General features: G+C 37.6%; 1 protein-coding gene across 1 annotated transcript; it reads right to left on the reverse strand.

Moving 5' to 3' along the window:
- Positions 1–29229: 29229 nt before the first annotated feature.
- On the reverse strand, positions 29230–52132 carry LURAP1L (leucine rich adaptor protein 1 like; the record flags this gene model as incomplete). The annotated part of the gene is made up of 2 exons (XM_079548217.1): positions 29230–29677; positions 51914–52132. 2 exons carry the CDS (start codon positions 52130–52132, stop codon positions 29312–29314), a joined length of 585 nt encoding a protein of 194 aa, XP_079404343.1. The 3' UTR covers positions 29230–29311.
- Between the last annotated feature and the right edge of the window lie 19957 nt (positions 52133–72089).

Below are 72089 nucleotides of genomic sequence, written 5' to 3' on the forward strand. Positions count from 1 at the left end.
CTACGGAAACTTTTTCAACTACTTTTCAACTACTGGGGAAAAAAATGCTGAATTATAAAAAAATGCTCATTAAATTCAGGATTCTCTCAATATCATGTGATGGAGAAATTAACTATGTCACATTCGCATCATTAACAGACCACAAAAACTCTTTTCTATGTGGGAATTTTCTGATTTTCCTCTCATGCAAGCAATGAAATCTGAAACTTGATCTGCTCAGGAGACAGAGATTTGCCAAAGAACTGGGAAAGAAAAGGGGGAAAAAGTGAAAATGGAAAAGTTAGGAACTTTTCATGCTCTGATTCATTTCACATATATCTATTGCTTTGAACGCTGCTTCAAGAAACCTGGCATCAAAATAGTTCTATTTTGCCCCCATCTGCAAATCTCTTTGACAAATCGGTCAGACAGACACTATAAAATCCAGGATGAATAAGCTTCTTCAGCAGGGGCATCTCTGGTATTTCAGTGTTTATATAGAGAGGGTTCAGTTCATGTGATCTACTGGAAAGGAGGACCGAGGCTGAGTGCTTTTCAAACATCTAGTTTCCCACAGTGAATTGGGAGTGTTAAGTAGGTAAAGGCAGAGTAGGTAGAAAGAGAATGTTTTTCCTAACTATAGGATTTTTTTCTTGTTGTATTGTCAAGTCATGCATCAGCATGGATGCAAACTCTGAACAGCTTAACACAATATTACTTTGAAGAAGTCCTTGAATGAGGATCTTCTTTCCTAGCATTTGCATGATACAGGTGGTAGGAGTATATTTAAAGAAAACTTCTGGCCAAAAACTAGAAAAAAACAAAGCAAGTCAAAATCCAGCTCTTAAATAAGAAGGAAACAAAATTGAAATAACTTCTTGTGGCCAAAAATTGTTCTTTCATTAAATGATATCAATTTCTTCATGGAGCAATACTTTGATTATGGGGCTAGTTGTTAGGATATATTACAGCATAAGTAATCAAACACTTACCAGTGGAAAAAGACATCAGCCTGTGCTTGATCTCCACATGGCGACCTGAGTGCTCTCAAAGTGGCTGCTGATGTTAAAAGTCTATCTGCAATGAATAGATACCAAATCAGAGAGAATGCCCTACATTGCTTCACTGTTAAAATTAACTCAATCCTTTTGAATATAATTCTTATTATGAAAAGTTTTGCAAAATGATGTGTAGCTGTGAGGTTACTGACAAGGCAGAAAAAGAGAGAAGTAAGCTAACACGAGCTGCATGTGAGAGCTGCTCAAAATCACTGGTTTTGGAAAACTTCATTGTGTATTTGCAGGCAGATGAGGTTCATGGGGCTGCACAGGGAAGCAGTTTGTATGTGTAAAGTCGTGTCTTGGAGGGGGACTTTTTAATGTACAGATTAATTATAATTTTAGGAAAAAGTATCCAAAATTTCTTTCATACTTTCACTCCAATGATGACTTAGTAACTAAAGGATAAACTTGTCAAGTGCACAAATACTTAAAGAAGATGCATATACATGGATAATGATTTGTAGCTTCATGAAGGAGATCAATGTTAACTTGATTTTCATCTGGTCCTTAATTCCACTGAAATCTCTTAGAACTATGTGCCAGATACTTCTCAAACTTGGACTGGATGACTATAGGAATCTTCAAACACCAAAATTCAATTTAAGCTCATAAATAAATTTTCTTACCTAAAAAGAATCACCCTTACTTCATATTAAAGGTAACGGACAATTGCCAGTGCACAGATGTATCAGCACTAATCTATACAGATCTGTTCTGTGGTGATGCCAGCATCTTGTAAGTTATCTTTCAAATACGAGAACCCCATAATCTTTACTGTTGGCTTTAGAGAGTGTTCTGCCTAACCCTGAAGAAATCCAGAGTATAAGAAATGTCTGTAAAGCATTGCTATCAATACTAAGCAGTTCTGATGACTATTATAGACTCAGTTTGAATTGCAACATGGAAACTAATACCTCACAATTCTTCCATAAAAATCTTCCCTTATATGTATGCTAATGACTTTTAAAAGATTGAAATCACTTTTCTGAATAATGGTTATCACAGAATCACAGAATCACAGAATTGTAGGGGTTGGAAGGGACCTCCAGAGATCATCGAGTCCAACCTCCTGCCCAAGCAGGTTCCCTACAGCAGGTCGCACAGGTAGGCATCCAGGCAGGTCTTGAACATCTCCAGAGAAGGAGACTCCACCACCTCCCTGGGCAGCCTGTTCCAGTCCTCCGTCACCTCACTGTAAAGAAGTTCTTGTGCACATTTGTGCAGAACTTCCTATGCTCCAGTTTCTGGCCATTCCCCCTTGTCCTGTCTCCACTCACCACTGAAAAGAGTTCGTCCTCGCCATTCTGCCCCCCACACCTTAGATATTTATAGACCTGGATCAGGTCCCCTCTCAGTCTTCTTTTCTCGAGGCTGAACAGACCCAGTTCACTCAGCCTTTCTTCATAAGAGAGATGCTCCAGGCCCTTCACCATCTTTGTGGCCCTCCGCTGGACTCTTTCCAAGAGATCCCTGTTATATGATCTTCTCCTGAAGATATGTATGATTCCAAAGAGAATATTTTGGTCCTTCCATCTAGAAGCCTTCTGGGTGGGCTGATGTGGAGCTTCAGCAGTTGCAACAACAAAGCCACCTGGAAATTTTCAGATTACTAAGGAAACAAATGGAATTCCTGGGTATTTTAAGCTATCTTTTCAGGAGTTTATAGATAAAGAGTACTTTGCATTTCAGAAGTATAGAATTTATTAAAGGAGACAAAGAACAGTATGTGCCTCAGGTAATGATTCTTGGCAGGACTACAAAGCACTAAACTGTGTCTGAAACACTGCTAGTTCTTTATACCATTACTAGTTAGGTCAGTCATCAGTTTTCAGTTTCTTTGGACAGTTCTTTTCGTCCTGTTTGCCTGCTACTCTTTAGTGTCAGAATCACAATTATATTCTTCATTCTCACCTTTAGTTCATCAAAGCAAATTTTGAAACATCTAAACAAGCAGATCAGGATTACTTTATGAGTGAGTTTAAACAGCACCGTGTTCTTTGATGAGTTCACTGTCGAAGAGTTTCAACATTTCAACATTTACTGAATCTCTTGCTTACTAATCGCTAGTGAAAGTGATTAGTAAGAAAAGAAAAGCAGAAAAGCCCTGTGCCAGGTTCTGCTACCTCAGAACTTCAGTAACTTACATTACTTGACAGTCTGTAGAAAATACTGAGAATAGCAATCTCTAGTACAGAGATGTTCTCATTCTGGAAAGCAGTAAAGTTGTCCTCTAAAGTTGGCCTCTACCCAATTTAGGAGAAAAAATGCAAGTGACATTTGAGAAACATCAAATTTAACTAGTTAGAAAAGTGAAAATCTGATAGTAATATGACTAGCTGCTTACCAGTCTGAATTCATAAAACCTGTATTGCCACAGTAAGAAAAGAGACATGATTTGCAGATAAAAGCAACTTGGCAATATTTTCTGGAGAGTGTCTTATAAGACAGATCCGTGTTCCAAACCTTTAATTTTTTTAATTTTTTGTTTTCACAGGTGGGCTGTGATTTCTCTTTAAGCACAAACAATTTCACTTAGGTGCTAAAATGCATGGTATTTGTATTCTGTAGGGGAAAATTTTAAGGCCATCTTTTTTTTACCACCACCGTCTCATTAAATTCTGAGCCTAATGACCCAGGACTAGTGATTTAAAGAACTACAGAGAGCAGAAAATGATCAGAAGGATGGTTATACAAAAACTAGGTGAATAGAAAAATACCTCTTACCTTGAGACGGCTGAATAATACATTTTTTCTTTCATCATGTTATTACATGATTGCCTCATGAAATGTAATGCTTACAAATGAGCTTGGGTAGAAAGCAGAAGAGAATTTTGGATGTTATCATCTAGAAAATCTTGTTAGTCTTGTAATTTATTATATTTCAAGATTTTGACTTGAAGTTCTACCATGAGGGGAATTTCTAACAAGGTAAAAGTCTTTGAAGAAGTAGCAATATATTATGTTTAGTTGTTATGTGTATACAATGGATCTGCTCTAGTGCACTATTAGAAACTTATATTTCACTTGCTGTTTCACAAGGTTATACAAATAAACACATTTTTAAAGATCAAAGATAAATTTCATACAGGAATTTGAGTATTCAGCATTCCAGAGGATGGTTAAAACATTCAGACCTTTAGAAATGTATTATAAAATGTATAATGTAATAAAGATTCATTCCAGGTGCTCTAAAAGCAAATATAAGTGAAAAGTGCATACCCATTTCTGTTTAAAAGTTGCATAGGACATTATCAGCATTATTCTGGTTCTGTACCCACTTAGTTCACAAGGACTCTGTGTTATTGTTGATTGATCTATTCAATCTATTTTTAATTAAAACTATTTGTTAATCTAGGCTTAGGCTAATCCCAAAGAATTGTAGACACAAACAGCCATATAAACCAGTAGAGAGAAAACAAAAAGTGAGAGCTACTCATACAGTATAAATTCTCTTTTTTTTCTGGTTGTCATTTGTGCTTTGGAAGCGAGAATTATTGCATATGGGCACTCAAGTTTGTTTCAATCTGTAATAAATTAACATGGGAGCACTGGAGGTCTGTAATTTTCCTCCTGGCTTGATTTCAAAAGCTACAGCAAACCAATACAAGGGAGTGAGCAAGGATGTTCTGCATTTGTTATTCTCTCTAACATTTCTAAACACACTTCCTTGGTGTATAAATAGTCCTGGTTTTGTTCAGGCCTGCTGTAGTTGAAGTGAGACAAATAAAAACACAATGAGCTTATGGGTGGTACATTTCATGGGTTTTTGAATAATAATGATTTTGGATGTGTTCTGCTTCTAGCAATGGAAATTAAAAATGTCAAGTCGAATGTCCATTAAGTTTAAATTGCTTTTGCTCAATGACATGGTAAAATAAAGCGTGATCAGATATCTTCTAAATCTGACATGGATCAATTGTGATCATTTTAAACAGAATCATTCCACTATATAAGATAGTGCTATCTATGTTAAAAAGCTTTAGTGACTCACAAAGTCACAGTGAGGATGCCGGAATAGGAAGATGCAAGAGAAACAATAAAGCAAAGAACCGATAAGGAGATTAGACACCATTTACAATATATACATTAACATCCCCTAATCCTATACAAACAAGTAGGATTTAAGTGACTACTTCCTATAAAAGAAAATAATAATAACCTAATAGCCTGTACTTTTTTACACATGAACTGAAGTTAAATGAAGTCACTTGGGAAAGAGGTATGTAAGTGTCAGGCCACAGGGTCATACTGTGTACGTTTTTAAAAGCTTCAGTACTGTTTCAAAGAAGAATTTAGAACAAATTTATTTATAATTTTCTTCAAATCCCAGTAGAGAGGGAATCAATTTCCTTAGGAAATGAAGAGTTTACCTTCTAAAATAACTCTTACTTATATTTCTATCTTTGCTGCAAAGCTTTCAGGATACCAGCAGCATCTTATTTCTCATTATTATTTGGAGTGCAGAAGGGTGAGATACATAGCATTATCCCAACGCATTACTGGGATAATCCCATTATCTTCAAAATCCTTATGTCAGCTAAGTCTGTACTATGAAAAATGGCAAACTGAACTACTAATATGGGAATTGTATTGACATTTCTTCCCAGAGATTTTCATGGTGGCAGAGTTAACATACACAAATTACTTCAGTGTAGAAAGACATAAAAACATATTATTAAAAAGTATCAGGATAAATTATTAAGATTAATCTTTGTTCTTAGTTATGACCTTGCATAAAACATAGCTGCAATACATATTTATAATCTAAAAAAAATTACAACTGTTAGTGTTAGTAAATCAAAGAACAAACTGTATGAATATGGCCACTTTTTTTTTCTCTCCCAAAACTGTTTTTGATAAAAGCAATTCAGATAGATGACTGAAAGAAGGTAGAGGAAAAAGAGGTGTCCTTCCTTCTTGATGAGATAGCTATCAAGGAAAAGCTTATATGTTGGCAAATAACTTGATTCTCCCCTGAGTTAAGATAAATAGCGTCCATAAAACAGCCTCTGAAAAACCCTCTTTGTCTAATTATTCTGATCAGGCTTGGAACAAATTGGCAGCAAAATTTTTACTGGTTCTTGCCAAGATGCTGGCAAGAAACAGAAACATTCATCACTGAGAAAGGCAAAAATGCTAAAATGAGGACTTATTTCTATATTATTTATCATCTTGCTCGGCATAAAAGGTTTTTAAAAAATGTGAGTGAAAGACAAGGTAAATCTGATATCAAAATAATTGAGAAAGAAAGAGTGGGGCAGAGGAGGAGGGATGGAGGATGAATCTTGGAACAAGTACCGGTATTGCATGAAGTACCTTTGTTTACACTCCCTGGTCTAAAGCAACCTTCCTTAAAATCCTGAATTTCATAAGGATGAAAGACTTCTGGGCTAGGATGTGGGAAGGCAACACAGCTCGTTTATTAGTTTCCATCAGCCACAAGGATTCTGACTAGTTATCTTATTAATTAGCCTTTATTAATTGGTGGAAATGTCCTCTGATTTGCAGCTGTGCTAGCAGATACATGCAAACACTGACCGTTGTTTCTGATAGCCCTTCTTTTCTGCTGTCTACATTCTTTCTTGTAGGTGAAGGTCTGGCCTACTGACTTGACTAATTGGGCTTTCAACTGTATATATGAAAGCAATTTACATGCAAACATTCATTAATAAAGCACTAATGAACAGGGAATTAACTATTACATATCATAATTTTTAAATACCTTTATTACTGATTTGGAATATTAAACAAATTCTAATCATGCTTGAAGACAGAGCCAAATAGAAATCCAGTATACTATTTATTCATTACTTCACTTTTCACCATAAAATCAAAATTATGAATGGACTTAAAACCAACACACTTTAATAGCAATTCAACAATTTTTTATTGCTTAGAACATTTTACTGTCTCCTTGTCTAAATTGTTGAAAATAAAAATTTTCTATGAAAAAGGATTAAGAACACCAGCTTATAGATAATAAATACTTTATAAAGGAGGACATATACTGACTTTTTAATATCCCTTTATATGCGTATGGAAAACTTACATAAATTTTTATTTCCCTTTTAATTGGATAATATTCAATAGAATAATTGAGTAAGGCATCCAGAAACAGATTAAAAATCTGTTTAGCTTTATTTGTCAAGGTTAGCTATTTAAATTAAATAACCATGTTTGTATAAAATGCCTACAAAATAGGTAATTGAAGGCAGCTATTGCAGAGTAGCATTCTAGTCTTCCTAAATACACTCAAGACATAAACTTTATGGTTTCTATCCTCTCTTCTGAAGAACAGCTATTCTTGTAATAACAGCAGGATGCTGTTCAACATCAGAAACGTTTTTACTCTGAAGGAAGGATTGATGATAAATCCTCCTGAAGGTCATTCAGGGGTCTAAGCCACAATAAGAAGCCCTCCAATACTCCAACAGAATTATGGCTTGAGACGAGGCAGTACTAGGGTGCAAAGCTGTCCCTATATAAATAATATTTTTCAAGTTCAAAACAGCTGTTTCACAATCTCAACTTCATTATCTCTTTTTCAGAAAACATAAGCTAATTCTGAAGGTTTTTTTTTTCCAGTTTGAAAGAACAAAGGGATGTCTTAGTACCTACAGTAATTTCTTCCAGTTTGATTAGTTCCTTCACCTAAACTGGGAACATTTCTACTAGGTAACATGCAATTAGCAGAGAGACTGATATCTATGTTATACCTTCAGTATTGTGGACATTAGAAACAGCACTGTCTATGTCAAAAGTGCATGGTACTTCTCCCTTGTGGCATTCTGTTTGCTCAAATACCTACATCAAAAGTAAAAAATTCTGTCACAGACAGTGGAGAAGATGGAGCTCTGAGGTAGAATCTGAAGCTTTCCCAATCTACAAAGGAGAAATTAGTTTCTGAGCAATGACATAACACTGGTGATTTGGCACTAAAACTATCATTTATTTGAATTATTGTGTATCATTTGAAAAGAGAGCCTGCAATGATTTAATAGGTTCAGGTGGCACATAAACCACTCCACTGTTGATGTATTTCTTTATTTTTAGTTTGCATTCACCTCCACTGTCCTCCTCCTCTTGATCTCTTCAGGGTTGTTTTTCGTTTGCTTGTGTTTTTGTTTTCTTTTTTTGTTAAAATACATAAATCTATCTCACAAAGATACCTTGAAAATGAGATCAAGTCAGAGGTTAATATCCTGTTGGATGATTTGGTGAATTGATACCTTAAATTTTTCATGGAATAAGGGTCTTAAATTTTACCCAGTATGACCTAGTATTCAGGCTTTAGACTATCTTCATTGACCTTTTTCAATTTTTTTGTATTACTTTTAAATATATCTGTCAGATACAATGACAGTCTCACCGATTCTGAAAACGTAAGGACACTTTTCCTCTTAATATTCCCTGAGTTCTCTGCTTTCAGAGCATATTGGAGATAGTTCCTTGAGAGTCTTCAAATCAGAGGACACTTTTTTGAATAAAGAAAACATGCCATGCAAAGGCAATTTCTCATTTTGTCTTTTAGACTGAACTTATCTATTGAACAAAGGCTTCACTGACTGTATGGTATGTTCTCAAGATCATGTGAGCTAAGCTAAAAACAATCTTATCCTTTATCTTTGAACAGCAAAGACATCACTCTTTTCTTCAGCCTTTTTTAAATTGTAGAAAAAAGAGGGCCTTAATTCAATAAGGTAATGTGTTACTATGTAACACTTTTCTCTCAAGCTTCCTGTAAGCATTTCTGCAAAAGTACGAGCCACAGAAATGAAGACATGATCATGCTCGTATAAGAGCATTACTGATTATATAGGGGCCATTCCATAAAGGAGGAAATGAAGACTGCCCAATCAGATCTTTTATTTCTATTATTAATAATAGAGAAAGAAATGTCAGTAAGTATACATAGTGCAATTGTTCACTTAAACATCTTTTGTCTCTGCATCCCAACAGAAACTTGATATGAAAGAACAAAACAGCAGGCCTGAAATTTTGCACACTTTACCACTATAGCTGAAGCAACACAAAAAACTGTTTGTACTTCCATTTTCCTCAAAAGACAATGTAAATCCAAATGAACCAAATATTGCCTCACAGGTGGAAGGAGATTGTAAAAAAAAAATATTACAGCATTTGTGCTTGCACTACACTGCTTTGTGGGATGACTGAAAATTTCTTTCCTCTGCCCATCAGAAAAAGAAGCCTATCATTTAATGCTACACAATGTTGTGCTCTCTAAGAGATAGTACCTAGAAAAATGCAGAAACTAGAGGCTGTTTAGACCAAGAGCAGAAATAGTAAGGAGATTTGCTTATAGACATAGTTGTACACTCATATAGGGTTCAGAACATTTTGGGTCTGGAGATGGAACTAGTGGTCAAGATCAGAAACTGAGATAAGGACAGAGCTGGTTACACACATACATTCAGGATCTTGCTTTAGGAAATATTCAGTGGGACTGTAAATTACTCAATTACAAGATTTCTACCCTCTAGATCAGGCTGCATGGGCCCCATCCAACCTGACCTTGAATGCCTCCAAGGATGGAACATCCACAACTTCTCCAGACAAGTTAACCTAGTTCCACACCTCCCTCTGAGTAAAGAACATTATTTCTAACATTTAAACTAAACTTCCTCTTTTAGTTTAAAGCCATTCCTCCTTGTCTTATTGCTGTCAGACCAAGTAAAAAGTTGATCCCCCTCCTGCTTATAAACTCCTTTTCAGTACAAGAAGGTAATAGTGAAACCTCCCTGCAGTCTTCTCTTCTCCATGCTAAATAAGCCCAGCTTTCTCAACCTTCCACTGTAAGAGAAGTGCTCCAGACCTTTGATCATCTTCATCATCCCCTTCTCGATTTGCTTCAGTAGCTCTACATCTTGTTCTGGGGGCCTCACACTCAAACGCAGTACTCCAAGTGGGGCCTTATAAGAGTACCTCAGAGGCTATCAGCTCCCTCATCCTGCTGGCTGTTCCTCTTTTGATGTGGCACAGGGTGCAGCAGGCAATTTGGGCTGCAAGTACTCACTGCTGGCTCATGTTCAGGTTTTCACACACAAGGAACTCAAAATCCTTCTCTGCAAATTTGCTCACAAGATGTTTGACGTCTGTATACGTCTGAGATTGTCCTGACCCAAGAGCAACACCCTGAGCTTAATCTTGTTCAACATCACTAGCTTCACATGGGTACATCGTTTAAGACTGTCCAGGTCCCTATGAATGACATTCCTTCATTTGTATTATGTCAGCTGCATCATTCAGTTCAGTGTCATCTCAAACTTGCTGAGGGGTACACTCAGTGCTTCTATCTGTGTTGTCAATAAAGATGGTGAAGAGCAGTAGTCCACATATGGCACTGGCACTCACATAGACATACTGCTATTCACCACAGCCCTTTGGCTAAGACAATTCACTGTGTAGTACAACATTTAAATCCATATTTCTCCAATTTAGCGATAAGGAGGTGTTGCAGAACCATGTCAAAGGCCTTGCACAAATCCAGCAGATGAAGACAGTTGCATTCCTTTGCCTATCATTGACATCATTCCAACATAGAAGGCCACCATTTTTGTCAGGCGTCATCTACCCTTCATGAAGCCATGCCAGCTGTGTTTGAGAATATGTGAGATAGGATAAAAAAATTTGCAACAACTGCATCCCCATAAAGGAAAATGTTTTCATTAAATGTGAAGTTGTGGAATGTCTTCAAGTAGTATGTATATACTAAAATCACTCTAATTCATACTCATAGAATCATAGTATCATAGTATCATAGAATTATAAAATCATAGCGTAGTTTGATTTGGAAGGGACCTTAAAAGATCATTTGATTCCAACCCTTCTGGCACAGGCAATGATACCTTCTACTGGACCAGGTTACTTAAAAACGCATTAATCTTGGCCATACACATCTCTAGGGATGGGCCATCCACAACTTGGTTGAACAACCTGTTGCAGACTTACCACCTTGATAATAAATAGTTTCTTCCTTATGTCTAAAGTAAATCTATTCTCTTATGTTTTAAAGCCATAACCTCATGTTTATTCTCTCCAGCTTTCTTGTAGACCTAACTAAAGTGCAGGAGGCCTGTTACAAGGCTTTCTCAGAGCAAGGAACTCTTCATGGGAGCCCCATGAAAGCAAAGTGGAGGAGGAGAATCATCTTTTAGCTACAATTCTTTTGATGTAGTCGAGAATATGTTTAGCTTTCTGGGCTGCAAGGGCACATTCCTGGCTCACGTCTAGCCCTTTATCAATCGACATCATCAATTTTCCTTTGCAGGGCTACTGTCAATCTGTTCCATGCTCAGCCTATTTGTTCTTGAAATTAGTTCAACCCAGGTACAGAGCTTTGTATTTGACCTCCCTGAACGTCATGAGGTTTCATGGACCCACACCCAGGCCTGTCAACGTTCATTTGGATGGCATCTCTTCCCTCCTGCATGTTGACTATACCACAATAGGTGCACATCACTGGTCCTAACACTGACACCCAAGGAACATCCACTCATCACTGGTCTCTACCTGGACATCAGGTCAGTGACCAGAACTCTGAGTGCATCCATTCTGTCAATTCCTTATCTTCCAAGAATTCCATCCATCAAATCTATGTCTTTCCAATTTAGAGATAAGAATGTCGTGCAGGACAGTGTCAAATATTTTGCTTAAGTTTAGATAAACAAGTCCAGGTAGTCCACATCCAACTGCTTTTAAAATGCCTCTCGAGGAAAGAAGTGTTCACTTTCCAGAAGTCCTTTCTGGCATTTTAGAGGTCTTTGGCAATCATTCTATCTTTTCCATAGTACCAATCCATACCAGTGGTATTAGCTAATCAGATTACTTTAACTTTGCAAGGCTTTGATGTTTCTTATTTGTATGCTTGTAAACTTATTCATTAAATCTACACTTTCAATAAGTTAATCCCAAAGCATTGCCATTAAAAGGTGCCTGATAAAAGTGCTTTACTGGTTAAGTAAGCCCTTCAAATATTTGGAGGAATATTCCTCCTTACTGTTTGTAATAGAATCTTAAATAACGTATCTTTTCCTCTTCAGATCATAGGCACTCATTTGAGCAGTGTTCCTTCACTAACGAAAAAGTGAAACCCAGACTTGTACTTAAAAAAACTGACGCCTTCCCACATTCCAAGTAAAGCTGTATCAACCAACTCTTATTCCTTAAGAAATAACAAGTCTTTCCACTGCTAATATTCATCTGCAAAGCCTTTGCAAGTATTGTTATTAAATTTCTTTTGATGCTTGCTGAGAATAGCTCAGAGAGTGATGATTTTGTATCGTCCCATCCTTCTTTTTCAACAGCACAATTATTACAGAGTTAGTACTTTGAAGAAAGCCTTGGAATTAGTGTTCCTATGGCCACATTACTTCTTTGTGATGTTACTGTTCTTACTGTTTATGAATACATTGCTTCTAACTCATTGGGTAGAATTCTGTATTTATAACAGAAGTTTTCATTCTTGTATTTTCTAGAATTTATTTTCAGCTGTTTCTTGTTTTTTTTTTTTCTTCTTTTCTTTAAACATAATTAAATCATCCATTCTCTCCAATGACTTAGTTTTGCTATGAGAATTATGTAGGACAAGGATTTTGAGTTCATTAGTATGATGTAGTGGTTAAGACCCAAGCATGAGTAACTTCAATTTCCTGTTAGTCATAGATTCAATCTTTTTGTACCTGAGTCTTGCATTTGCATTAGGACAGTAATAATGGAAAGTTAATTACATTTGAAATTCAGAGACTCTTTTATGAAGAAATAATAGCTCTACATATAAATCCTCAGAGTGCAGCAACCTTATACTGTCATGCTGCTGTATTCCAAAATCATGTTACTAATGTGAATTCTCATATTATCAGCTGAAACAGAAAATAAATTAGGCAAGAAATCAAAATATATGCTAGCCCAGGTTCAGAATTTCCTAAGATTATGATAAAAATATCAATTAAAAAGTAATGCTTTAAGTGGCAGAATAGTCAGTAACAGAAAGAGTGATGGATGAAAATCCTCAAACGTCATCTCATTTAACATGTTCATTGATGAAATAAAAAGAATGATAAATGGAATATAAGTGTATTCATAATTTATAAGATTTGCTCTTTTAAGGTTAAAGAAGAACACTAAAGCCAGCTGAGAAATGAGAAAGGTTGGAAATATGATCAGGAAATAAGAAAAGGAAGTCCAGTCTGGAAAATATGGAGACTGTTGCACATGTGGGGAAAACAAAATAAAACAAACAAGCAAAAACCAACAACAAAACCACCTTGAAACACTGTTATTTAATATTGGAATGTTCAGACAACATCCCTCAGGGTGACACAAGATCATAAATTATAAGGGAGTTTGCAAAGGAGCACAGCAACAAGAAAGGCCAGTTTAAATTTAGACCGTACATGTAGAGGCACGGTAATACAGACTGGAGACATCGTAGCATACCACAGATGTTGCTTATGGTTAGATGCACCTCTATGGAAAAAAAAAAATTGGACAAAGGTTAATTATCTCTCAGAAGAATGCTTTTAATAGCAGGTACGAAGGTATTTTTTTATAAATCCTTCAGTTTCTCTGGAGTAGTTCAGTTTTGCACAAATTACATATATATGCCTATTGACAGTAAAATTGAACTTCAGGTATGTCATTACCCAGAGGACTAGCTTAATGTATGGACAATGTTACTTCACAATGAAGTGCCTAGAGACAAAGAGATTAGTGTTGGAACAGATATGAATCAAGATTTTCATATCCAAATTGTATGAATAATGATTGCTGAAGGAAATTTTGTCTCACTCATAATGGGGTATAGCTGCCCATTTTAAAACTGGCTTGAAAACTTACTTAGCATCATAGAATCATAAACCAGCACTAAATCATGTCCCTTAGTGCCACATCCACACACCTTTTAAATGACTGCAGTGATGGGGAATCCACTGCTTCCCTGGGCAGCCTGTTGCAATGTCCAACCTCCTTCTTTTTGAAGAAATACTTCCTTAGATATAAGGAAGACAAACCTGCTGTCTTGAGACTGTTTCCTTGATCCCACCAGTTGTTTCCATGGAAAAGAGATAAAAGTCTTCCTTGCTGCAACCACCTTTCAGGTAGTTCTAGAGTGATGAATTTTCTCCTTAGCCTCCTCTTGTCCAGACTAAAAAACTTCAGCTCCTCATAAGTTTTGTATCCCTTTTCCCTCACCAACTTTGCTTCTCTGCACATGCTTGAGCAACTCAATATCTTTCTTGCAATAAGGGGCTCAAAAGTGAGCACAGTATTTGTGCTGCAGTTTTCACCAGTGATGCACACAAACAGACAAAAGTGTATGTTCACAAAAAGTCAAAATAAACTCTTTTGATGTCTCAAAAATAATTATTTTAGTTCAATGTAAACCATTAACTGAATTAGGGTTGGAATTATAAACAAATTTAATGTGGCAAGGTTGACATTTCTCAGCAAATATGAAACAAGCCAAGAAACAAAAACAGATCTTTACCACATCTTTCTTTTGGACTATAAATGCTTCCTGTTCTGATTCATTTATCCAAATGACATCTACAACTTATGAAGTCCAAATTAATTCTGAATGTGATGGAGTTTTATGAGTAATGAATCTGTTCATTCACGTGCTTTGTCAACTGGTTAATATGAAGCTGAACATTACCACTGTGGAATTAAGATTGGTAAAACCATTCTTTCTTAGTGGAAAGATCTTTGATTTGGGTATGAGTCATACAGCTAGCCAGAGTTAAATGAGCAGCCAGTGGAGTTCTAGAGGTAGGAATCCTAAGGAATCCTAAGGTCCCCTAAGTGGGGACCTCTGAGCCCCCACTTTTAAGCTAATTGGAAAGAACAAATATTTTGGTATTTATAATATCTAAAGACCTCACTGTTTTTACCTAATTTAAGCACTTACTACACATTTCCAGACAGTGAGAATCCAAGATGCTTCTACCTTTCTGTTTAGTTTTTGGTAATATTTTCCACTAATTAGAAAGTGTAACAGCATTGAGAATGTCATTTCTTATTGTTCTTCAGTCCTTTGGAAAGCTGGACCATATACCGAGGTTTCCAGACATGTATTTAACTACTAAGTTTTAGATACAAATTTAGGCTGTTGACCTGTAGGAGAAGTAATTCAAGTTGAAGGTAAACTCTCATGGATGTGAAGTCAGTAGTTAAGCTGTCTCTCATAATATTGGAAAGAACATCAATATTCAGATATTCCTGTTGATAGAGGAACTTAAACAGCTGCATAAGAGATTTACATTGAAAAATAACTAACTTCATACTATTGTAAAGGGTAGAGGCTTCATTCCATAGGGAAACCATAAATTTGAACTTCACCCATAGAAATATCTTGAAAAAACAGTACAAAAATTTCAAAGATGCCGGTGTGCCAGATTTTTTGAGAAGAGAGTGTGATAGTTTTCACTTCTTTTTAGCCAAGCAAATAGTTTTTTTTGGCTGTCTACATTGATGAACTTTATGATTTAGTCCTATACTTCTCTGAGATGCCAGCTCAAATACTTCTGTGCTAATCCACAAAGCCTTTCCTGTATAATAAGTTTGGAATGTCCCGGAGCCATTTGACTACACATCTTTTCAAAATGAAGTGAGTATAAATTGATACTTTTGTCCCACTGTGATTATAGATATTCTAGCTTATGACAGACTAGATCTATACACATTTAGAAAATTCTGAAAGGATTTATGCCACCCATATTATTTTGTTGTGAAGATATGGTCATATTTTTTCAAGAACAACTGTCTCTATGCTCCTTTCCTCCTCAGCGAAAAAAAGCAATCAGATCAGATAACCATTCCAAGTGTTTTTCATACTGCTGGGCTCTGAACCCTAAATAAGATGAAGATAAAAGTTCAAATACCTGTAAACTTATATGCCTGGGAAGCAATCTGCTGTAATCACTCTTCCTTTTCGGCAGCCATTGATCCCTTCTGCACTGTTCAGTACTTATTTAATTCTGCAGCCACTTACGCCTTTTTAAATTATTTTTAATTTAATTTATTTTATTTTTTATTCTCACAGTATTTGGTGGAATCCATTAAATGTCATCCAGCTAACTATTCATCTGAATGTCCTTTAGCTTCACATTGAATCCAGTGAGGATTCTGTTTCCAGTCTGGCACCTTTGCCCAAAAACAAAATAGATGCAGTTTGACTCATGTGGTAAGCATGAGTCAACTTTCTAAATTATAGAAGTATGAAACAGTAAGGATTAAATAGTCGGAGCTTTCCTCGAAAGACAGTTTCTCATGTGAAATGAAACAGCTAGTATACAATTGAAATGAATTTGGTCTGCACAGTGAAAGTTTGCGCCTCTATTCTGTTTTGTAAGAAGACTGGCAGCTGTAAGTCCACTGGCTTCTTCTGGATTTACACTGATTGGATGCTTATGCTCTCTGTTTAAGGTTTTATTTTCCTTACCAGATCTATGATGTTCAGAGGTTGTGATATCCATGCGTGAGTTGAAGACAGCATAACTGCATACTCGTCATATTGTATAGGATTAAATTTTGGTGTATTGTATGCTGTTTATTGTCACACACTATTAATTCCATCAAATTTTGTGGGAAATACATGGACAAATAAATCTAAACGTGTAGTGTACAGCTGTTGACAGAAGGAGAGTTTGTTCTTAAACATTTTCAAAGCACGTAGCTCATACTAAGGTCTTATTCCTATATTTTCATTTAAATGCCAAATCTTTCTATACATTTCTGCTTTCTCAGCCCTAGCACAACTAAGTCCGTGTCTTTTCTGCTTATGGGACTCTAAGAAAGGATGAAGATAGCTAGGACACATTTAAATCATTCTAATTTGAAGAGGAAAAAGTCCTTTGGTTAATCCATACCCAACTGCAGAGGCACTTTGGTGTGTCTGATAATGTCTGAACTTGACCACAAGACACATGAAGTCCTCTATGGTATGTATGATAAATGTTTTAAGCTCAACGCTTGCTTCCTGAGGTATTTCTTGTGATAAGACTGACTTGTCTAGGAGATGAGTGATGGGTGTTGCTGTGTAGCAATCAACATCACTATCTGGACAATTTTACATTTGAAAGCATTTCTTTGGAGCTGTTTGCCTTCAGAAGAGAGTGCTCAGGACTGTTCACTGGTAGAAGATCTGGCCTGTGACCAAATAACTCCAGCTTCCTATAGGAGATTGGGGTATGATACCACTGTATTCTGTGAAGGCAAGATGTAAGTTGGCACCTTCCTGCTCTCCCTTATCTGCTGGCAAGGCCCAGAAGATAGGAACAAAGGAATTTCTGCTGAGATCCCAGAGCCAGAAGCTTTTGCTCCAAAGAGAGCTGACTCAACCACTTTGGATGTATAAATAAGTTGGTATTATCACTGAAAAGTCACCATCATTACCGTGGTTACTGTCGTCATCAACAGAACAAATGACACAGCACTACTGAAGATCAATGAAAAAAACGCTAGATCAATGGTGGTGACAATCTCCCTCTTGCTTTCTATAAAGACTCCTTGCATCTTTTCTATCTTTTCTATCGCCATTCTTCCCTTCCCCATCACCCTAATTCATAATAGTGTCCATCCTCTCCTTCCCTATTTCCCTGATTAAGATTTGTAATAAACTGGTTGGATCAACATTTGAACCGTTGCTTCTTAATCTTGTGCTGGGTATACAGATATCAAAGAACCTCTTCTTCCTCCTATAAATTGGAGCGAGACATGGTGATTACTCCTTCTCTTGTTTATCACAAATTAGAAAAACGGAAAACATTTATTAACCTATATTGTGTAGACAGACAACAGCAAAACTCAAGTAGAAAAAGAATAATTAGCAAGATAATCTAACCTACATCACTACTAGTCGACAATAAATAGAATGAGAAAGTTAAAAATAATAAAATATGGACTAGTAGCCATATTCATACTGAGCAGTTAGAGAAATCCACATAGATTTCTTCTTCCTTGACATGTTTACTCTTTACTGGAGTTTAATAAATAACACATGAAATATTTTCAGGCATGAAATTAGAGTTAGAAAATTCAATCTGTAAAGCTGCTCTTTAGATAGAGAACTGAGCAATACAGTCTTTGCTTACTATAGTCTAATAGCTTTCTTTATCTCATTCTTAAAAAAAAAAAAAAAAAAGCAATAACAAACAGCAAAAAAATTCCATCAGTTCTTTTAATTTTTTTTTTTTTAATTTCTTTTCATTTTTATTATGCGCACATTTGGCAAGTTTGCAAAGAAACTAGAATATTCTAAGTATCTTAAACAGATGCCATGACATAACTCAGTACTGATTTAGCTATGACTGAATGATCAGTATTTTCCCCTGCTCCTGGCCTGAAGTACTTTTTCCATTTTTTAAGAAGACTGCAGAAAGGTTGCCCTAGATTGTCACACCTCTTAAAAGAAGTAATGACTTTTAAAGAATTAAAATAACTCATACCCATTTGATTACCATTTTTTTACTGAATCCTAGTATGGTAAAAATCTCAATGACAGTATCAGAGAATATTGCTGCTTGATTACCTATGTAAGATTAAGAAAACGACTGAAAATTACACTATGTTCCAGCAATGTGATGATTACAGAGGCATTTCAGCAAATAAGATCATAAACTGGGGCCTTAAGGAGACTGGTAAAGCTTCATTTGGAAAGAAAAAGTCTACTCTGTGCAAACTGGAAGTATCACCACCAAGATTCAGTTCCTGATTCAGCCAGGCATTTAAGGACATAAATTACTCAGGTGCTTGAATTTAAACACATACTTAAATATCTTTCTGAAATAGACGCCTACGCTTGCATAACTGTAGTAGGAGGAAATATGTTTCCCAGAGAGTGTTTACAAATTGAGTTTGTAATGTTTGTAAAGTTTGTCAGACCTTTCCCATGAAAAGTAGGTCTCTCTGCCTCATTGACTACCAGCATAGCTAGGGGTAAATAGGTAAAAGAGGTAAAATAGTCCTTTGACTTGTTCTTTAAGAACATTATGCTGGGGCACAGAGTAATCTCTTTTTCACTTGTCAAGAGAGTCAATTTTTTTCTATACTTGATTTTCTCATACCTCAATCATAATAAGATATCTTATTAATGTAGAAAATCCTCCTCCTGGGAAGCACTTCTACAGTGACATTAAAGAACAAGTGCCCATCAGATTGCAAGATTTGCTAATGCTGTTGCTTAAATATGCCTGGAATATCCCAACAGTATTATTCAAAAAAGCTTGAAAAGAATTTCCCCTGCCACTGATTAGCATTCTCAGGTGAAAAAGCTGAATTTGAAAGGGACAGTGGTACATTCTTTCTCATTTAAATTACATTTGAGGCACAAAATTAAAGAGTCATTATTTTAAAAATACCAAAGAAACCTGACAAATTTTCAGAATGAAGCTACTCAACGACTAACTTACTCATCTAGAAATATATACATGATTTAGTATTGTGTTATATTATATTACATTATGTCATGTCATATTGTGTTATATTATACAAAATACTTGGAACACAGAAAGTTTTACACAGTACACAATTTTCTTTACCTTAGAAAATGAAAATCACAAGTTGTAACAGAAACTGAGATGCCTATAGCGGAGAACAGCATCTTGTCAGTAGAAAAAAAAATGGTTCTTGAGAAAGATATGCAACTCCAGATACTCTGGGTTTTATTTCAAACTGTACTTTGAACTTCCCTCATTACCATGGAAAAGAGATAAACCTTTGTATTTTATTGCTCCATATAAAAATATGGGTAAATATTTATTATTATTTATTATTTTTATTTATTTATATATTCATGGTAAAGCCTAGACTTTCTTACCCATTTTTTGTGATTTTTAAGCACAGCAAAACCTCTTTTGTGTGTGAGTGAATAGAACAGAATACAAAAGAGAAATGAAATATAATACAAACTCTTGCTGGATTAAAGGATTACAGAATCTACAAAATTTGACCCTACACCACTTTTTTCGGCTAATACTAAAGCTGTGTTTACTGTTCTGTCTAATGAAAACCAGCAAAAGCATACAGTGAACAGAAAAGGGAGGGTGGATTCAGTTGTGGTCAATTCTGTTCCTGTCAGGATTTCTTCACTGAATGCTAAAAGTGGTGCACTAGGGTTTCCTTCAGGTTCTTCCCAAAGTAAAAAAGGAAAGAACATTGCAATGAGGGACAGCAAAGGGAAGCAAGTTGTCACATTTTCTGGGAATCAATAAGTCATTCCCTATATGTGTAGAAATAACTAATGAAAGGGAATGATGTCTTCTGATTTTATGCCTCTTTACCCCATATTGTGCATAGCCACAGCATTGCAGTTTGGAAATGAGATTCACAAGATAAATGAGATACAATTCTCTTGCTATTTCCTGTCATTCATTACTGATCCTGCTTTGTGCTTGTGGTTCTCAACCACTGTCTGGAACCTACACTGAACTGGTATCTATTGTCATTGGCTTTGTTATAATCCTTTTCCCACTTCCTCCAATTCCCAATCTTTCTCGCTACAGTTGTCTTCAATATTGTACACATACCAACGGCTTCTGAAGTTTTGCATCAAATAATCTGGCACTGATAGAAATGTGTGTCCTTTTCTAGGCCTAGTGAGAAAACTCAGCAAAGCAAGCTGTGACTTTTATCTTAGAACGTGGCTTCTATCCAAAAACATGTCAAATTTGTCAAAAAATGTCTGACTGAAGCCCTTTATTATCACATGCTGGTGAAATGATTTGCCTAAAGGGGAAACAGAGCATTAATAAAATGGATGAATTGCACATTGTTCATGCGAGACTGTAATGGTACAGTCTTCTGTGTATTGTACATTTCAGTAACCACCCCAGGCCCTACCTAATTAATATTCATATGCATAAAAGCATAAGCGTCAACTTTGAATTGGTAGCACAAACCAGTCATTCCTAGGATGCCTCACAGAATGTATTTCCCAGGCTAGATCATATACCCGCTTGTGTTAAAACATGGCAATGCATCATTTTAATATTGTTAATGGTTCATTATGACGTGGTAAGATTGGCAAGCAATGATTTAAATATTCCTGTCCCAACATTAAGATTAACATACATTTATAAATGTGAAGAAAGCTAAACACAGACTTTCTGAGGCTCTAATTACCATGCAATTTGTTTTCTAAAAGAACTGACGTTGCCATGTGATTCTTATGTTATTTTTGAAAGAACAAAAATTAAATGAATCATGTAGGAATCATGTAGAATCATGTAAGGAAACCATGGTACGAGAGTGACTTTCTCATTAAATCTACTTGAAATCTGATTTCCTATTGGGGAAAATAATATATATATTAAATTACTCTATGTATACTTATATAAAGGCATAGAGATGTCAGCCTTTCAGCAGACAGCCCAGCTCCATCCATACTGCTGTGGATCAGCATTATTCAGTGAATGTCCTGTTAATCTGAAACTTTTTGAGGAGCTGTGTTTTTATTGGCTCTGATAGCCAAGCAATTGAAAATACAGACAGAAAAAGGGAAGAGATTTCATTTCCTAAGCCATGGTTAGAACAGCTAAGCCATTCAGGAAGAAGCTCACACCAACCAAACTGAATCAAAACAAACAGAAACAAAACAAAACAAAACACCACCAGTCTCTACAAATAACATATCAAATTCTCTATCCTGTGTAAGGAGATCCATCAGGACTCTATGTGGCTTCCAGGACATTTACTTATGCATATAGTTCAACTGCACCAGGCCACTGATCTTCTGATAATTCAAATTATTCACTCCACATTGACTACCTTGTGCATGTGTCCAAGTTCATCGAATAACTAAAGAATTGGAAAGGTTATATCATCTCAAAGAAAATACTAAGAAGTATGTTTCCTTTAGCAAATTTGAAGGTATATCCTGAATTTGAATTCATTTCAGAGAAAAAAGTACAGTGATAACATTGTCATAGCTCTTACAACACCGTTCTATTTTCCATTGTTGTCACAGTGATTTTAGCCACGGAATGACCAGTGGAACGAGAAGACAGAAATCTACATGTTCACCTTAAAGTACATATTTACACCTTAAATTACAATCAAAAAGCCTTTTTGAAATCTGCTTCTACTGGTGATAATGCTTCCTGAAGAAGCAATCTGTTCCATGTACAGTTGAAAATTAGTTGGTAACTTCCCATACAGCATTATGACTCATTTTGGAAACGTGTGCTGATATCAGCATGTCACATGCCATAAAGAAAGTGACCCAGCACTGACTTTGGGTAGCTTCATAGACTGAAGCAAATATTTACATTACTTCAGGCAATGGGGAGGTGGGGTGGCATAATGAAAGCCATATTTGTCCTGAAGATTATGTCACTGTTCCAAACGCAGCCTCTCTGTGCAAAAAGCAAAGAACATTTTAATTGCCCTTCTCCTCCCCCATCATCAAAATATTTTTAGGATTACTTGGCTGTACAAATTGTTGGATAGCTAGTTGTTAGGAAACAAAAGACACTGTATTCCTAAGGGAAAGAGACAGTACTTTTCGAGTAAAGAAAATACTCAAAGATGCACAGAAGGCGAATAGGTACTCCCAAATTTAATTATTTGTTACATCAGCTGGGAAGTTAATAACTTTGCCTAAAGAACTTGATTGCAAAATAAACAAATACTGAGAGAATGCTCCAAGGTTAACAGGAAAGCTGCCTTTTCTCAAAAATAGCACTAACTTCAGATACGATTTGACTTTCATATAATGAATAAGGTATAAATAACAAATAAACAAATAACAAATATATTAATAACAAATTAGATATCTTATTTAGTAAAAATATATATTTCTTAATACTTAAACGTAGCGCTTAACATTCAAACATTTGAATGGTCCCATGGAAATCAATGTGACTTAAGGGATGAGAGATCTTGGGAGTCAGACTGTCAGCTGATAGTCTCAGCAACTGTATTTCATTGGTTTAACTAATAGTAAAAAGTAGAGTTCAGAAAATGGTTTGCAATGTTAAATGCAGAAGAGGTATTCAGTTTTTTTTCAGGCTGCCCCTGCAAGTATGATGCCATCATCAAACAGATGATCTGGTCAAATTTATCCTTACCTATGAGATCCTTATCACCAGATGTACAGAGGACTCGGCTACTGTTCTCTACTCTCTCTCCTAGATTTTTTATTTGTTTTTGTTTTCTTGACCTCTTCCCACACTTCTACCCATAATAGGCCACACAATTGCATTATTGCAAGCAGCACGTCACACTGTATTGCTTAATTCTGTTTTGTTGATAAGTCTATATATTATTGTTTAGACACACATTCAGTAAAATCACAGGAACATTTCTGTCAGAAAAACTTGAAAAAATTGTCTACAGATACTCTCTCCCATTTAGCAGTTACCCTTTTTTATAGCATTGGTTCTTGAAATTTTCCTTTCAATGCAAATTTAAGAAGACTTGAGGCTCAGATTTTTTTTTTTTTTTTATAAATGAAGTTAGTAGTGAGAGTGACATAACCCAACAGCTATAAATCTAATGCAAAAAATTTACTGTGCACTTTTATCATCTGAATTTATAATTCATAGACAAAATTCAGTCTGCTCTATCAAGACATTTTTCTTAATAAAATCACAGCAATATCCTTTTTACATTCATAAAGTTTCCTGAATGATAAATACTATGGTCACATGCAAGAATCTTAATGAACCATAGTGTTATGACTCTAGTGTTAGTTATGAATCATATGTTAGTTATGAATCAGTTATGAATAGTGTTATGACATAGTGTTAGTTATGAATCATAGAATCACTCAGGTTGGAAAAAACCTTAAAGATCATCTTAAGTCCAATCATGACCTGTCATGGCTTTATGATTTTTGGTTATCGGTATTCCACATCATAACATCATGTAGTGCACTGGCAGTTGAAGTGTTAGTTCTCCAGTTCCTGGTACCTGTCCGGAAGAGAAGAACTGCATACCCAGGGGGCTTTGTGATCAGAGAGGAGATATAACCCCTGGCAAGGTGGCAAGATCACCTGATGTGCTCTTCTTCATCAGGCTCTCCTCCCTGTTGCTCAGCTGGACTGTGCATCTCACCTCAGTGTTATGGTGAGGCCTACCCATCTTTCGGACACCCTCTCTGATTGTACTTGATTTATTAGCTTCAATTCTAATTATATTGTACTATAGTGTGCTATCTTGCATTCTGATACTGCACTTAGTAAATTAGTTTGTTTCTCCTCAGATCGTTGCCGCTGTTTTTAATTATTTTGGGGTCCCTTTTCCGGAGGCATGGATTTTGTGAAATTGCTCCACCCCACTAGTCACAGAAACGGGCTGAACCAGCCCATACAACTACCCTAGCTAACAACTTTGGATCTAGCAATATTAACTAATTTGCATCAGTGATATGTGTCTCAACCTGCTGCAGAGAACCATGACACTCTCCACACAGATGTCACAAAGAAATGCAATTACTAATAAACAAACAAATAATAGCAACAAAATAGCTCTGGGATATCAACACCGTTTCTGCAGCCAACTAGCGAGGGAGAGGGAAGTTAAATTGTGCTATTTATTCTCAGACAATTGTTATCATGAGGTCCTCTAGGAGTAACTAAAAGACTTCTTTTTTGAATGTTTCTGTCAAGACTGAGTCAACAAAGCTAAACAGGACAGTAGAGAAATTTCAGTCCTGGAGACTAGGTACGCCTGCTGGAAAGGCATGCTTTCAAAAAGACTACACAGCAATTATCTTATTAGTAGCATGCAACAGCACACAAAATTCCATGGGGGAAATTTTTACTGTATATATGTTTTCTGTCTGATAGAAAGCTCAAACGCAGACAGCATTAATCACTTTTTAATTAACGTACAGGAAAAACATCTATTTGTTTCAGGACAGGATATTCTGACACTTTGTATAGAAAATCCACAGCTACTCTGGAAAAGACAAACTTTCTGTAGCAGAGCACAGTTAAAGTAAAATAAAGCCTCCTTTACTCTAAAGTGATGGATGTTTTCTATTGATCCCAAGTTTACTAGGTGCACGTTAAATCTTTATATCAAAGACACATCCCTTAGACTTGGTTTAGAAAACTGGCAATGTGGAAAATACTAGCACAGGCTTTCTAGACAGCTTAGTGTCTGCCTAAGATTAATAAACAAAAACCTTACAGTAGATTGTACAGACTTATCTGAAATGCAGCTACATGGTATAACGAGACATTATTTCAGACTGCACTTCAGCTGCCCTTACTAACTATTCCTCTTCTTCAAAGGGAAACACAGAGAAAGATTTTGAAACTTCAAACTTTCAAACATTTCACCAGCACTTTGAGGCCTCGAACGGATGCATTTTACTACTCCCTGTAAAACTTACAGCTCATTTTAACAAGATACACCAGACTTCAGCCTTTTTTATCATCCTATTCCAATTTGCATGGTAATGATAGTGCCCATTCCAAAGGCAGAGATGCTGTTTTATATTCAGTTTCCTGGTACGTCATTTGTGGCCTTCTAATGGATCCAAGAGCTTCTGATCAATTCTACTTACTTTCCAAGCATTTGTGAAGATGCAGTCATGCAAACTTCAGATCAGTGCTAAACCTGACAGCTGGCTGAGAGTTTTCAAAGAATTTTAATTGCTCTTTTGGAACTGCAACAGAACTTCTCATCTAGACCGTCTTGCCAGAATCTTTGAAGCACCAGTTTTCAGATGTGAAAGTCTGAGCTTTTTTTCTCTTCTCAGACAGTTTGTTTGTAAAACACAGCACATGCATTTACAATTTGGTTCCTCTTATTATCTGGAAACAGTTATTTTAAAACAGACAGCATACTGAATTTATCTTTTGTATTGTCCCCTATTGTGTCAGAATTACACGGCTTACGTAGCTGAATGTCAAAGACAAAACTAGAGCATTGTGGAACAAGTATTGCTCATTGCCTGTGATTTCATAAATTTTCCCAAAATTGTCTGTCCTGACTAGAAACAGTCTAAACGACAGAAGAACTTAAGCTATAAAGAAGTAAGCAATAATAATAAAAAAAACTCTTTTAGCTACTTTTCCACATTTTAGGAAGAAAATAATCTGCTTTTCTACGTTTCAAACACACATACGATTAAAGTGCTTCCAGATACTATGCCCTACACTAACAATTTTTTATTTGCACTTATGTAAATATATAAATTTATATGGATACTCAAATCAAAAAAGGAACCCAACTCTGCATGAGTTAGGCATCCATATCATTTTTTAATAAAGACTTTACGAACCAAGGTTGTTCAAGTCAAAAGGAAACTGGAAAAGCTATGTAAACTGCTTAAAAGCAAAACTAATTTCCCAATGGTATATTTTGTTATGTATCATTGTATTTTTTCAATTTCCTGTATAGGGAGATTTTAGTTGAACTACAAATTATTGGACTCAGTAGGAGATAATCAGATTTCAGTTTGTCTTAAGCTGGAAGTCAGAGTAAGTGATTATCTTCTAGCTATGAACTCTAATTAAATGTAGTCAAGAAATCTAAGTCAAACAGAGGTCTTTGAGGTTTTTATGTTTAAGTAAGTAAAAAAGTCAAAGTGTTCTTGTTACTGGATAACACAAACATATTTCATTCTGAGATTTTCCTGGCACTTCTGTTTTGTCATTTGTACTCTTCCTCTACTTCCAATCAAGATACATAGAGAAATAAAATACATTGTAAAGACATACAGGAAGTTTCGTTTCACTGTTTCTGGTAGTAGGCTTTTTTTCAATTTATTTATTTTTCCTACCAGCTTTAATTCCCATGTAAATGAACTTTTCAATTATGATACGATAAATCTATCACTGATGTAATTACTCTTTATCCAGTATTACAGCTGTGAGTGGGTGGGTGACAGTTACAGCTTGTGTTTTCTTTGAAGATATTTCAGCATGACTGTAGGGGAAATCTGAGAAGGTATGTTAATATTTTTTACTTTCCTTCAGAGTAGGAAGATTTTATGTGCATCATGGCCTACCGCCCAATATCTCAGTTGGAGAAGCAAAGACTGCATATATTGCACATTCATTACATTCAGATGCAGTAGACATCCCGACGTTTAGCTTCCATGCCAAACAAAAAAAAAAAAGTAGAAATACTTATCCGAAAAACTCACAGCTTTAAACTATGGCATTAGATCTGTTCCCCAGATTCATATAACTTACAGTAATAAAAAATACTTTGCATTCACAGAAAACACTCTATTTTGTAATATACTGAAAAATACTTTTTCCAAGACTTTTCTTCAGATTTTTACCCCAAACCAGGTCCAGCTGTCATAATCTGGGGAAGGAATAAAAAACACTTTAAAAGTGAAGCCCACACAGTACTGCCTTTAAGGGCTTACCTCTGTTCTCCTTCAAGCTATCTGAAATACCCTGGTTTAACTCACAAGTTACTTCTGAGGTATGTATCAAAATCTCCAAGTTTTGATTGGAGACACCTCAGATTGCTAAGAAGTCTTATTCTTGAAAATCACATATTTCTTCACTTTCATTCACACTGAATAAATCATAGTAAGTAAAATACACATGGCTTTTTAATTTTGATGGAGACAGACATCTGTCTATTCTATTGACAAGTAATGAGGTTATTCCCAAAGCACAGATTATGCCTTATCAATTTCTTGACTTTTTACCTTTTTCTCCACATTGGAGGTTGACAGAACCTAGACAAAAGAGCTTCACTGAACCACGGTTTGGAAGAACAGAACCTTATGGGACTGTTAACTGTTTCTCAGCATCAACCAGAGCAGTTTGACTGCTGCATTACTGACTTTATTGTTTCAGAATATGTAAACAATATTTTAAATAGGTAGTCTAGCAGGATTCTGGGCAGGATTTTCATGCTTTATTGTGAAATGTAAAGAGACAAAACACTTTCAGATGATGTGTAAGTATCAGCACCTCCTCCACCAGGAAATACTGGAAAGCTGGAAATATAAATTCATTAATCTTTTTATGAGAGTTCAGATCAATCATATTCCTTTTTTCTTTTTTTTTTTTTTTTCTTCTTTTTTTTTGTCTTCACAGTAGGACAAAATCTTTTTTTTTTTCATTAGGACTCTGAAGCAATTAAAAAAATTCTGCTTCCTATTCTTCTGCACAAAAGCTTTGACCAGGGGAGTCTCAAAGCCTGAGACTTCAGTTTGTTACCATTCCACTTCTCACATACTTCCAAAGTAAAAGACTATCTGTAGCTCTCAATTGTACTACTAGAGAAAAAATGGTTAGAAGAACCTCATGTTTGTAGAACAGGAAACGAGAAGACAGCAGGGAAATACTTTCTCTAATTAACAATATTTTGTAAAACCAAAGTGAACTTGTTAAGGATGGGATGGGACTGTGCTTACAGAAGCAGAACAGGATATACCTTTTAGCTAGTGCTTCCTGTAAAATAATTCACGAGTACATACTAAATCTTTCAAAATTTCAAGACGTTTTAAAAATAATTCTGCTGAGTAATTTTGGCCCAGTATCCAAACTCTTCAAATTCAATAACTGAATGTGGGATTTCCTTACTTTTTCTTACAGAAACACACTGTCCCAGTAAAACAGCAGGTTCAGTGAAAAGGAAAAGTACAAAGCTCAAAAATGACATATGTCCTCATGAAGAATTTCCACCACTGGAGTGCACTTCAAGACAAGAACTCAGGACCATAATTAGACAAGTATCATGACAACATTCAAGAAGAAAGAAACTCCACCTAGAAATGTTTAGGATACCTTACACTTCAAGAGAAGACAGTGTGATTGAATAAAATATCATTATTTTAAAAAGGAAAATTATTTTGTAGAAACATTTTCAAGATTCAGACTTGAGGCTCAGTAAGAATAGTGTCTTTGGAAAGGCAAAACCTTGTAGTCAAGAAAAATGTCCACAATTTTTATTTATCAGAATATATTTTATTGCCAACGAGTACAAAATTGATGCTGTCATCCCCAGAAGTCTCATTTTAAAGATAAAGCTTCTCCTTCACCACTTTTAAAGACTTGTAAATATAGTAATTAGTAATGAAGAAAAAAAAAAGCAACAAAAAGAAAAATTGCAACAATAAATTAAAAGAAAGAAAAGGCAAGGAGGAGAGAGGCAGACAACTTTTTGAGGAGGAAATGTGTTAGAAGAAACAAAATAGTTCTGAAGTGGAATCAAAATATAATAGTATATTTTTCTTCCAAGAGAAGTTTGGATTTTTTGCATGTGAAATAAAATAGCAGCAAAGAAAAAGGATAAATACAAGTGCATGAATGTCCCACTGGAACTTGCTTTTATTAACCAAAACAGTAGTACTCATCTGAATCAATTTTGGGATGCTTATGTGAGTCTTCCATAATAGAAGAATCACTGAACTGGTCTACATCAGAAGGTGTTTGGTGACCAGGAACATCATCAACTAAAGTGTCCAAGTAACTTCCCACTGATATTCCATCCAGACCATCACTACAGTCCTGTAAACTGCTACAGCTGCCATGGAAGGATGTGTCCTGACTTTCCAATAAGCTGCACAGGCTGCCACTCAAACTGCTCCCTCTGCTGGCAATGCCTTTCTCTTCAATCATCCACTTGATTGATTCAATACTTTCATTGATGATGAGTAGTTGTCGCATAAGTTTCACATCAGTGGCACGGAGATTAATCTACAAAGCAAAAGCAATAAAAAAGATTACTGATTTTCTCTAAAATCGAACTCCAAACAACAAGCTGGAGGCAATAGATGGATTAAAATCTCACATTTGACATCTAAGACAAATCTATTTAAATACTCAGTTTAAAAAAAAAAAAAAAAGTATTTCTACACTTTCATAGAATCATAAAATCTCCAAAACTGGAAGAAACTCACAAAGATGAGTTCAACTTGTTGCTCCACATAGGATCATGTAAAAATCAATTTTTCTGAGAGAGTTGTCCACAAGTTTCTTGAACTCTGGAAGATTTGGTGCCATGACCATTGCCCTGGGGAACCTATTCCAGTGTCCCACCACCTAATACTCAATCTGACTCTCCCTTTCAGTGAAGTTCAAGTGGGAATCTGATCAGACTATGTAAACAGTCCATTAATAGGAATGGTAATCAACAAGACTTGTACACATGCTACTACAACATTATTATTGGATGAAAAATATTTACTATGACAATTTCTGGGGATAACTTCTATTATTCAGAAAAGTGTAACATAAATCTGTGTCCATTTAAAACTACTTTCAGCAACTGAGCAGATATAAGTAGCTAGGCATTTACCTCAGGTCCTTCTTGTTAAGCCTACTAGGGTAATCTAAAATTTTCAGATGTGAGTTATTTGGAGAAAGGTTATGAATCCTTAACATTTATTCCTGCTGTACCATTGCTCATGTTGCAAGCTGCAGAACAAATTCCTGAGAGTAGAAACAGATGCGCTTGTTAAAACTGTAAAATTCAAATTATTTAAACTCATATTTGATGAAAGTTATTAGTCCACGAAGTCTGCAAGCGTGGCAATTTGTGCAAAATAACTAATTAAAATACACACTGAGTCCTACTTCACAGCTTAATTGTCGTGGTTGATGCATACAAATAGAAGTGTAATAGGTAAAGGATTAATGGTAATTCCTAATGCCTATATCATGTTAATGGTAAACGCATATTACAGTGCTGCATTTCTCAGATATAATAAACAACCTTTATGCTTCTCTTATTAGACAAATTTAACAAACCACTTTTACTGAAATTTCCACAATGAGATGACACATAAAATTGAGGCCTTAGTGTTTAATTAATAATTTATCTCTTCTTTGTTATCTGAAATAACCAGTGTTTGCAAAAGGTTTCTCTGGAATCTCCTATTCGCCTCATGAAACAAGTGATAACACTGAAAAGGTAATCTAATAAACTGAAGATAATTCAGGTTTTGTCCATGTGGTCAAGTGTGGAAAGCCATAGGGTACTGCCATTCCTGGTGTGATCTGTGGAACAACTGCCCAGTCATACAAGGGAGTCTCAGCTAAATCCTGATAAGAAAACAGTGTTAGTCTGCAACCTTGCCAGTGCTGCTGCCCTTTGCAATAGCAGCTCAGAACTGCTACTAAATATCTGATGTATCAATAGAACCAAATCCTCAGTGAGATCTGGGCCTAGATAAACTTTTGCCACAGTGTCAACATAGGGCATACTTGTTTAAAACCACTGGAAAAAGACTTGATGAATACATGGGACATCATGTCCAGCATGTAATTTGTGTCATATTTCATCACGTTCTTTAATTGTACTGATAAAGCACACTACATGTTTGATACATCAACAATTTAAGACATGCACTGAGTATACTTCTCTACATAAATCTGTGCCACAATCTCTAACACATTAACATGTACTAAATACTTCTCATACATAGATCAATAACATCTTAGCTTTCCAACAACTCAAAAGACAAAACAGTATGTTGAAAATTTCATCAATAGTATGATCTTCTATGCCAGACAATAGGCACTTTACGATATTCTCCAATTATTACATAGAAGTCAAGCATTTGCATTGTTCATACACAATTGACTGGAATCAAATCAGAATTCTCAGGAAGAAATGGCACTGTCTTTTTCTGCCAAGAGTAAAATTTGGATGTGTTTTTTTACATACTCAAATGCCAGTTCTACTCAATATCCCAAATTACACTGACATGATATGGTTTTCAAAAAAATATTAATGCATTTTTACTCTGTTAGACACAACAGAAGATTGCACAGGCTCTGGTTGGGATGCTTCAGAGTGCAGATACTGTATTTTAGCTCAGTGAACAAAACACAGAGTACCAATGTTTTAGCTACTGCTGAACAGTCCTTTTGCAGTGTCAAGACCTGCTCTATTTCTCACTGTCAAACAGGCTGGAGATGGACAAGAGGTTTGGAGGGGACAGTTGGAACACTAACCAGAAATAACCAAAGGGATATTCCAGGCCATATGGCTGCGCTCAGCAATAGAAGACTGGTTTGGTTTTCCCAATAGCTACTGCTTGAAAACTCTCTGTGCATCCATTTGCTAGCAGAAGATAATGAGTGATTACCTTCAAGCTTTGCTAGTACCAGACTGTCTGCATAATTTTCAGATGTGTTCCTGGTCGTCTTATCCAGTCCCTAAAAAGACTTCTGTAGTAGCCTCACTCCAGTACCACAGAATTTAACATGCAAAATAGCTTTATCACTTACTGTTTTAACAATAATGTTCATCTATCACTGTTTCAGATGTGAGGTTTTGAAAAGAGATTGACCATTTTGTATCTCTCATTTTTAAGTCAGTTCTTCTACTCCTACCCATAAATCACTATAAATCATTTGTTCAGCAACAACACTGTTGTGACAGCAGCAAATTACCCAGCTTCCAAATTGCAACTGTAGACTTCAGTAATTTTGTTGTATATAAGCATGTATGGAGACCATAATTTCCCAAAAGGATGATTAAAATGAAGTTTAATGGAGCTAACAGCAATACATCACCAATGAAACAACTACTTTTAGGTACGATGGACATCTCATAAGTTTCAGATTCAGTTGGCTTGATTCTTTCCTCCAAACTGACACTTAGTCCCAAGTCTCCTATACCAAGAGTGTACTTTTCCTAAAGCAAACACTAAAAAGAAGTCTGCAAGTGTCATCTTTCTTTAACAATGTTTTTCTCATCTATGACTTTTATTGCCTTCTGCTTTAGCCCAGGAATAATTACATAAGTTGGTGCTCAAATACACAGCTGCAACTTACTTGTCTGTTAGAGTTAACGAGTATGTTCCAAAAAGGGTCAATCAGAGGGTCTAAAAACAACACAATCTCATTACATTTGACAGCTTCATTTGTTATGCACAGTAACAGGTGCACTTCAGAAATAATCTGAATGGATTGAATCATAGTTAATATAGGTATTCCAGAATAGTTTCCACAGAGTTTAAGGTAGAGCACAGCACCACTACAGGGAAGGTGCATATCTTAGCATACAGCAATAAGGATACTTTGATAAGACAGAGAAAATCAAATTCTGGTTACAACCTTGCTTATGTATCCTGTTGGTTAGTTTGGATAATTTCAATACACATATCTTAAATGTATAACATTGAATGGGTAGTCAGGGCAAGAAAAAAGACTGAAAATGAAAATGACCACAACGACCTTTTGGTTAACACGGTCTGGTAGCATAGACTGATTAGTACATAACAGATTAACATTCAGACACTGTCAGACCTTCAGTGTGGAAGGGATATCTGGCCTGAACCACCTGTACATGTTTCATACAACTCTCCTCCACTGGTTGTTCTAATAAGAGACTGCTTCCTTTACACACATAGCCCTGCTTATGGTCCTCCATAATCAGAGGTGCAGTACTGTCAGCACGTCACACATATGACTCCATTACACAGAGAATTTATTTATATATGCATATATATATATCTACGAACACACACGTGTGTGCACATACACATCTGTGTACAATCACACAGAAACATATAACACAGACATATACAATATTTCCATTATTTCTATGTGTACAGTGCTTTTCAGAAAGGATGTGAGGTTACCGATTTTAGTAAAAACTCATGATTAGGGCTGTTAACAAAAACTATTAACATCTCTTGGCAACTCCCCAGAACAACACATTAGCTGTCCTAGTTTAGTCATTTTACCTTTGAATCAAAGTTGCACTTGCAACTTGGCAAAATGGATTTGTGTTTTCCAGCCACGTGTTCTGAAGGCATGGTTTCCAGTCAGCTCCACATACCATGAGTCTCCCTCGCCTCCAAACCAAGAAAGCTAAAAAAATTCAATACAATGTGTCCTTTTAATCTCTCAAACCTCACTAGTTCACTTCCTTAGTTCGCTCTCTTTTAGATTCCTGGATTCATGCGCTTCTTTTTCTTCTTCTAACTACAGGAATTCTGCAGTGATACTAACAACAATTATAAATAGTGGTCTGAGGAAAAGATATTCCTAAGTTTATTTAAAAGATATTCCTTTTATTTATTTATTTATTTATTTTTTTACTCAATGCCTTTATGCTGTGTGTTGCAATGAGTCCATCTATAAAGAGAAAGAAAATGAGCATGCTGATATAACCATTTCCTTCAGGACCGATCATTTAGAGCAACAGGCAATAAGTCACGGTAAGACAAGGAGTCGTAAACCTACAGTCTAATGGATTCAAGGAGTTATTTAAGTCATCTAGCTCAGATACCAAGCTCTGCACAGGATCCCTTGTAGGACTCAAACACCGATCAAGGACTGGACAGCATGGAATTAATATTTTTGAAGCAGTATAATTTTGGACAGATATCACACAGTAAAGTGGAACTGCATGAGAGCAGTCACTGCAGGCAGCTTGGTGGCCCAGAGCATGAGCAGACTTGTAGAAAGAATTAACACAATAGAAGGTCAAACTCAATGGGTACTGGAGCTAATTCCACCTGTTGTTAATACTGACACATCCATCTGTATTGCAATTTTTACAAACAGAATTTAAACTAAGAAAGTCTTTCCATACTTTCCAAAGGCCTTTATGACACTACAGTTCAGGAGTATTAGTGTTATTGCTACCTGACTTTCTGAGGGTATGCCACGGACAGCTTTCTGCTTTCCTATTCACTTTCCTGTGTCATTCAGGATAAAGTTTTAGTTACCCACCTATGCCTATAACTCCTTTCTTTCTTTACCTCACTTTTTCATGGAATAATGAATTCCATGAATTTATCTGAGATATAAAATATATAAAAATATATTTGTCAATGTCTAAACAATAATTTATTTTTAATCCTGAGAAGTCAGCTTCTTCACAAGAACCAAGCTTATTTTGGTCAGACTGCGTGAGACAAAGTAAGAAGACCAAATTTAGTAAGCAAATACAAAAAGTTATAAAATTCGTAAGTAAAACATCAACCAATTCTGTGTGAGAATTTGCATAACAAGCTAGAAAGACACTTAGCAATTTATTTGAACTCCAATACTCAGAATGTGCGAATCAATTAAGTTACTTAATTAGAATCACTGAGCTCACACACTCACAACAGGGTTAAATGTGGTCACAAACACACAGCCTTTGTTCACTAAGCAACAACTATAATATGTAGCACATATGACATGAAGGTTAGCAGGCTCAGAACGATACTAAAATAGCTTCTCAACAACAGTAAGAGAGTGAAATGCCTCTTCTTCCATTTAACAGATCTAAAATAAAACCACCTTTTACAAACAAGGGTAAAATTCCTGATTCTTAAATACACAGAGTAATTAATAGGCTGTGCACAAGTTCCAACCCACTTTAATTAGCACATACTCATGTGCAAGATTTTAAATCTGCCAGTTTCAAAACTGTCTAACTTATTCAGGATGTTTGCATGAAGTTCTTTACATAATTAAACCACTTTGGGCAATGCTGTCTAGTCTGACTTCTGAATTTGAATACAGTCTTCAGCCATTACCTGTTAACAAGCTAGAGAGATTTTACATCCTAGAGTGCAAGCAAGCACACAAGTTAATCATCCCCAGCCAGAAGGAATCATCTACTCACAGGTAAAACTGTAACTGCTTGTCAGAATGTTCCACATCTACTCCATTGCAAAGTGAACCAGTATTCATTAATTCAAGCACTGCAATGGTTCCATCTAGTCCAACCAACCAGCCTGATACTGTGTGAGCTCTCTCATTTGATAAGTTTCTTAAGAAGCATATAAAAACGAGGCAGAAACAAAGTTCAGCCTCAGCCTCAGATAAGATAGTCAGTAGGTTGAGGTAAATGCTCCAGTTCTCATCCATGCCATGTGTATCAGACTGTAATTTACCTCACACTGATCTGTGTAAAACACATCCCTTCTTTAAATTTCAGTCAATAGTTATATACATATGAGGGCTGCTCTGAAAGTAATGCCTCCTATTTTATTATTCTAGCCCATGACATCAGAGCCAGATTTTGGTGATATGACAGTACGGGTTGAACAAATATTCCATTACATTTTGTTGCGGTGTGATGGCAGCAGAGGGGCAGTCTAAAAAAAATGGAAGTATGGATGAAGCAAAGGTATGGAATTAAACTCTTCCGTGTGGAACACATGGCACCCACTGACATTTACTGGCACTTGCTGAATGCTTATGGAGACCAAACAGTGTGCAGAGAGCTGCTGGGTGGGGCATTTTAGCAGTAATGACAGCAAAATGAAATACAAACCATGTTCTGATGGCCATGCAGATCTTCACAAGCACGGCATGCAGGCTCTTGTTCATGCTGGTGAAAAAGCATAAATAATGGTGGTGACTTTGTTGATGAATATTGTTTTGTAGCTGAGAACTTCCTTCAAGGAGTGTTATTGTAGTCTTTGCATATGTTGTACTTTCCATGAAAATAAATAGGAGGCATTACTTTCAGAGTGACTTAAATAGACGAACAGCTTTCTTCCCTTCTATTGTCTTACAGCACGGATTTGAGTCACAAGGCACTACTGAATGTTTTTTTTACTTCTTCCTTGTGTTTTTTCATGGTTGTGGTAATCTCCAAGCAATATAAGGCACATACAAAGGCTACCTAAACAAATTTCACTTTATCAGAACTGTCTTTGATTTGAAGTTGCAGTTTACTGATCAAGTTCATTTCCACAAGCAGAGCAAATTACACTGACCTTTCTCAGCCGCATTTTTGTAATGAGTCACTATAAAAACATTCTTACAGAATGTTACAGAAGCATTCTTGACAGCTTACTTTTTCCATTCTTTTGCAAAAAACAATTATTTATTTTTGTGTTACTTGTAAAGACTCCAAAAATTAAAATTCATAGTATATTTTTAGGCAGCATTCACTTCAACCACTGAAATCCCAGCTGTTAGAAAACAAGCAGCTATTAAGTTTTCAGTATGTGCTCTTGATCTTGTTAGCTTAAAAAGAAGTTCCAGCCTAGTCATCATCTCTTTTCAACCTGCTGCAGTTCCAAAGCAATCCTGAACCAAGTGTTTACAATACATATTACTGCAAGTCTTTGTATAAAATTTGGTAGTAACATAACCTAGCTTGGCAAATAAGGTTTCTAAACTTGGAGGCAGGAAGAGAGGCCATGTTATCTGACATCACCTAGAGAACATTCTCCTTATACAAACAGAATTCTGTACTTCAAGTCAGAGGAAGAAAAAACACCTGAAACCAAAATCTCATTACCTAAAACAAGCAAGTGATTAGATCATACCTGAGCCACCACCAAAATAATCAGAAGGCAGAGCACTCAGTAAGTACTGAGAGTAATTCAACAAACTAGTTTCAAAGGCATGTCTTGCAAGTATATGAATAAAACAATATGCTATTATGGTTATCTTCTGATACAGTAAACTACAGTACTGGTTATTTACATTTCTCCTACAAAGTCCTACATTCATATGTGAGTTTTTTACATACTTATTGATCCCTTCAGACATACAGGAAAATATAAATCATCAAGTTGTGCAATTGTTTAATTACATTACCTGTCTAATAAAAAATTAAAACTTAAGGTCTTTTTCCTCCTTTCTGGAATCTACATCACACTTGCTTCTGACTGTGGACAACCTATCATTTGCATTAACATACAGTAAAATCTTCATGATTTGGAGGCCTTTTTATTTTATTGTGAAAAAGAAGAACCTAAGCATAAAATCTAAGTAGATATAGTGACTGTTATCAGAGAGAAATATATTCCATAGAGCTAATAGCAAATAACAGAATAATAATAAAAAGAAAAAGGTAATTGGTTAAGTCTGTACTCCCTGCCTCAATAAAATAAAGACTAAAACAGAACTTTAGATATTGAAGCACTGAGAGAAAAATCAAGTCTCAGAAGGACGAATGAATACAAAACTTCCTGCAGATTATTTTAAAGCTTAGCTGAATCTACATGAAAGGAAGCAGTGAGGAACTGTAACAGTTTGAGTAAAAAGTTTCTAATACAGCATGAAATTTTCACTGAATATTTCTAACTATCCCATACTGTAGTCACAGAAGAGACATCTGACCTTGGCAATGTATCTATTATGACAGAGGTGAAAGTGTCCCAGAAAATATCATGGTATGGACCTACATATGTTGACAGACAAGATAATGGCACTATAAACATGCAGGTCAATAAGCAGCAGTAGCAAATGGTGTTGAAAAGTGTTACAGTAGATAGATGGAGAATCACAATACAGGACTGTATGTTTCCTCTCCACCAGTATGAGGTACCACTGGAGTGCAATAGCATATTGAAACAGATTTTTTTTCACCATCTTTCATTGTTTGCCTTACTTACGCTCGTCGTCATGATCAAAACAAGCTCCTAAAAATACCTGTTCTTTCTGAATTAGGCGAGGTTGCTCAGGACTTTGGCCCTATATTCACTCCTTTAAATTATTTAATTTTAATACAGCACTGCATAAAAATGCAGAAAAATACAGAAGTAAAAAAAGAGATAGAAGACCATGGTTTTTTCTTAATGTATATACAAAACTTGAAAATGATGCTGGAACATAGACAACAGTAATCCTCTACTTGTTACTCTTTATTAAAAAAAGAAAAACAAAACCCAAACCAAATCAGAGGACTAACCAAAACACTTCCACCAATACTTCTTTTGTTCAAGTCAGAACTGAGATATGATAGTTTTACTGCTGGGAATAAATCAAAACTTTCTTGAAATTCAAGCCTACTTTTGCAATATTACCAGAGAGATACAAGATTAAAAAAAAAAAATAATCAAATATTTGACTGAGTCTCCCCAGGGTCCAAAGTTGTATTCTGTTTGTAAAAATTCTGTGGCCTTGGAGATGGGTAAGTTTTATTACAGCATATTTTTAATCAAATAGCCAAATCTTTACTAGCAGCAAAACTTCTGTCTCACTTACTGAATGTTTATCTGACTAAGAATAAAAATCTTCAAGATAGGTTTCAAGATAGCCTTGTAATTGTCAGTGATCACGTGTCATCTTAGAACTGCTTTAACAAAGAAGTGACATGCTGATCTGTTTCTTTATCTGCAGAAGTGTTACAAATGTTTATGAGCTAAATCTTTTTAAAAGTATGTAATAAAAATTACTGTACATCTTATCAAATGAGTCTCTTATCCTTCCCCGCCTTTCTTTACTTAAGTTTAATCTGTGGACTATTAGCAATTCAGCGTCTTTCAGATCCAGCCTTATTTTCGTTTTTAAAAGAAAAACTTCAGCCATCACTGCAATCAATATCCTGCAAAATTACTGTTTATTGCTATAGATACATTAACTTTATGCTCATCAGAAAGTACTAGCAAATTTGAGATCTCTGAGATGAAATGAAGCAAAATTGCGTATTCTGAGACCTTCAACCAAAAATATGCTTCCAAACTTCCAGATATTTATAGTTAAGTCCTTCTATCTCTTTCTTACTCATTAAGGAAGGGTTGAACAACTAGCAACCAATCTGCAACTGGGATCTCAAGGTTAAAAAACTAAAAGCAAACAGGAAATTAGCACCATTTCAGCAAGCTGAATTATTCAACTTGGCCAACACATCAGCCAAGTAGGCTGCTGCAGTTTTTAAGTCTTTTTTTAAATCCTTTTCATAGGTATGCTTCTACATAATACACCGAAATAATGTGTTTGGCAGGTTGCAAGGCATACATCAATACAGGCAGTGGCTGACCTTCTGGAGAGGAGATCTGCAGAGAAGGACCTAGGTGTTCTGGTGGGCAACAGGTTGGCCATGAAGGCCAATGATATCCTGGGCTACATTGAAAACAGTGTGTCCAGCAGGTCGAGGGAGGTGATCCTTCCCCTCTGCTCTGCACTGGTGAGGCCACATCTGGAGAAGTGTCTAAGTCAGGGCTCTTCTATTGGAGAAAGATGGAGATCTTCTAGAGAAGCTGAGAGATCTGGGACTGTCCAGACTGGTGAAAACTGAGAGTGGATCTTATTAACATTTATAAAATATCTGAAGGTGAGGTGTAAAGAAGATAGGGCCAGGCTCTTATCCAGCAACAGGAAAAGAGGTAATGAGAACAAACTGAAACACAGGAAGTTCCATACGAACATCTGGAACAAGTTCTTTACTTTGAGAGTGACAGAGCACTGGAACAGGCTGTCCAGAGGTTGTGGAGTCTCCTGCTTTGGAGATACTCAAAATCTACCTGGACACTTTCGCACGCAAATTGGACTAGATGGATAGATTTCTTTTAATGTCCTTTGGTCACTGAAGTTCAACAGAACACAAATTAAAATAAACTTAGGAGAGAAATGACCAAACAAAAGAAAAAAAGTTTAAACACTGAGTTGGTGCTGGGGTTGCTTTACTTTTCCTCTGAAACGGTATGACTGCTCTGCAATTGTGAATGTACAACTATAAGAGTTGATGGTCACTGTGAATTAACCCATCTGAGAAAACAGCAACTGTCTCCACTGTTTCAGCCACAGCCAGTTAATGCCACAAACTACCAAAGCAGTAAGTAAATTCTATTGGTATTTGGTGTGGAAGAAAATAACTGCTGTTCTGGTATGCTAGTAATGCTGCTCTTCTCTTGCACAGAGACTTTATTCTCTACTTCTGAAGGATTTACGGTTTTCTTTTACAAACCCTGCAATTCTAGGAACCTGCCACAGGCTACCACTTCAGTCCAAAGTATTTCAGTGTATTGCAAGAATCAGGCCTACTGACAGTTACAGGGGTTGAAATGGCACTGTGAAGGCCAAATGCGCTTGTAATCATAGATAAAGTAAGTCCTCTAAAACTTACTACTCTGGTTTCACGTTCACTCCTCTCTTAACCAAGCAGTTTTGACAAATCTAGAACTATAGACTGAAGTCTCTTGAGTCTACAATGACTCCTGGTATAAATTCTCAAATTCTGCATGTTTTTGCACAGACTAATCCGAATTTATTTTAATTAAAGACCTTGCTTCCACAGAAAGGATACTTCTGTACAAAGTTACATAAAAGCATTATGTTGACATACTTGCATTTCCATGTTTGCTTTGTTCTAAATATTCATTGTTTGGCTTTGACCAACAGAAACAACAGAATGAGTTAGCATCCTAACACAGAACACAAATTTGGACTTGCAATAAGACCAGAAGAGCCACTGAAAGGCACCTTTCATCTTGCTTGTTTTCTGAAGAGGTAGCAAACTGATATAGATCCGACTTCTGCTTGTATAAAAATGCTTCAGAGTTCTCTCCTTGTTACTAGGTGTCTTTTTCCCTGTCATTTTTAATTACTAGAAGAGTCAAGGTCAGAATCTGAATCTTTATAAACTAAAACATTTTTTTCAGCAAATACTTCCTATTTTTAGAGCTGTGTACTCTAATAGTGTTTGCTATGCCTTATAAGCACACATCTTAGTCACAAAAAGGAGTTCAATCATTTCAAACAGAACATTTCTTTAAACTAGTAGAGATTCTGCAGAAGAACCCAAAAATGAACCAGAAAAATGCAAAGCAGCTGAACTGTTCTTTTTTTTTTTTTTTTTCTTTTGCCCTTGAGCCTAAACATAGGAGCTTGGGTTGAGCTCAGTGCTCAATCCATTTGTTAGATCTAAAGTCTTGGATATGCACCTCTTTCAACAGCAATAGGGTAGCAGGCCAAAGAGGCAGTGCAACAAAATGATTCTCCTTTTGGGAGGACTTTAGTCATGAATGCAACTGGTATCTAACTACAGTCAACAAATTTACAAATTAAGCCAGTAAAGTGTTTATTAAATCTGAAAGTCACAGTATTTAAACAGCAATTCAGCACTGCCTCAGAGGCATTAAATGTTTTCACTTCACCTATATTGCACCCAGCAGACCCATAGAGTACTGCGGGTAGTTGGTTTTACAGCACAGTAAATGAAGCACTCAAATAACTTACCCGGGCAGCTTAACTTGTCTGTGCTTCCTATTACCTAACAAATTTGCCATATCATTTCTTTGATAAAGTATTAAAAATTGCCAGGTTGATAGGAAGGGAGAAGAATTAGACTGGCAAATACAGAGTTGCATAGCTGTGTCTTGACTTCTCCATACTTATGGAATGACTGGATAGTCATGAAAAAGAGAGTAGCTAACAGTAACAGTTGGCATATGTACAACACTTAAAACTCTCCAGTGTTCTTTCCTCTACTCCTCTTATGGAAGGAGAAAAATGTCCTTTGGAGCAAAGTCAAGGAGGAAATGCTCAGCTGGATTTATTTCACACATCATCCTCTGCTGGAAGACAAAGGCACTCACTGCTGGAACAGTGCGTAGGGCATTTCTGAAACAACTGACCATCCATGTCTGCCTCTAGATTTGATAAAACCTTGCGATGAGTTGCTCGTATCGCTCAAAGCTCTATAAATGAGGCCTACAAGAATTCCTTCCAGCAGGCTATAATGAACTCTTCACAATAAAGAATCCTGTGGAGCTTGCAAACTATTGAAGTACTTAACTGAATAGCTTTTCAGAACTGGAAGACTGGATCACAGGATGTGCTTAATGGATACACTGCTCACTTTGGACATAACCCAGTTCTCACTAGAGACAAATATGGACATGGAAAGAAAACCGCTGATGTCTAAGCTGCACACAGCTAAATGACAAAGAGAAAATGTTTAAAAACTATGAAAAAGAGGATTACTTCAATGAATAAAAGTACTATTTTTCTCAGAAACACATCCTCCAGTAATAGTTACCTTATGACAAAGAATCCAGACATTGAAGGTACAATCAATAGAGATGCATTAATTTGACAGAAATTGCTATGCAGTTGTGAATTCAACAACTACTGAATAACTAAGTATTCTAGTCAGACACCTGTGGACTAGAAGAAGAAACAGCAATGCAACTAAATTACAGTGTATCCATATCAACAGAAACACACAAAAAAAAACCTCTCTGACATCATAGGTTCTATTGATACAGCTACAGCATGTTCTAGACACAGAATAAGAACATAGCTCACACTAGAGATGGCAGGGCCTTTTATATGTCCACATAGCTCTAGTACACTGCAAAATCAAACCCAAAACCTGCCTATACTCAGAGCAAGACTTACTACTTCATAAATAGCATTACTGTGGTGAGTGAGGTAGAAATGTCTTTCTAGCTAGATCTGGTATGTACTCATTCAGCTGATAGAGCACCAGTCATATCCTTAACTGCAAAGAATAGCTGTGCAAGAATGTTTTATTTTCTACATTAAAAAAACATAACTGTTTTAATTATTAATCTCCTCAACGGTTCTTACTGTACTCAGTATTTCAGAACAAATATTTCTACTTCTTCCTCAAGTTCTGCAGGTGTCACTCCCACCTAGTTCTCTTCAGTCCTTCTCCAGTCCTTGAATAACTTAGTCTCTCTGCCACAGAAAAGTTAATGTTTATTAAGTGTCTGAAAAGGTCAACATTCACAGGTTTAAAACTCTTAGTATTAGGTTTCCCTTTTGTCATTAACTGAAGTTATCCAATGGCAATGATGGTACTTCTGAACAGTGCTTGAAAACAAGGACACAGCACTGCAGAATTAACAGCTTAATCTACCAAAGTACACCCAGAGTACACTCCAGACTTTTCTCATGAGAAAGCCAGACACATGAAATGCCTTACAGAAGTTATTTTTCCTAATGCACCCAGTAAATTTACTGACCCGAACTGGGTTATCCTGTTCTTTATAATTGCTTTGTTGATAGATGCCCTCACACTACAGTCCAAATTCAAGTTTGTCCTGCTTCCTTCTTTAGTTATTTTATTATATATATACGTATTTTTAACAACTATAATTAACAGTTCTTCAGCACTAAAGATGTATACTTAACAGTTTTCTGATACACCTGCATATAGCCATTTTTTGTTGTAGTTATTTTGGAGCAAGGCTCAAGCTACTTGCAGTCATCAGAACTTATAGACTCATAAATTTTCAATACATCTCCAGTACAGAAGGTTTGCATTCATAAAAAATACGCTAAGTTTCAAGCACTGCCTGTTACCTACGTTTCAGTTAGAATTTACAAATTCCTATATATAAAATTACAGGCTTTGTAGAATGAAGACTCTCTGATCTGAGGAGACCTTAGTATTGCTATGCATAGAGATTTTACAGCCTTCAAAGAGTCCAGGTGCCCCAGTTGCACTGGCCCCAGTCCCACATTAGTAAGGATAACGGTAATTTGAAACCAAAATTCAACAGAAGAAACAATCAACATGGGGCAAGTAATCCAGAACTAGAAAATCCATCACTGATTAGCAGTCTCACAACAGTGAGAACTGTAAAGGAAAGGCTACAAGTCTGCGTTTGTACCTAAATATTATTCTTTTTTTATTACAAGATCTCCTACAAATTTTTATGTTCAGATGACTTTAACTTTGCAATTAGTAATCTGGAAACCAACAGCTGGTTCTATGTAAGATACCATAACTATTATGGTTATAAATGCAGGTAAAAATCTAAGAGAGAAATCGCATTTAATCACATCAAATTAGAATTACTTTTCAGCAGTTCTGATATTCTCTCTTTATACTCCTGTATGTTCACCATCATTTGCTCCAGATTCTAGAATCCAGTCTCTTTTTTAGGACGTGGACAAGAATGAAACTCTTAGGAAATAAACATATCAAATGCTGAAAGTTTACTGCGCTTCAAGCTTGAAAGCAAAGACAGACAAAGAATCTTGCAATTCTTAAAAAAAGTGAAAATGCATTTTTTTTTTTTTTTTAAACAAGTTACTGTTAGGGATTTCTTTTTAAAATAAAAATTAAAAGTGCATTTATAGGCTGGTCATCTCTGGTCAATGTAGGTATTGTCCAGTTTACACAGGAAAGATTATTTTTAACTATTGTTAGTCACAAGTATCCGCACAAAAGTCAGTTCTGCTGATTTCAACAGCAAGTGTGCCATTTGCAAAAAGATGCTGTAAGTCGCTTAAACTGTAGAGCTCTGTGCATATGCCATCTAGCTTTCAGCAAAACCCCACATCTTTTCATTATGAAATGTCACTAATCAGATTTTAAAAAACAACTTCAAAGACAAAATTCTTCCTCCATCTTTGAAACAAAGTAATCAGGAAAGAAACACTATGAAATGATAATGTACATTATTTCAAATCAGGGCTGACAAAAAATGTCATTTCTAATTTGACTGTCTAACTGGATCTTCAAGTGCAGTGAAGTACCCATAACGCTACTGTGACAGTCTCTTTGCAAATTCACACTGATACTGCTAGCTCAGGTATCTGCAAAGTTCCACTGACTCCTGAACAAGCAGTAATTAATAAGGTAAGCACACATGTACTTCCTGGGGACTTAAACCCTTCAGCAGCTGGTATGGCTGAGTAAGAATGACCGGAAGTACAGACTGAGTGCAACATGGATGCTTTCCAGAATTCATGTTCTTTTATCAGGGACTGCATTAGATTTGCTAATAGCAGTAAGTGTGAATTCAGAAGTTAAATAACCTTGTTCACCTTTCACTTCTGAAGATGGTCTTTAAAGACAAAAAAAATTGGCAACATTCCGGCAGAAATTATTTTCTTGATAGATTTGGTAATTTTCCCAAGGCATCAATCTGTCAACCTATAAATCTCTTTCAACCACAACATCCTGCCCACTGTAATGCTGCCTAAAATTACTAAGTCCTCCACCACACAATGCAAATCTGAACTTGTTAGCAAGATCAAAGACTATCACCATTTTCAGTGAAATTCCATTGGACCCATAGAAATAAGTTAATTTCTACTTCTTTTTTTTTTTTTTTCTTACTCCTAAAAAGAGCCTCACTTTAGGGGTTTACTGAATAATTGCTCACTAAGCAAATCAGACTTCCTATCGAGGCCTGAAGCTTAGTCACTAGTAATTTTATAGTTAAGATTTCATCTTCAATCAAGTTTTTAAACAAAAATTTCAATTAAGCTAATAAAAATCTGATAGCATCTGATACAATACTCTGCATTGCTGACTAGACATACTAACCCAGACCTTGCCTTCAAGAAGGTCAGCTGATGTCACTGTGAGAAACAGTAAAAGTAGCAGTCTGTACCTACAGCAAGTGTTAAAGAGGCACTTCAAGTCAATATTTTACTGTTCAGGAATATCTTTTAAAAAGCTAATAATGGCAGAGATAGCCACAGTTATGGATCTAACAAATCAAAGAAAAATTGAAATTGCTCAAAACTGTAAAATCTAGTAAAAGAAAGTTAGAGCAGATCTCCAATATACACCTTCACTTATGTGCTAAGGATATGTAAAAATGCTTTAAAAAAAAAAAAAAAAGAGAGAAAGAGAGACAGAGACACAGACAGAAGGAGAAGGAGAAAAACAGAAAGAGAAAGAGAAGGAGAAGGAGAAGGAGAAGGAGAAGGAGAAGGAGAAGGAGAAGGAGAAGGAGAAGGAGAAGGAGAAGGAGAAGGAGAAGGAGAAGGAGAAGGAGAAGGAGAAGGAGAAGGAGAAGGAGAAGGAGAAGGAGAAGGAGAAGGAGAGAAAGAGGACTGGCATTGTAATGATCATATTTGCTTTCATTCCAATGAGTACAAGTGCCATTTGTTCTGCTTCATTTTGCCAGGCCTTTGTGTTAATCAGCTTTTAAAATGGTTATTCTAGAACAGAACTATTAGAGCAAAGGGAGAGAAAACTCAGCTAATGAGAAAGCATAGACATACCTCTGTCCCAAACAGCTTTAGTACAAATCTGGCATACTCAGCTTCTTCAAAACAGGATTGTTTCAACTTTTTTTTATCCCTTCTCCCTGAAAACAGCTGCATTCAGAATATCCAGCTTGGCCTTCACTCATTAACAATGTTTGATTCTCAACAATGTTCACTGGAAAGAAACTCATCTAAAAGTTTCTCTCTCACTTTGAAGACATAATTCACCTTTTTTTCTGGCCCCAACTATTCTTATGCAAAGTTGTTAGTGTTTGTACTCCATGTGCAGACTGACTACACTCCATTGAACATTTTTAGCTTTCAAAAATGCAACAGACTGTTGATTCGGACAAAAAAAAAAACAAAAAAAACCAAAAAAAACCCTGAAATTTAAAAAAAAAATCACATCACCTTTTTTCTTAAAGTTTTCTTAAGAAATTCTCCCTTTGAATAAACACAGAGCTTGTGAAAGAGAAATGAGGCTTCTGAAGAAGCAGTGGCATTTAAGGCTCCAGAAAGAACCCTGCTGATTACTTACTGCTGTGTGTAGCTGCTGAAGTTATATGCATAGTTGAGCATGAGACACCAGAAATAGGGCTGCAGATACAAGAGATGTAAGTATATTCAATACACTCTAGGTTGACCAGAAAAGAACATTTTGACCTGTGCTAGCATCTGCAACTTGCTTTTCTTGTTATGCAGTGGCCTTAGGCCTCAAAGGTTTCCAGGATTATCAGTACAGCAGCACTGTAAAAACTGAAGGCCCCCTGGCTCAGTAGGTCTTTATTTCAAGAAAGTAGAAACATTTCAAAAAAAGAGACAGTGTGGTATTCTGTGCATGATTTCATTGACTAAAAAAAAGAAAAAAATTAGGCTCCAGGGAAAAAGAACACTCAATATAGCAAAAGGATCAAGCAATCAAAATGCAAGCCTCAGTCAGCAGATGTACAGTTTTACCCCTATGCACCTATCAATCTGTCACAGATAAACATTCTACATCTAAGTTAAATAGGGATATGATTACATCACTTAATGTTCTCCTGCAGCAGATAACACGTGAGAGGTAATCACATCAATCACATCCACCATGTAATTCATGCTCTTTCAGGCCCAAGTACATGGCAACTTGATGGCAGGCATCTCAAAATTTCCACCACCTATCTCTTCTTAGAAGAATCCAACCCAGCAGATTTAGAATGTTTATCTGAAGATGATGAATGTAGAAAGTAGTTGGAAGAACAGAAAAATTGATTTCATTGGTGACAAAAGGAAAATGTGCATGAGATGGATGAGATGAGATTTTTCGTTTTAAAATGAGGAGAGGTCACACCTATTTCCATGTCTGTACAGATGAATTTACACTGGCCACTGAAAAGACACATACTTCCTGAGATTAGTCTTAAAGTCCACTCCTAAGCATCACAACCAGGTTCAGGTGTGTTTTCCTTGTTCTTTACTGTCAGGGGACAAACAATAGGGTACCTGTAGAAAACACAGGTACTTTGTGGACGCTCTGGGTAGAAATGAGATTATAAAAAATAGTTAACAATAAAATACATTCTTAGCACAATGAAAAACTTTGGAATCATCATGCATTTAAATGCAATAAAAGATCAAATTTTACTCACGTGCTGATTATAAAATTGCTTTGTTTCTCAGATGTTGTTGAAATTTGTCAACATAGATTGGCCAACTTTAAAGATGAAGATGTCAGCACACCAGTTAGTCTCAAGTTTTCCATATATGTGACTATACAAATAACCTTAAAATACTCTTACTGAGAGGAATATATGAAAACTATCAGAGCATGCAGGAATACACAGTGACACAAGGAAGGCTAAGGCCTTCCCACTTGGAATTAAATCTGATGAGGGATGTTGAGGAAAACAAGAAAGACTTCTTTAAGTATGTCAGTAGCAAAAGGAAGGCTAGGGAAAATGTATGTCCACTGCTGAATGAGGTGAGTGCCCTGGTAGTGGAGGAGACTGGGAAGTCAGAATTACTGAATGCCTTCTTTGATTCAGCCTTCAGTGCTAACGCTGCCCCTCAGCAATTCTAGATCCTGCAGGTAAGAGAGAGAAGAAGAAAAGAAGACTTGATAAGATCTGCCCGTTTCTTCATAAAGAAGATGCTCCAGGCCCCTAGTAATCTCAGTAGCACTGTGCTGGAAACTCCCTAGAAGTTCCCAGAACTGAGCAGGATACTCCAAGCCTCACCAATACTCCAACGCTCATCTGACCTCAACAGGACAGAGAGGAGGGGGAGGACCATATTCCTCGATGAGAAAAGAAGACTTCCCACCAGTTGAGGAGGATCTGTCAGAGACCATCTAGGTAAACTTGCTGCACAAATCCATGGGCCTCAATGAGATGCACACAAGTGCTGAAGTGACCACTCATTATCATCCTTGAAAGGTCATGCAGAGTGGGAGAAGTGTCTGAGACCTGAAGGGAAGCCAATGTCACTACAGTCCTGAAAAAGAGCAAGAAGGAGAGGACAGGAAAGTACAGCCCTATCAGCTTCGCCTCCACCTCTGGGAAGATTATGTAACAGCTTATTTTGGATGTCATCATCAAGCAAATGGAAGAGAAGAAGGTTATCGGGAGTAGCCAACATGGATTCACCAAAGGGAAATCATTGTTGATCAACCTGGTAGCCTACTATGATGCCATGACAAGCTGGATAGATGAGGAAAGAGCAGTGGATGTTGGCTACCTTGCTTTAGCAAGGCCTTTGACACTTCACCCATAACTTCCTCATAGGAAAGTTTAAGAAGTGTGGGATAGACAAGTGAACAGTGATTGTGGATTCTGGATTGAGAACAGTGGATTGAGAACTGTCTGACTGGAAGAGCTTGGAGGGTTGTGATTAGCGGGCATAGTCTAGTTGAAGGCTATAGCTAGCAATTCCCCAGGAGTCAGTACTGAAACATCATCAGTGGCCTGGATGAACGGAAAGAGCGCACGCTCAGCAAGTTTGCAGATGATACAAAGCTGGGAGAAGTGTCTGAGGTGCCAGAAGGATGTGCTGCCTTTCAGTGAAGTCTGGATAAACTGGAAAGTTGGGCAGACAGGAACCTTATAAGATTCAACACGGGTAAGTGCAGAGCTGTGCACCTGTGGAGGAATAAGCACATGTACTTGTTAGGGATGACCTGCTGGAACAGAGCTCTGTGGCAAGGGACATAGGTGCTCTGGTGGACAACAGGTTGGCCCTGAGCCAGCAGTCTGCCCTTGTGGTCAAGAAGGCCAATGCTATTCTATAATGCACAAAAACAAGCGTGGCTAGCTGGTCGAGGAATATGGTCCTTCCCCTCCTCTCTGTCCTGGTGAGGTCAGACGAGCGTTGGGAGTATTGGTGAGGCTTGGAGTATTCTGCTCAGTTCTGGGAACTCCTAGGGAGTTTCCAGCACAGTGCTATTGCGATTACTAGGGGCCTGGAGCATCTTCTTTATGGAGAAACGGGGAGATCTTATCAATGCTTATGAATATCTAAAAGGCAGAAGTCAAGTGGATGGGACTATGCTCATTTCTGCAGTGTGCAGCAACAGAATAAGGGGCAATGGAAACAAACTGGAACACAGACGTTCCATACAAGCAGGAGAAAAAATTCTATACACTTTGAGGGTGACAGAGCACTGCATTAACTTGCCCAGAGAGGTTGGGGAGTCTCCTCTGGAGATAGTAAAAATCTACCTGGACACTTTCCTGTTTACATGCAAAAAACAGTAAGTCTGACATTAAAATGAGAGAGAACAGGAGAGGTCAAGGATGCTGAGTCTAAAACATGTTCACTCTGAGAGCTAAGAAAAAAAGGTGAAAAACTGAAAATCAGCAAATTGAACATTGTGACATGAAACTTCACATGTAATGTAGAAGAGATCAACTTATAAGGAAAACACAATGAACTCAAGTCACTTGATTTTTATCCCTTAATAGGCCTGTCATTACAGGTCTCAGCAGTCACGCTGAAAACTGACTGCCTTATTTGCTTCCTTTGCAGCTCAATTCCCCTAAGAGTTTTACCCTATAACCTATACACACTCTAAACCCTGATGCAAGTTAAAAATTTTGATAATTGACAAGAAGGATGCTGACAGTGTTTGAACTGTGTTAACAACAAATTTACAGTGATTGTTGCACTAAAATGCAATGATAGCTCTGCAAGCATTTCTTAAAATCTATGAAGCCACAAGACACTAAGTGGGATATAAGTGACTCAAGGTTGAGGTCACAATCTTGGCTATTAACACCTGGGATATCCACTCTTGATTTCTCCTTCCTCTTCGCCAGTTATTCTTTAAAAACTCTCCTTCCTTCACCAGCATTGTGCTTACACATTTTGTGCTTGCATCAAGTCACCTCAGTAAGTTGCCAGCAAAATCTTCATCCCAACAAGGAAACTGCATAGATTTTGATCAAGTAAGCAATGCGGTAAGAACCATGAGAAGAACCACTACCTAAAAGAGTTGTTGGAGATCTCAAATAATGATTCTTATCTGAAAAATAAAAAATAAAAAACCCAAAACGAAGCAGAATGGGCTTGAGTGTGTAGAACTCCCCACTGTCAGAATAGTACCTGCTAACAACTCAGTATTTGCTGACTTGCTTTTTTGCTTGCAAAGAGTGCAGTGGTTCCTTTTGTTTTGCCTTAACAAGGCAGTTTTGTGGCACCGCTGAAAATTTTCTTAAAGAGGCAGGTAAGCTTCTGTTTTAAGACAGTACGTACGCGAGAAGTTCTGAAATAAGTAGCCACAAATAAATTTCCCAGTCATGTTACAAATAGGCACTTGATGAAGGATTACTGTCTGGAACTAAATAAACCTCTGAAAAACACTGCCCAGAACTGGAATATCTGAGCTTCCAATTCCATGACCTCCAGAGTCTCTTCAGATACCAGAAGTCACCAGGAAACAGCTGCGATGTAGCGAGTACATTTAGAACAGAGAGATGAAGGTGTTATTTTGTTTATTGATACACAGCACTCAGGGCTTTTAACTAAACGTCAGAAGAAGGGCAGGTGGCAGCGACCCATCCAGCTGTCACTCTGCAAGAAGCCTGCAGAACCTCTCGCCCTCGGGCCGGCCAGCTCAGCCGCCTCACACGCAGGCGGTCTCCCCGCTGTCCCCCGGCCGCACCGGGCCACGGCGAGGTCAGGGCCCGGAGCGCCGCGCAGCCGCTCCTGGCGCTCCCGCCCGCAGTACGGAGGCGCTCCCCGCGCCGAGCGGGCCGGCCCAGGAGAGCGGGGCCTGGGGGCGCCGTCGCGCGTAGCGCTGCGAGCGCCTCTTCGGAGCTCCCTCGGCGCCCGGCTACTCACCATCTCCTGCCTCAGGAGGCGAAGTTTGGTCTCCAGACGCGCGAGGGCGGCGGCGCGGCGCTGGCCGGGGGCCGCAACGGGGCCGCGAGTAGGCTCGGCGGCGGCGGCTGCGCGACCCGGGTGCTCCTCCCCGCGCAGCGGCCGCGCGAGGCTCTCGGGCACTTTGCGCCCCAGCTTCTGCTCGACGTCGCGGAGGTCGGGGGCCGCGCCGGGCTCCATGGCTCGCCTCGGAGGGGCTGCGGCGCCAGACGGCGTTAGCGTTACCCGCGGCCGCCCGGCCGCTCCACGGGCGCGGAGGCGCGGTAATCCGCGGCAGCGCCGGGGCCGGCGCCCGAGCCGCGCGGGTGACCTGCCGCAGACATGAGGTTCCCCCCGGCGCAACGCCCCCCCCTCCTGCCCCCGGCCCTCTTTTGCCACCAAAAAATCTAGCGAGGGGGAGCGAGGGGAAAAACCTCCCCCGAAGTTACGGGGTGGGACGCGCCCCGTCCCCGCTCCCGAAGCGGAACCGCGGTACGCCCCGGCGGCTGCCCGCCCGCCCCGGGCTGCGGGATCCGAATCATCGCGCGTCCCGGCCGGCTGCAACTTTAAAGCCCGCTGGCAGGTGGAAGAGGCGCGCCCCGGCCCTCCTACCGTAATGCTTAGAGAAGAGGCGCGGCTGCGACGCGGCGCCCCCGCATGGCCAACGGGGCAACCCGGCCGGCGGCTCACGGCGGCGCTGAGGGGGCTGGGGGGACTGCGTGCTGCTCGGGGTAGGCAGGGGAGATGGGGGGGGGGGGGGAAGGGAGGAGGGGGGGGGAAGGGAGCTTTCTCAGGTACGGCAAGGAAAAGTGAAATGAAATAAGAAAAGAGGAGAAGAGGAAAAAGAAAGGAAAGAAAAATAAAGAGGAAAAAAAAAAAAAAAAAGAAAATAGCAGAAGAAAATAAAAGAAAAAGGAAAAAGAAAAGGAAAAAAATAACTTCCAGGTAAAAGCAAAGTAAAGAAAAAGGAGAAGAAAAAAAAAAGACTGAAAACAAAAAGGATTTAAAAATATAAAAGAAACAAAAATAAACAAAGGCACCTTGTAGAGCTCTGTGACCTTAGATCACTTTCTTACAGGGCTAGGAGTGTAGGTACAGAGTGAATGTTATTCCCACTTCAGCAGGTTGCACTGCAGGAAGGCTGATTTCTCCTTATTCCACCACACTATTATTATTTTTGTACCTTCTTCTCTTTAAAAAGCAAAGTGTGTTAACTGCACAGGTGACTGTAACTCTGATAACAATTTATGTACTAGCCGTGCTGATAGCAGAGCTAGAAGCACTGTGTCATTTCTTGGCATGATGTGTTGCACTGTAACACAGTTATAGCACTAAAAAACATTACACAAGAATCATGCTGTGTGACAAGACCCATCTGTAGGGCTACTTCTTACATATTAGAGGTGTTGAGTGTGAGGCCAACCACAAGAAGTGGTGTGGGAAAACAAAATATAGTTACAACAATCTAGATATTACTTGTCTGCTAATTTAATCAATACTGTAAGAGTTACTGATCAAAGAACTTTGGAAGGGTTTGGTACAGTCAAGCAAAAATCCTGTTGGCATGAATGAGAACTTCTCAAGTGCACTGATTTAAGACCTGGACCTTTTTAGCCAATGTAACAACACCATCTGGAAATCCTTTAATAGAGATGTAAGCAAAGGCATTTATTGTCCCTTGTGTTTTCTAGGACTGTTAAGTTCAGATGACAGAAAAAGCTTACATATTCCTATCAGAAAAGAAAACCCAAAGCAACCACACACATAGAATCAGAATTGTCCTTACTCCTTCCCCCTTCCCACAGTAAGTGTTCTAAACATCTGTTTTAATTTCTGTCTACTCGGAGAACTGTTTCTATGTATACTCTAATCAAAATTGTTTGTACTGTTTTGTAAATTAACAAGGACTGTGCTGAAGCTCTTCCTATGTGAACTATGAACATCTCATTAAATGAAAGTTTATGTTACTGTCTCCACAGTACTGAACTATGAAAGGAGGCTTTGTTATATGAGAAACTGATTATAAAAAAAAAAGTATGGTTCAAATATATTTGATCTTTTATTTTAAAATGAAAGTGAAGATATGAGCAGAAACTATCCTAATTTTCATGTTAATTTTTAGTAAGTGTTGCTATATCCAGATAGCAACATTCAGATAGTAAAGTGTCTTACTAAAGTAACTTACACATTTGTGAATTTATGCTTTACTGTCTTGTGCTGTGATTCTCACCCCTTTGCCTTAGTATAGCAGTATGCAAATCAATGGCTTTAGTCTTAAATTACAAAGATAAAAAATTATTCATATATTAAATCCACCCTCTCAGATCCTCAGGGTTATCAGATACATTGGTAGACTAATCTATTTTTCAAGGAAATATGTAGATTTTTCTTTAAGTAAACAAAACATTGTGTAAATTGCATTTTCATCCTGTGGAATAGATTCACTATCTTCATTTTAGTATTATTGTTCTCTTCTGCACTGTGCTTTCCACTCTTCAAGTGAGATATGGCATTGTTTTGAATCCTTTGCTCTTTGAGTAAGGCCATGTAGAGCAATGTTTTCTAGTGTTTTCAGTGTTTTTAACTTCCCTAGCTCCTCCTATCACTTCTTCATTTCTGTATCCAGAAGTCTTGATATTTCACTCTTTCAAAGAGTGAATTTTTGTGTATACAGGAAATGAATCTATTCAGCCTCTTGATGTATAGGCACTCAACTGTTAAAACATTTCCTCTGCCTCTCTTACTGGATATAAAGGCCAAGGAATAAAAGTTAATTCATATTTCTGTACTGAGCACTGCTTCAGTCTTCCCTTAAGTCAAATCATGGTTTTACATTTCCTAAAAGAAGAAGTTGGAGGGTGGGTGTTGTGTTAAATACTTTGAAAATAAAACCAGAGGTACTGAAATGATTCTTCTCTGTAGTTTTATTGACATCTTAAATCTATGAGATCTGGAACATGATACTGTGTTTGCCCAGATGGATGAAAGTATTGTATGTAAACCTTAGTGCCATCACATGCTATACCTGCATTTTCCAAATATTACATTATCAACCTGATTTTGTGAATCTTAGGTTCATGGATAGCCAGGTTACTGCTTTTCAGCCTCTAATGTAAAATCCTTATTTCTGTGACCATCCTTTGCAGGATTTAGCTCTTAAATGATTGCTGAGTCTGATCACATAGGAGCTATATGGTCAAAGGTCATTGAACAAGACAGAAAAGGGCATTGTGAGGAGAGTTTTTCAGTTTATGCTTACTTTTCCTTTCTATAAAAGATAATGCTTATCAAGGAATACTAGAATACAAAGTGTAAAAGGAGCTGCAAAAAAAATGCAAATTCATTTACAGGCATGTTATGCATAAGGGATGAGCAGTACCAGGTTATTTATATCATCAATTTTAATAATACATATATTTATAATACATTTCTTTTTAATTTGTAGTAAACAAAGTATTTAAGATGTCTTAGGGCTGAAAAGTAGTTGGAATATAATCCTGCAGTGTTTTGAATTTTGTTGAAGCCATATGCAAAAGGGGCATGTATAGTCAGGCCCTCCCTCAGCTAGAGTGCTATCCAAGATGAATTTGACTTAATAATGCTGTAAATATTAGCTCAATCCAAAGACTGCTCAATGGTTTCCACTTAGCTGGATGGACAGTCAGGTGGATCTGGACCTTGGACCACATAAAACGCTTAGCCATAATGAGCCAGTGCTCAGATGCTGTCAGCGTAGGTTTACAATTTTATGAAAGTTATTTAGGAAGAATATCTTGAAAAGTGATCAGCAAGTGTCTGGGGTCCAATTGGGTTTTCTGCTTCCTTATTCTGCTGATTATATCAAACGTGTTCCTGTAGTACAGCAAAATGTTTGGTTGATATTTAACTTGAGGTTACATCATATCACATCCATGGATGAGTGAGGACTGGAAAAAAAAATCTTGAGGACAGTCAGTTTTATAATGGTTATTTTCCATGATGTATCAAAACACTTTTTTTTTTTTTGTTTTTTTAAGTTATTAAATGGTTAAATGATTCTTAGTAATAAAGGATGCTTCTTGTAAGTGTTAGAATAAGACAGCGCTGTGTATAATGAGGAGAAAATGGTTTTCTGCATTGCTCATGCCAAAGAGCTGGGAATCCTGATGAATAAACAATAACAGATGTGTTTTTAATCTAGGTTCTGAACAAATCCTACATTCTCTCTGAAGTATATAAGCTTTACATCAATAATTTTTGTTAGTGGACCTTCCCTGGAAGGTTCAGAGCTACTGAAGTGGGGCCTTTGTCTTCTCTTCAAAGGTTGCAGGAGATTTAAAAGAGTTCCAGGTACATGAGAACACAGGGTGTGGTAGAATGGAGTCCTGCCTTACCTGCTTTTAAGCAGTTACCTCACTAATGATGATATTCTTTGTCAAAAGCTTCTAGGAAGCAATCATCATTTGTTTATTCAAACCAACACCCAAAGGAGGGTGAGGTGATTTTAGCTGGATGCTCATTGGTCATGATTTGGTGCAATGTTGTAAGAGTCCTACTGAGGCTGGATAATGCTGAGTTTCTCAAATAGGTCCATTAGGAGAAATGAAGGTACTTGAGAACTGAAGAAACACTGCAGATGAGTAAGGCTGGATGAACTAACAGCATAAACCTAACAATAACCACTAAGGTGCCTGCATTATTTAAATCCACCAACTAAGCCTGGTTCTTGCATACAGAGCAGGAACAGGTCATACCGATGTTAGTACTTTCATCTGGGAAAATGCAAGAGGAAGTACTTGGATAGTACACCCCAAAGCAGGCTTTCCCTAAATTTAAGAATATAACCACTTTTAAGAAAAGGAACGGTGAAAGACCTCAACGGCTATCGTGGGCATCCTGCATGTAAAAATGCTATCTCAGCAGCAGCAGCTGGAGTGCTGCTGCAATGCATTGCTCTCTGGTCAAAGTCCTCTGAACAGAGGAACACTGTTGCAGGTGTGGAGAAAGGAGCAGGGAGTTTCATCTCGGTCAGTTTTCACACACTGTCTCAGTGATGCCTTCTAAAAGTGATTATTTTTTTTGTTGAACTCCTTGCCATAGGCTAGAAAAAGAGAGCAAAAATAAGCACTCAAGAACACAGTTTCATATTTTGTTGGCTTTGTTTCAAGAGAAAAGGTGAGACTGCTGCACTTGCTGTTTCACTTGCTTTTAAAAGAAGCCAAATGAATCAGAACTGAAGGCAGAGAAGGTCCAGTTTTTAAATTTGTTCACAGCAGTTTGTATTCATACATCCTGCTGACTTCAGAGACATTAATTACTGCATGTAGAGGACATACAAGAATATCTAATGCCTTGTTCTTCTTTCTCTGATACTTGTACATATACATATATTATTTCATTAAGTATTACAGCCACTGAGTAGAGATTGTAGATACCAGTTACATGTAGGTTGTTCTGAAAGTAATGCTGCTTATTTATTTCTATAGAAACGAGAACAAATACAAAGAGCAAAACAATACTATTTGATAGAGAAAATTATCCACTACAAAACACTATTTTTTTTTAATGTAGGAACCACCATTAGCTATACATTTTCACCAAGAACAAGAGCTTGTACGCCTCGCAAAAATTTGCAGCAGAGGAGGTGACCCACTGTCGCAGTCACCACTGCTGAAACACACCACCACAGACTCATTGTGCTCACATCCACTGCTTGGTGCCCAAAAACATCCAGCAAGTGCTGATGAATGTCCGAGGATGTCATTGTTTCCTCATGGAGGAATTGTTACATACCTTAACTTCATATGCACTATTTTTACCAAATGCTATCTGTCAGACTGCCCCTCTGCTGCCATCTGTCCCATGGTAACATCATGTAATGAAATGTTGGTGGTAAGGTTCATCCTCTGCTGCCATATCACCAACATCTGCCTTTGATGTTGTGGGCTAACATAATAAAATAAGAGGCATTGCGTTCAGAGCAGCCCTCATACGTTTCAATCTTTACTTGAAAATATATATACTGAAAGTGAACTTCATCTTTGATTGCACTTAATATAAATGCCCTAGGGATTATGGTAGGCATATATCTCAGATGTCACTACCCTCAATTGTATAAGGCTTCAAACAATCCTAAAGACAGTAGAATAGTGGGCAACCCCCAGGAACACTCAAGCATCATAACAACCTCTAAGTTCAGTGATTTAATTTTTTTACTTTTAACCATATTACAAAAATCATAATGTTTTCCTGCCAAATTGTAGACCGTGGTACAATAGCTTTAAATCTAATGACAATGCTTCTTGCAAAACAAGCCCAACAAAGCCACTGACTGAAAATCTACTCCTGTGAACTATATTTTCAGTGCATATACAGAACTCCTTTAGGTGCTGTGAAATTTATACTTTGGATGAGTTTTATAAAGAAAATGAACAGGAGAACTCTAAGCAATGCTGCAGTCCAGACTGAAGGCTTTATTTCCTGGAAAATAAAAAATATTCTGTTTCCCCTAGAGCTGTGCTCAAATCCTCATATCAGACTCAAGTGGTGGATTACATTATATCTGCAGCAGAGAGCAGTGGGATCAGACACATGAGGAAGCAGTAGAATAGCAGCATCCTGTGAATCATGCTCATCCCTTGCTGTTTTGACATGTCACAGGAAGAAATGTGAGAATTGCCAAGGGGAATTTCTAGATTCCTCAACTGTCTCATTTCTTTTCAAATGTCACAAATTAATTGTAATGCGATGAGTTTGAGGACAGCCTTTGCTGTGAAATAGAGTGTTACTGTTTTATTCCAGTGCAATTTCCAAACAGGGCCACTTTGGAATTTTGGAGCCATTTTCGCTTTTGCTGCTGAATAAGTTACATGCAGACAAGAGCGACATGCTTTATTCTGATAAAATTCTGGCCTGTGTAGTGAGTTGAGAAAAAGCACCTGGTGTCTACAATGAAACATATCTAGCACACTAGAGAAAACCCGAGAAGATAATTTTTAGTTTCTGCCATATTGAAGTAGAAATGTTACTTGATGTCTTTGGTCCTGGAGAAGAAAGAACAATCAAAAGAACAAGCTAGGTTCATCAGCATGGCACAAATAGCCTAAAAATACTGGGATTCAAGAGACCTTCTGAACACTGGGAAAATTACTTGAGATCTGTTTGCATCACGTCTCTGTCTGTAAAATGAATTAAGTGGGGGATGGGTGTCCTCATTTAGGAAGCTGATTCTAGTTAGGGTAGTTCTTGCTTGTCCAGATGCAGAATAATTAAGAGTGTTGTTATTGTAAGATATTATCATTTGGTTTCAGGTTCTTTGCTTCCAAAACAAACAAACGAGCAAATAAATAAACAAACAAACAAACAAATAAATAAATAAATTTAATATTTTTCTACAAAGTTGAGGATTTCCAGTGATACTGAAAACTCACCCACCCCTGTGTAGCCTAGAAATCCAGGGTCTTTACTCACATAATTCTGACAGATTCCAATGAAAGCATTCCATGTATTTCACACAAGAGCCAAAAATACCCTTGCAAATGGCAACAGCTTTTGTTTAACTTTTATGAGAGAAGACCAACTTCCAGTCCTTCTAGCAAGTTATACTGAAGAAATAAAATCCAATATGTTTCTCAGAACTTTTTGTAGCAGCATGCAGAGGAACTGTTCAGCTGACTGACAGTTTAGTAGGGTAGCTTCAGAAACTGTACTCTTCTGCATGTTCCTTACTCTAAAAATCAAAGCAAATAAAACAGAAAATGTTTGGAAGAACCTGCCCTGTGCATGTTTCCCTTCCACCACTCTTCATATTTTTCTTCTTGTTGGAGAAGTGTCAGCAACCTTGCATTCTGTTTTCTGCTTTATACAATTGAGTTTTGGTCACGTGCAGTCCCATTCTTTTACGTATCTGAAAAACAGCTGCTTTGCTTCAATCTCCATTTCTGTATTACCAGCTCTCCACATTACCACATCTATTGCAACTGCTTCTGGTCTACTATAAGTGTAGGAAATATTTCACTGAAGAAAGATTGGGAAAGTATACTACAGAACAAACATGCTCATGTAAATGGTTCTTTTGCTCACCATCTCCAAGACTGGCACACATGACCAAATAGTAGACCCATCTAGTGCATGATGTTTTCACTCCTTTGAATGAAAACATTCAAACCATCTGTACTACGTTTGTTACTCCACAAGTAATCCCTCCTATTTATTTCCATGGTAATTACAACAGCTAAAAAGAATGCAATAACATTATTTGATAGAGCAAATTCTCTGCTACAAAACAGCTTTTCAACGTAGTCACCACCACTACCTATGCATTTTTGCCAGTGATAAACAAGAGCCTGCATGTTCATTAAAACCTGCATGGCCATCCAGAGTGTAGCATTTCTTTCACACTGCTGCTGTCACTGCTGAAAGTCATCAACCATTTCATCACTATGCTGACATTTACTGTTTTGTCCCCATAAACATCCAGCAAGCACCAATGAATGTGAATGGGCACCATTTTTTCAATTCAACCCTTTCCTTCAAATACTCTTCCATGTCAGATGTCATTTTGTCAGACTGTCCGTCTGCTGCCATCACAGCAACAAAGTGGAGCAGAATACTGGTGGGAAGGCTCAGCTTCTTCTGCCATTCCATGCACCTGTGCCAATACCACAGGCTAACATAATAAAATAGGAAGCAATACTTTCAGATCTGCCCTTGTATATTACTGAACTTAGTGACTTAACATCTTACTTCAAGTATTGGGAAAAAATAAACATTTTCTGCTATGACAACTGCAAGTGAGGGGCCTCACTAGACTTGTGTTTCTACTTACGATTTTGCCCTCCTACCCTACTATTTGGTAAGAAATAACTTTTTTTCTCCAGAGGATGTATCCACTTCAATAGCAGTTCCAGAAATCAAGTACTTGGAAATTTGGAAATTGTTGCAAGAATATATATAAATCTGTGCACGTCAAATCAAATTGTCTTGCTCTGTACTTTCTTCAATTTTCTGATTACATGCTTTATTTTCACCCACATCTGACCTCTTCCCATTCAATTACTTCTTGATTTAACCTTATTTCTCTCACCAATGTCTTTTAACTCCTATACTCAGTTTACTTATTTCAGTTTTGCATTTTTGCTTTGTTGGAACTGATCTCACTGCTGATTTCCCTTCTGCCAATTAAGTTTCAGTACAAATCTAACAATATCCCATTTCTCCTTCTTTCTCCTTTTCCAGTAAGAGATGAGACAGCTGTTATATTCCCCATTTTACATCCCAAGCATTAAGAACCATTATATAAGGTCAAAGCCCTTTGTTTTACATCTTGCCTTTTCTCTTTGCTTAATCTCAGTTCTTTTCCACATCGGTTTCCAGCATTTGTTGTGCTCTGAATCTCCTCCACTTTTTATCTGAGAGCTCTTGTTTCCCTTGTCTTTCACTTGACTTCTTCCCTTACACTCAGTTTTCTCACTCCTTAATCCACATCTGATTTATGATTATGGTCATTATCTATTATTATATAATTGTTGTTGTTATTCCTTTTGCAGCATATAATACTTTTTTAATTCTCTCACTTCCTGAAGTTTACCATGATAGGCTTCATAAAAAAGGAAAGAGAGGGTAGTTTTCTGCTTTCAGATCTTGCACCTGACTCCTCATTATACTTGCTAAAAGCAAGCATTCAGATCTGTACCAACAGTCAGTGACCAATGTAATTTTGCATATGCCTTCTCAATGGGCATATGCAGGGCAAGGGGATAGATTAGGCATCTCTTGCCCTACTCTCTGAGGGAGTACTTTACGTGAGGGAGCATATGAGGAAGTGTAAAAAAAACTGATGGCTTTATGAGTTCAAAGTGGAGAAAGCCAGAGTGCACAGGTGAGTTATTATTCTCAGCAGCAGTTAGGTTTACAAGATATGGCAGTATATTATACATGTTTTAACTGAAAGGCAAAGAGGTATTAATGGAAATTTGCCAAAAGAAAAGCCATAGTTCCCAAAGGGAAAAATTAATGCAATTGTCTGTCTAAACAGAAAAAATGTGCTTGTCCCTCCCCAGTTCATCCCCACTCTTTCCCTTATTTTCTTCCGCAGGTGAGAAGTGTTAGATTGTGTTTTATAACTCTTGATTGAGTTTTCATTTCTATCTCTATCTTGTCAAACAAGAAGGAAAAAAAAAATAAAATAGACTTCACTTATCATTTCATTAGTTGCCAGGAAAATCTACCCTTTTACTAGATGTCAAGCTACAACAAAATTGCCTGAGGATGTTGCAGGTGGAGAATGCTCAGAAGGCCATGAGGGCACATCAGTGCCGTGACCAATGCTCCCTGGCAAGCCCACTGTATGATTCCCTTCAGCTTACTTCCTCTTTCAAGGATGCCAATATTGTCAAATGTCTGGTGAACAGGCTGGTTTAGTACTGTGAAATAGAGTTTATAATGAATTTACAGAAAGAAAAATCATGCTTCTATACATTCATCACACAATCTTCACAAATATCATTGACAAAATAAAATAAAATAAAATAAAATAATATAAAATAAAATAAAATAAATAAATTCTTCACACCAGCATCAAAATAATCACAACACTGACAAGGATAAACAACTTGCACACACTTGACACCTTGCCCCTTCATTGTATTACAACAGCACAGATTCTCCACCAGAAGCCATTGCTATGGATTCATGGATTTAGGAGTCATGGTTTGACCCTGCAAAGTACTACAACAAAATAACCTAAGGTATTGCTCTATGATACAGTGGAATACTAAGGAGTTGACACAACAACTTTTCTCAAAAACAATTTTTTTTGCCAATTTTATGCATATATTTTCCTACTAATCTACAGGCATTTGCCTGTAGTTCAGTGGAGTTACAGAAGAAAGGTTGTGTTTTAAGAGAGGGCTATCATTATTGACAGGCACAGAACTTCAGATGTGAGGAAAAACTTTTTCTCTCAGAGAGTGGTCAGGCACTGGAATGGCCTGCAAGGGAGGTGGTGGAGTCACCATCCCTGGCAGTGTTCAAGAGGTGTCTGGTTGAGGAGTTGTGAGGTATGGTTAGTAGCTTGTGGTAGCAATGGTGATGGGAGGACAGCTGGATTTTAGATGATCTTATAAATTGTTTCCAACCTTGTGATTCTATGATTCTATGATTCTATGAACTAAACTGGAGACAATGTGAACCTAGTGAGAGCTTCCAGAATTGCTAAATGGAGCTCATATGCTCACTAAAGTATTCCTGGGAGGACAGCCATTCTTGTACTCCAGAGAAGTACCAAAGGAGCTAACTACAGCTAGGTTCAAGCAGAGGTCAGCTAGGTCCGATATACTGGGTACAGAATAGAATCCACAATATCTTTTCTTCCCGAATGAAGCATCTTATCATATTACATTGAAGTGAAATCTATTTGGAAAGTGGTAGCAAAACAGTTAAATCATGTCTGAACTGAGAGATGAAAAGAGAAAGCATGGGATGCAAAATGATTAATACAAAGAAAAGCAACAAAAATAATACATACATCTGTGTATTATTTTAATAATACATCTGTGCCAATCCAACCAATAAACAGAGAATAATACAAGACTATAATTATTAGACTGATTCATAAGGAACACCTGACTTGCAGAGCCATTCAAATTTGTTTTGTTTCATCTTGGCTGGACAGAGAAACTTTGTGGCTTTATTATCCAATTACAATGTTTTACTACTTTCCGGCATGATTAAGACGTTTAGGATCCTGAAACTTTTGTATGACGTGAAAATGAGTCATTTGAGGGCATATATTTTTGGTTTCAGGGAAAGCACAGTGAGCAAATTCCTATTTTTACTGTTCCAGTAGTATATGTGAAAGGTATTCCACATGTTAGTTATGTTAAGAAGTTGAGGATAGGGTTGTTCTTGCTCCATAATTATGTATTTATCACCATCATTATGCTCATTTCTAGTTTTCAAAATAAAACGTAATTTCTAGCAGCAGGAGTTGGGCAGATATTCAAGGAGAGAAACGAAAGAAAAAAAAAAAAAGAAAAAAAGAAAAAAAAAAGAAAAAAGGAACCGTAATTACAATAGACAAAACTTCATCATCAGAATGTATACATTCTCAAGTGTAGCTAAAACATACTGTTGTGAAATTCTATCAACCCAGTCTCAAGATAGGGTACCCATCAGTTCCTTTTATTGTAAATACATTATTGATTTCTAAGAAGTCCCAATGCTCAGAATTTGTAAGAGATACTTTGAGACCCACTGAGACTGTCTAAATGCGCCTAGAATTGTTTTCTATCACGCACCATCCATGCAAAGCCTGCTGGATGCTATCACTGAGCAACTGTCTCCTCGATTCTCTTTCTTTTTCTCTTTTTCTGTCTCACGAAACTACTGATCATTTGCAAAATTACTTCCTTTGCTATTTTATGTACTCAGAGCCTTGGACAGGTCTTGGAGGGCAATAGCTCCTAGGTGATATCTGAAAAGATTTAGTGTGTTACGATCCATATTTAGTTTTACTAAAAAAGAGTATTAGTACATTCTTGGCTATCAGTAAGAAACCTCTATGCAGGTCAAATTTTCACAAAAATCAGTGTCTACCTATTTCTGGGAGGTCTGAGAGGGTGGGTGCAGGAAGGAAGACTCAAGGGTACATAGTGCTCTTTATAGTACCGGAATCTGTACAGTTTGTAAAGGAGTACATTTTACAGTCTATCTCCAAATATATAAATTCAAGTATGACAGATTCCCCCCCTTACTTTACGGGTAAGTCAATAAAGCTGTTTCATATGTTTATTGATTTATTTTGTATTAAATCTTCTGTATTCTGATATAATACTAGTATTTCAGTAATTAAATATATTCATTTTGATCAATAAGTTCAATATGCCCTTGGATTTTCAGGAATTTCATAATGTACATTAAACTTCTAAGTTTGCTGCTAAGACAAATCTTAATTCCTCAGAAATTTCAAGGTCATAACAGAAGTGCTGTCTCTTGAGCTAAGAAAGGAGTACTTTTGTTGAGAGCACATTCCTCGTTTTGCTACCAGTTCTGTGTTTTGTAAATAAGTGAAGTCTCCTGAGGAGAGGGTAGCAATCCAAACCCAGACCTGGCACAAATCTTGCGAGCTCTCCTAGGAAAGATATAATATTCAATATTCAAAGTACAATGCTTCTCCCAGCCAAGCAGTGGAAAAGCATGAAAGGTCAGGAAGTGCATGTAAAGAGGGTCATGAATGCTGTTCTACTTTATCTTGCTGCTGCAAGATTCACTTTTGACATTATTTATTTAAGATGGCTTGTGCGTCCTCTTCCCTTTTCTCCTTTGTACACCACTTGATGTCAGCTAGTCTTTACTTATTAGATAAACTACATAGATGTTTATTCACTGAAGGAGTGGGTATGCAAACAGTCCCCAGACTTTACAAAAAACACCACGGACTCTGCTTAGATTTACAGTGATAGAGAACACAAGATAGATGTCAGTGAATGTGGTGCTGAAGGCTGATTCTATTTGTTGTTGGAAACAAGCAATGTTCTCACAGCTGCCAGGTATAGAAAATTCCTTTATTACAGACAACTTGGATATCTTTGGGAGGAATGAAATAAAGTAGATCTATTCAATTATTGGCAGGAATGACTCTTCATCCTCCCCCAAACTATTATTTTAAGTGCTGGAAAGAGAGGAAGTAGCTCATTATTTTAAGTAGCTTAAGTATATTTCCAACCCTCCTGTTCCTGCTGGGAAAATATTAAACATGGAACAAACACATTGGGATCAATAGTTTTCCTGCCGTCAGCTTTTAACAGGAACTTCATTAACATGTATGAGCAGGGATGAAGGCGAAAATAATTCCTAGGCTGAATTATCTCCCGCCAAATAGGTAAACCATACCCAAAATGTAACACATTCCTGATTTGATTACATGCAATTTTCAGCTCATGTTTTTCAAATCATACGCTTGTGATGTAGAAACACGCAAGCACTACCATGCACCAGTGTCTACTCAGCTCAGACAAAATATCCTTATCTGTCAAAAGAATACTGTTTTGATGTGAAATGTAGGTCTGTTCTGATTGTAGTAAATTTGAAGCAGACCTCCAGCCTCAATTCAGCTTCAGCACTGTGGCTCTATTTCATTATCCTATCAGCAAGATCAACCAGGATTGTCTATAGATCCAACCCAATGGCCTTGTCAACCTAATTCTGCCTCCTGATCTCAACTTAATTCCCTGACTGAATCTTATCCATAGTAGTTAGTCATAAATGATCTTTAGCGACTCACTTGACATTTTGAAGTCTATCGATTTCATTCGCTCTCTTTCATGTTTCACGTGCTCTCTACACTCATGATGTAGATTTTACTTGTTTTTTTTTTTTTTTTTGTTGTTGTTGTTGTTGTTTTGTTTTCCATCTCCTAAATCAAATTCTGCTTGCTCAAATTCCATCTGTCAGATCAGCAGATGATTTCTTATTGGGCTAAGTCCTAATATCATGATAAACCAGTAACTATCAATAGTTCCAACGGACTTTATCGCCAGATTTATTTTCTTTAATATTGATCTAATCTAAGTTCATCTCTTTCACCAGACAACCCCAATTCAGACATTAGCATAGTACTTGCCTCCCCCTTAAAAGCACTCACTTTGTCACATAACGACCTTAGCCACCTAATCTTCACAGGCACCTTCACCAGGCACAGAACTAGATCTGAAAACTCTTCTCTTTAAAAAAATAATTCTTACACTTTTCTGCCCCGCCAACATTAATGGTAACCTCCATATTATCATTGTTTTAGTTAATCAACTGCCTAGAAACTTACCTTATGCCTTTACTCAAGTCAGAGTAAACTCATGAAATCATCTGAGTGGAAGGGAGCTTTAAAGGTCATCTAGTCATAGAATCACAGAATCATAGATTACAGCAAGGCCTCAATGAGGTCTCCCAAAGTTTTCTCCAAGCTACACAAGCATTACTCCCTCAATCTTACTTCATAGGTGTCATGCTACAGCCCAACTCTCCTGCAATTAATAGGGACATCTACAGACAGATGAAGTGCTCAGAGCCTGGTTCAGTCTGACCTTGAATGTCTGTCAGATTGGAGCATCCACTACATCTCTGGGCAGCCTGTTCCAGTGCCTACAGGGTTCCAGTACCACCCTTACTGTAAAGAACGTTTTCCTTATATGCAGTCTAAATATCCCATGTTTTAGCGTCCTGTCACAACAGACCCTGCTAAAAAGTTTCTCCACTTCTTTCTCAAAACCTCTTATAACCTTTGAAGAGCTTCAGCTCTCTCATACAGTTCTCATAGGAGAGGTGTTCCATCCCTTGGATCATTTTTTGTGGCCCTCCTCTGGATGCTCACTGACAGGTCCATGCCTCTCCTGCCCATATGACTCCACATCTGTATGCAGTACTCCAGGTGTGGCCTCACCAGCACAGAGAATAGGAGTGGGTCACCACCCTTGATCTTCTGACCAAGTTTCTTTTGATGCAGATCAGGATATATTTGGCTTTCTGGGCTGTGAGAGCACATTGCTGGCTCATATCCAGCTTGCCATCCATCAGTGCCCTCAAGTTCTTTTCTACTTGGCTGTGAGCCCAGTCCTTTCATCCTACAGCTTCTACAGATAATAAGGGTTATTGTGACCCAGGTGCAAGACTTTGCACTTGGCTTTTATGAACATCATGATGACCCCTGGCCCCATTTTTCAAGACTGTCTAGGTCCCTCTGGATCACATCCTGTACCTCAGGTGTGTTGTCTGCACCCCACAGTTTGGTGTCATCTGCAAACTTGCTGAAGGTGCACTTGATCCCACTGTCAATGTAACTGATGAAAATATTAAAGAGCATTGCTCCCAGTACTGACACTTGAAGGATGCCAGTTGTCAGTAATCTTCATCCAGACATGGTGCCACTGAGCCACTTTAAATGTCAGGCAAGGTGCCCTCATTTCTTGTCACCTATCAGCGGCAACCTGCAACCCTGCACAGGTTCTTGATCATAGTAGATCTAACCTATCAACAATACTCTGTAATTACATATACGTGACCCATGATATTATCTCCATGGCTTATCCTTAGCTGCTGGTGCCTACGTGCACTAGACATGCAATTATGTTGTTAACCTAAATGACTGTAAGCATTAAATTTGTCTGGGCAGTCCCTGTAAAGCCTAAATTTAACTCCAATTGATTCTCTACTTCTGGCTTTGATTGTTTAATTCAAAATCTGACTCAGGCACATACTCTGGCACGTTTTAATAGCCCATAATAGTACCAGTTGCCTAGCACAAACTGTAGCCCTAGTCACGTCTCCTGGAATTTCCTGGTTCTAATTAGTCTGCCTGCCTCAGGATGAGAGTCAGATTTCAGTCTGGCCAGGTGACTAAATCTCAAGTTCAGGTTTGATTTTAGACTGAGGTTAATTACAGCCACTTGATTGTTACCACTGCTGATCTTAACTTTACCAGATGACTCTGTGCGTGTCTGTCAAGCCCTAAATATAGTCAGAGATTTCAGACATCTGCCAAAGCAATTCCTGAGGTAACTTTTCCTATCTTTGTGAACTATAACTGCAGTTGTTCAGAATCTCCTATTTCCTGGCCCAACCTTTCCACAAACTAATCTGTTCTCTCTTAGGTTAAATCTAGCAGGATAATGTCAGAAAGCACCCATATCTAGGTACAGCTAAGGAAAGTACCAACTAAATTCTAACACTAGAATAGAATTAGGAATTTACATTCTTTATCTGTGTTGAATGGAATTTATCTCCTCTGCTTCACAAAGAGGCCTCCAGAAGTAAGGTCTATGCTGATAAGTAAGCTTATCAGCCAGAGATATGGGGAAGCGGAAGGAAGATCTACAGATTGACTCTCTGTTGATTAGACATTTGGAAGATTTTTTAATCCAGATAGTAAAGGCATTTTCCTTAGTAAATGATTAATTCTAAACCCTGATCTATTGGGGAGTCACTTAAAATACATATAATCTTGTCAAATTAATAGATATCCAAGTATTTGACTTACAAAGCCACAAAGCATTATTCTGAAGTTGTTCTAGATATTAAAACACTCTCTGACCTACAGATAGTTTTCACTGAAGTGAATGAAATAGAATACCTCATTGACTAGTTTTATGGTGTTACAGATATCCTTTCAGACTCTCATACCTATGGATAGAGCAAGGGTGTAGAAAAAGGCAGCCATGATCTCACCTTTTTCCTGGCTTTTTGGTTTCAATCTCCATGCATCAAAGACTCATCTCTGCATGTGCCATCAAAAATGTATCCATCTCTCGGGGACTATCAGTGTAACCCCTAGACAGGTTTAAGTGAAAATTCAACATCAGCGTCTGATGGTGGATAATAGAAATTCCCTTTTCTCTCCCAGACAGCACGTGTGAGACAGCAATACAATTTACTTAACAGCTACTGGACTCCATTTGCTTGTCGGGGTTGGAAACACAGCGTAAGCCAATTGAGAATTGAGAAACCAGGTGTTTTGCGAGGGAAAGGGCTGGCGAGCTGGCGTGCGGTAAGCGCTGTGGCTGGAGCAGTCAGAGCTGACCACCTGCACCAAACGCAACTCTGCTCCCTAGCGTGCCAAGGGGAACTGAGGCAGCGCCACCTGGTGGCGAACTGGGGGCAGGGCATCGCTTCTCTGCCTCCCTCCTTCACTCCGATCCGGCAGGCTGCAGTGGAAAGGAGGGGCTTGGATGGTCGGGAAGACATGCGAAAACACAAGGCTGATTTTCTTCTGAGACTTCTGAGAGGCTGTTGCCTGCAGAAAATGATGATTAGGATTAGGAGAGGCAGCTTCTGCTTGGATTTTAGAGAGTTTTTCCTCCTCCATCCCCCACAGAAAGCACGTACATGCCAATCAATAAACAAGTTTATTTGTTATTCTAAAAACAAAACTGTTTGAGAGGTGTAGGAGAAAGAGCTAAAGACCTGCTTGGAGTATGGCTGTATAGAGCATAGAATTGTAGAAACAGAATGGTTGGAAGGGACCTTTAAGATTATCTAGTTCCAATGCCCTGCTACAGGCAGCAGCATCCCTCACTAAACCAAGTTGCTGTTTAAAAGAATTCATTTGAATTTTAGCTCTCATTTCTCCTTATTGCCTCCCATTCCTCGGTTGTTCTTCTTATCTATCTATCTATCTATCTATCTATTTATTTACTTTCATTTGTCAGCTCTTTTGGAAAGAACTTTTCAGGTCAAAACTTTGTACGCAACAGTTCTTCCAGAAGGCAATTTCTTCCCTCATGTATGTGAGTTCAGCCATGTGCAGAGGGCCTGCTTTCAGCAAGGTGTGATGCCGATCACCACAGTCCTTCAAGAACTCAGCTAGTGAATGGGTGTTATAAATGAAATTCAGTTTCCTTAATGAGCCATCAGTAATTACTTTCTCTGTCTGACCCTATTAATGGAGGTCTCCTGAGATGTCCAGCCCTCCAACACTGACATCATCACTACCAGTTCAGGTGTTTTCCACTATTGCAGACTATTTGAAAATATTTGAAAGGCAAACTCTTCTCTTACCTGTAGGCTGACACACTTGCCTTAGTATTAGTGGGCTGTGTCTGAGCAAGGGTTGAGACAGGAGGCAGAACAGGAGGTTTTAACATATTTTTTTACAGCAAAGAAGCGTAAACTACAATGATTAGTCAGGGTAGGGAGCTGCTGTACACTTGCATGACTCAAGCAAAGGTCAAAACTGAGATCCCTGATCCAAGGGTTCAATATGCAGCCCCTGGGGCTGATACAGGACATGACCCTGAGATACTGAGCCATGGACTATTCAGGCCAGAGAGCCACTGTTGGGTGATTATCCTTATTTTACCTCATCTCATCTTCCATAGTTAAGAGGACATGGTCTATCATTCCTGTCATTTGTTTAACATCTAATGGGCAAGAACCATAATTAACATTTATTGCCATTTGTCTCTAGTTCAGAGAGGTTCCCTTCCCTTCCCTTCCCTTCCCTTCCCTTCCCTTCCCTTCCCTTCCCTTCCCTTCCCTTCCCTTCCCTTCCCTTCCCTTCCCTTCCCTTCCCTTCCCTTCCCTTCCCTTCCCTTCCCTTCCCTTCCCTTCCCTTCCCTTCCCTTCCCTTCCCTTCCCTTCCCTTCCCTTCCCTTCCCTTCCCTTCCCTTCCCTTCCCTTCCCTTCCCTTCCCTTCCCTTCCCTTCCCTTCCCTTCCCTTCCCTTCCCTTCCCTTCCCTTCCCTTCCCTTCCCTTCCCTTCCCCTCCCCTCCCCTCCCCTCCCCTCCCTTCCCCTCCCCTCAAAATAGCAATCCTAGAAAAATTTGAATAGTTTCCCAAATAGAAAGTACTCTTAGAGTAGGAAGCTGAAGAATACAAGTTAAAAGGAATTTTTAGCAAATTGATTCTAGAATTTAAAGTCATTTTATTAAGTTTGCAGGTAGGGAATTTCTCTGTCTCAGGACAGTTGAGTTGTCTGGTGCCTCGCCACCCAGCAGCAAGTAGCAAATCCTGTCATAGCAGGTGGCCCTCTGCTGTGCTCTTCCTTCTTCGGTGCATGAAGGAATCTTGCCACAGGCAGTCTTGAAGGCGTGGTGTAAGAATATTGTTCATAAGGATATATGAAGTGGAAATTTCAACCTACTTCAAAAACAATTGCTTTTTCTTTATGCTCTTTTTTAATGCAATTCCTTGGTAGCTGTTAGAATGGGTGACACTTTCTGCTGTGTAAATTAAAAAGAAACACTGATGATCCCTGTCTTGTAAGTCCAGCCTAAATCAGCATTTGCTCCTTTGATTCTTGCATGGAATAATCTTTAAATTGTGCAGTTCTATTTTCTTTTATTTTATTTTTTGCCTTTAGCTATGCTGCTCATACAGAGAATCATTCCTATTTATTGATTTGTAGAAAGTATTACAGATAGGAAAAATTGTTCTTGGAGGCCCAAGGTGCCTTGATATTGTTTGGAACTACCCTTTTTTTTTTTTTTTTTTTTTTTTTTTTTTCAGGTATATTATTGTGTGGTAGTCTAGAGAGGAATATTGTTTTTCCTACAAACTTCAAGCTTAATAGCCTGAGGCCATTTCAGTTAGAACACAACTTTCAGCTCCTCAACAAACATTTTCTTCCTCTCTCCTCTTCTCCCTCGAGATTTTTCAAGTGGGAAAAAAAAAAATCTTCAGGAGAAAGCTT

Source organism: Tetrao urogallus, assembly GCF_951394365.1.
Source record: "Tetrao urogallus genome assembly, chromosome: Z".
Classification (NCBI taxonomy): Eukaryota; Metazoa; Chordata; class Aves; order Galliformes; family Phasianidae; genus Tetrao; species Tetrao urogallus.